Below are 60,948 nucleotides of genomic sequence, written 5' to 3' on the forward strand. Positions count from 1 at the left end.
GTGAGATTATTAATTGATGAGGGCAGTTCTTTAATTTTTGACCCAGATAATTCAAGATCCTTTAATTCCTCCATTTCTGAAATCTCTGGAAACATCTCAAGATTCCAGCAACCATAAAGTTTAAGGGTTTTGAGAGATTTCATACGAATGCTGCTTGGAAAACGCTTAAGTTCCTTGCAATTTGATAGGTTCAAATGAACCAACCCCGTGAGATTATTAATTGATGGGGGCAGTTCTTTAATTCTTGACCCGGATAAATGAAGCTCTTCTAACCCCTCAATACCTTCTGAAATCGATGGAAACATCTCAAGACTGGAGCAACCATAAAGATTAAAGGTTTTCAGACATTTCATATGAATGCAGCTTGGAAGACTCTCAAGTTCCTTGCAATCTTTTAGGTTGAAATGACTCAACCCCGTGAGATTATTAATTGACATAGGCAGTTCTTTAATTTTTGAACAGGATAAATCAAGCTCTTCTAACCCCTCCATACCTTCTGAAATCTCTGGAAACATCTCAAGACTGGCGCAGCCAGAAAGATCAAAGGTTTTGAGAGATCTCATACGAATTTTGCTGGGTAGACTCTTAAGTTCTTTGCAATCTTTTAGGTTGAAATGACTTAACCCTGTGAGATTATTAATTGACATAGGCAGTTCTTTAATTCTTGACCCAGATAAATCAAGCTCTTCTAACCCCTCCATACCTTCTGAAATCTCTGGAAACATCTCAAGGCTCCAGCAGCCAAAAAGATTAAAGGTTTTGAGAGATTTCATACGAATGTTGCTGGGTAGAATCTTAAGTTCATGGCACGAATTCAGATTCAATAAAACAAGGTTTGTCAGAGTCGAAATAGACGGGTGAACCTCAACTAAGCTTGTACAATATTGAAGAATTAGCCTCTCAAGATTTGGCACATTTGTGAAGTCAGGGGTTTCCTTAAGGTATACACAAGAACTTAAATTGATGAATTTCAACGTTTTCAGCGTCTGTTAAAACATTCAAGAAAACCTGCATTAGTTAATAAGACATCTCACTCAAAACCCAAACATTTAAAAGAAATAAATACATGTAATGATTGTACGTACCTGGGTTCCTTCCCAAAGTCGGTCAATGAGACTAAATTGCATGTCAAGTTCAACAAGATTTTTGAATTGAAAGTTGGATGGCAAAGACTTGAGAGGGAAACCAAACCAGGAGAGATACCTCAAGTTAAGTAACTTAAGGGTCCCAATCAGGTGATGATTGCAGTAAGCACGTGTAAAAGTGTAGTCACGGATCTCGCGTAGTCCTAGTTGAGACATACTTAAAGGTGTAGTCCTTATGACTGATCTTAAGAAATCATGAGACATACTTAAAGGTGTAGTCCTTATGACTGATCCTAAGAAATCATACTTAAAGGTGTAGTCCTTATGATTGACCTTGAGTAGTCTTAGTTGAGTCATACTAACAAAAGCTTCAGCATTTATGCAATTCCAGTCTGAGCGTGAGAAATCCACAATTATGCTTTCAACTGCTTTTGTAGCCTGTGCAAATCAAAGTCAAGGAAAATACAGAGAACCTCAGTTTAGATTATGAAATTAATGCTTGTTTCTTAAGGAGCAGTTTGATAATCATTTCGTTTAAACTCTCATTTCCTTTTTAGTTTAATTGTTTTCAATTTTCAATTATTAAAACAATAAAAACTAAAAATTAAAAATTGAAAACAAAAAGGGGCATCAATCAGGCTTGAGAAATTGATTTTAGTCAAAAGTTGAAGCTTTCTACTAACAATTGCATAAGAAAAAGATTTCCCACCGTATTTTGAGATAGCACGTGATGAACATCTTCATAACTCCACAACCTACTTCGTCTCCCAGGCTCTTTGATAGATTCTTGACGGACGATTTCCCGACCCATTTCCTCTAAGGAATCATGCATCTCCAGTTCCTCCTTCCATGAGATAGTAATGAGAGCTCGATCAATTAGAACTCTTATTCCTGTATGAGGATGGAAACCACAGCCGTCCAGAATTTCAATTGCTTGGTCTTTATTCATCCCTTTAAGGAAACATGCAATATCTAGAAAGATGTCCTTCTCTGTGTCATCTAGTCCATCGAAGCTTGTTTTAAGCACATCATGAATTCCCCTTTGCGGGATTTTCCTTATTTTTTCTAACTCATCTTCCCACACGCGTATAGTTTTTTTACGAAGAAAAGCCCCCAAAACTTTGAGTGCTAAAGGCAGACCTTGAGCATATTTTACGACACGATTGGAGAGATCATCATAATCTCTGGTGGGTTGGTTTTTTCCGAAGGCGTGCTGCCTAAAGAGTTTTAGAGCTCCAGAATCACTCAGAATCTTGGGATTATATATCACATCAGCTATGCTTAGTAATTGTGAATCTCTAGTTGTTATAATAATTCTGCTTCCACCACCAAAGGAATGTGGCTCTTCAAGTAAAGCTTCAATTTGTTCTAATTTATCCACATCATCAACAACAATAAGAACTTTTCTCTGACCAAGGCTTTTTAACATCACCTGAAAACCTTTACTCGATATGTGAGAACTCCCCACCTTGTTGTCTGAGATACTCAATAGAAGTTGTGCCTGCATATGTAGTTTGCCATGCTTCATGAAACCTTCCTTGAAATTTTCAAGAAAGCAAGAAGCTTCAAATCGACCAGCGATTTTATTATAAACAGCTCTAACGATGGTTGTTTTGCCTAAACCACCCATACCCCATATTCCAACAACTCGAACATTATTCGTTTCACCTCCGGGAGGATATAATAATGAAAGCATTTCATGCATGTGAGAATCCATGTCAACCAAGCCATTATCTTCGCTTGATGTTGATGAGATGTCGATCAATTTCCTATAAACATCTTCTACAATTTCCTCAATAAGCACCACATCATTCCTGTCAAATTAAAAAAAACAATATAATAACACCACCAAATAATAATTAATGGGTCTTTTCATCTGACAGTTTTCAAAAAAATAGAAATTAAAACTAAAAACTAAATATTTATCAAATTACCACTAAACGTTACAAAAATCCCAAAAATTAATAGGAAACTAAAACAAAGTAGAATTTACTCATATTTTCGCGAATCCCAGCCGGATAAACTGGTGGCAGTTGTAAGAGCGGATCTCCAGCCCTGAACCTCTTCCATTTCAGCGTTAGAATCACGATCGTGCTGAGCAAAAGCTTCCTCGAATTTTCTCTTGAGTTTACGAACGTCAGACGGATCAACTTCATAGAAAATGGGGAGTACAATCTGGTTATTGGTATCCTTGCATTCCAAGATTTGCACGAGTTCTTTCAAGCACCAAGTGGAAGAGGCATAGTCTTGAGAGAAAACTACAATCGAAAGCCTTGACTCTCGAATCGCTGTCAGGAGCTCGGAAAGGTCGTCGCCTTTTCTGAGCTTTTCGGCATCCATGAAGGCGTTGATTGGTTTCTTAACCAGAGCGTTGTAGAGATGGCTGACGAAGCCCTTGCGAGTGTCTTCCCCTCTGAAATTGATGAACACTTCGTATTTCCAACCAAGGCCAGACGAAGAAGAAGCAGCAGCCATTAATCGATCGCACCTGGTCAGCGATGATCGAGCAGCTAAGACTAAGAGAATTGTAAGTACAGAGATACTCAAATAGATCTACAAATTGGATCACCGGAAATTGGTTTGATCGATACCAAGTCAATGAGTCAATGCAAAAGGACTAAAGGGAAAAGGGAAATTATGCTTTATATGTGTTTTCACATCTCCTTCGGGGAAATTTCGGTGTAAAAAGGAATCTCGTGCTTTTGATTTTTTAATCCAAGAAAATGCGAATAAAGGGGTTAAAGTAGTAAATTGAATCTACACACTACACTTGCCTACCCAACAACCTCTTAATTTAAGATATGTAATTGAGAAAAATAGTTTAGAGGAAGGATGGTATCTCCATTTATTCTCTCTCAATCTTCCAGCATGCGATTTAATCATGATTAAAGCTTAAACTTAATCTTAGGTCGTATTATTTAGGTCTAATCGGATTATAAGTTCTCGTTGTGATATTGTAATTGGAAGATTAAAAAAAATTATAATTTAAGCGTCTGTGGTGAAGTCTGTTAGAATTAAACCTAAAATTAAAAATTTCGTTAACTTCATTAATTGTTAGCACATGAGGCTCACAAATGAAACTAAAAATATAAAGTTAGCCTCACATGTAATCTCTACGTGCTAACAATTACTTGGGAGTTTCATTTTAGCCTAATATGTGTGGCTCACGTGCTAATAATTAACAGAGTGTTGAAGAAATTTTCAATTTTGAGCATAAATCCTAATAGATTTCACTACATAAACTTAAATTTTAATTTAACTATCTTCTAATTATCTTATTACGACATGAATTATTAATCAAATTAAACTTATTATTTATTTACAAATACGTAACTAAATCACACAGTGTTGAATGGAAGGCAGCACTCTAAATGATGAAAAGCGGGAGCATCGAAAGTCAGAGGAGGATTCTCTATCCTCCTAATCTCTTTACCATTTCATGGTCTTCTATTTGAAGAGTCACAGTTAAATCATATCTACATCTTGGGATTATATATCACATCAGCTATGTTTAGTAATTGTGAATCTCTAGTTGTTATAATAATTCTGCTTCCACCACCAAAGGAATGTGGCTCTTCAAGTAAAGCTTCAATTTGTTCTAATTTATCCACATCATCAACAACAATAAGAACTTTTCTCTGACCAAGGCTTTTTAACATCACCTGAAAACCTTTACTCGATATGTGAGAACTCCCCACCTTGTTGTCTGAGATACTCAATAGAAGTTGTTCCTGCATATGTAGTTTGCCATGCTTCATGAAACCTTCCTTGACATTTTCAAGAAAGCAACAAGCTTCAAATCGACTAGCGATTTTATTATAAACAGCTCTAACGATGGTTGTTTTGCCTAAACCACCCATACCCCATATTCCAACAACTCGAACATTATTCGTTTCACCTCCGGGAGGATACAATAATGAAAGCATTTCATGCATGTGAGAATCCATGTCAACCAAGCCATTATCTTCGCTTGATTTTGATGAGATGTCGATCAATTTCCTATAAACATCTTCTACAATTTCCTCAATAAGCACCACATCATTCCTGTCAAATTTAAAAAAAAAAACAATATAATAACACCACCAAATAATAATTAATGGGTCTTTTTCATCTGTTAGTTTTCAAAATATAGAAAATAGAAAATAAAAATTAAATATTTATCAAATTACCCCTAAACGTTACAAAAATCCCAAAAATTAATAGGAAACTAAAAAAAATTAGAATTTACTCATATTTTCGCGAAACCCAGCCGGATAAACTGGTGGCAGTTGTAAGAGCGGATCTCCAGCTACGAACCCCTTCCATTTCGGCGTTAGAATCACGATCGTGCTCAGCAAAAGCTTCTGCGAAACGTTGACGAACATCAGACGGTTCAACGTCATGGAAAATGGGGAGTACAATCTGGTTATTGGTATCCTTGCATTCCAGGATTTGCACGAGTTCTTTCAAGCACCAAGTGGAAGAAGCATAGTCTTGAGAGAAAACTACAATCGAAAGCCTTGACTCTCGAATCGCTGTCAGGAGCTCAGAAAGGTGGTCGCCTTTTCTGAGCTTCTCGGCATCAATGAAAGCGTTGATTGGTTTCTTAACCAGAGCGTTGTAGAGATGGCTGACGAAGCCCCTGCGAGTGTCTTCCCCTTTGAAATTGATGAACACATCGTATTTCCAACTAAGGCAAGAAGAAGAAGAAGAAGCCATTAATCGATCGCACCTGGTCAGCGATGATCGAGCAGCTAAGACTAAGAGAATTGCAAGTACAAAAATACTCAATAGATCTATAAATTGGATCACCGGAAATTAGTCAATGAGTCAATGCAAAAGCGCAAAAGGGAAAGGACAAAGGGAATTATGCTTTATGTGTTTTCACATCTTCTTTAGAAAATTTCGGTGTGAGAGCATCCCCAGCGTGGGGTTTTGCTCGGCGGTCGGGCTCCAAAACAATGGCCCGAGGGCCGGTGGAGATGCTCCAGCATGCGGGAGGCCGAAGGCAGGGGGAGGCCCGAGGGCCAAGCCCGTGAGGGATTGCCAGGCCTTGAGCCCGAGGTGGGGCTGACGCAATGCTGACGCCAGGGTGGCGTCAGCGCATTATTTTATTTTTTTTGTGTCAGGCGCGTGCACCCCACCCGCGCGTGGGGGCGCGTCGCCGACACAAAAAAAATTTAAAAAATCAATTGTCAGTTACCGTTGGATCCTAATGGTCACTTAATGTGGACCGTTAGATCCTAACGGTCACTTAATGTGGACCGTTAGATCTCAACGGTAAAAAAAAAGAAGTCAGATTTAATATCCACCGTTTGATCTGAGATCAACAGTGGATATTAAAATGCTTTATAAATTAAAAAATAAATGAAAAAATAGTTTTAAAATTTTGAAAAGTTACCGTTGTGACACGTGGCACAATCTGGAGCGTTGGAATTCAAATTTTTTTATATCTAACGGCAGAGATTAATTAATTGAATAAAAATTTAAAAAAAATTGTAAAAAATTCAAAAAAATTCAAAAAAATCTGAAAAAAATTGTAAAAAAAAGTGTTTTTACTTTTCTATAAATACCTTCTCATTATCATCTACCTTACACAACAATTTCATATTTTCTCAACTACTTTCAATCACATTCCTTTCTTTGTCTCAAACTTTGAATCCATTTTTTTTTAACAAAATGACCACTGGTGCAGGTACGAATTGGTCGCTTATTGAAGATGTTGCGTTGTGTACTAGCTGGGTTGAAGTTACTCATAGTTCGCTTACGGGTAATGAGATGCAGTTGCGAGAAATGTGGAGTCTTATTCATACCAATTTTCTTGAGAAAATTGGTGGGAAAAGAACCAAAGAATCGATGTCCAGTCGTTGGAAATTACTTAGCCAATCGTTTAGGACGTGGAGAGACGCTTTGGCACAAGCTAGTAGTAATATTCGAAGTGGGGAAAATTACTCGGATCAGGTAACAATATATTATTTATTTGATACCCAAATTTACATTATAATTATTTGTTTGAATTATTTATTTGTTACATACTTACATTATAATTATTTGTTTGTATTATTTATTTGTTACGTACAAAATTTATTATTTATTGTTACTTATTTGTTACATTATAATTATGTTGTTTGTATTATTTATTTATTTGTTTGTTTGTATTATTTATTTACTAAACTTGGAACTCTAGCCCCATGTTATGATTAACATGACATATATATATATATATATATATATATTTGCTAGTTATATTTGTTACTTATATATATATATGTATATATTTGCTAGTTACTTATTTTCATTATAATTATTTATTTGTTACTTATTTTCATTATTTACTAAACTTGAAGCCTTCTTATTCTCATTTGTCATTTCTCATTTGACGCTCCTCATCCTCTTCCCTCTCATTTTTTACCCTCTGGTGATTGAAGATTGCTTCAGATTCGTTAAACAATTTTTCCTCTTCCTGATTGTATTCCCACATCATCCTTGAGGAAGAAGAAGACGACATTGAAAGAAAGAAACAGAAACTATGAATAATGATACAAATTTTTGTGAATAAGGAAGCAGAAACTATGAATAATGATAGAGATCTTGAGAATTTTGGTGTGAGATTTGTGAGGATGGATGGTGGATTATATAGAGGATTCAGAAAGGATTAGGTTCTGCATAATGCCACGTGGCATGCCGTCATTCGTTACAAATCTGATGGAAATCTATCCTCAAAGATTGTGAACAGATTATGACACGTGGCATGCCGTCATTTGTTAAAAATCTTATGGAAATCTATACTCAAAGATTGTGAACCGATTATGACATGTGGCGCGATGTGATTGGTTAATAATCTTATCAGAAATTCATCACCAATAATTGTATTATTTTGTATTATTTAATAATACTTTGGATAATGACACGTGGCGCAACGAGAACGATTACAAATCTTATCCGATATTACAATTAAAATTATTTTGTATTATTTTATAAAAAAAAAAATACTAATATTTTATTGCCTATTGCCAGGGCTATTGAAGTGTAACGGTGGAGATGCAAATTCTATTGCCAGGGCTACTTACTGTTCATTAATGGCAGTTACTGTTCATTAGGTGGATTGAATAGTGTATTGCCAGTGGTGAGGGCTCTAACGCTGGAGTTGCTCTGAAAGGAATCGGCATACTTTTGATTTTTTAACCCAAGAAAATGCCAAGAAAGGGGTCAAAGTAGTAAATTTAATCTACAGATGCCTACCCAACAACTTCTTGATTTAATATATTTAATTGAGAAAAGTAGTTAGGATGGTGTCTCCTTTTCTTCTCTCTCCATCAGTCAATCTTCCAGCGTGCAATTTAATCATGATTAAAGCTAAGCTTAATCTTAGGTCGTATTATTTAGGTATAATTGGATTCTTAATTCTTTTGTGATATAGTAATTGGAAGATTAAAAAAAAATTATGATTTAAACATTTGTGGTGAAGTCTGTTACGATTTAAATTTAAAATTGGAAATTTCGTTAACTCCGTTAATTATTAGCACATGAGACTCACAAATGAAACTGAAAAGATAAAGTTAGCTCACATGTAATCTTCAAGTGCTAATATTTAAATGAGAGTTCTGTTTTAGCTTAATATGTGTGGCTCACGTGCTAATAATTAACGGAATATTAACAAATTTTTTAATTTTGTGCATAAATTCTAATAGACTTCACCACATGAGCTTAAATTATAATTTAGATATTTTCTAACCATCTTATCACCACAAAAATTATTAATCAAATTAAACTTATTATTTATTTATCACAAAGTGTTGAATGAAAGGCAGCACTCCAAATGATGAAACGCAGGAGCACCGAAAGCTATATCCGTTTCTTTTGTTGAGTGGAGAGCTGTCTATTTGTCTTCTCTCCTAGTGGCCGGCCTATTTTCCACAGCTGGTTATAGGACACAGTTGCCGTATAAGAAGTGTTTTGTTGTAATTCAATATCGATGGAAATCCAACAGGATCTTTTTCAAATTTTTGTGAGGATTTTGAGATGGTCGTGAATCGTATTTATTCATTATATATTGTGCGATTATTTTTCATCGAATATTGTTTATGTTTAATTTTAAATAAAATAATTTAAAATAATTTTTTATTGCAAAATGTACGATAAACGGATATGATTCACAGATCTTCAAAATCTTCGCAAAAAAAATCCAAAATGGATCCTAATTCAATAGAAATAAGCTAATTTTGAATCAAATAACATTACTTTATTTCGTAAGTAAATTAATTTTGAATTGAACAACATTCATTTATTATGTGAGTAATTCATTTTGTATGTATCATCATATATTAGGCACATTTTATTATAGGTGATTTTATGAAAAATCAATAAAAAGTTACAATATTAACAATAGATCAACAATATTTATGTTAATTATAAATAGATCAATCATGATACTTAAATGCATCTAAACTAAATAAAAATTACAAAACTTGTCAATACAGCTGACATCTATTTCAACTAACATTCACCTCCACATAGTTTTTATATTTGGAATAAATCATACGAATCGGAGACATGATTGTTCCCTGATAACATGAATAAATGAGTAATGTTATTCATATCATATTTTTATACCACCTTAGATGACATCTGATGTGAACAGCCATTTGCAAAACCCAAGGAAGAGAAAGAGAAAGACTCTTCGTATACCATAATCATCATTTAATTAACTAGTTTTTTTTAATTATTAGTTTATTGAATAATGAACTAAATTTAAAAATCTGATTAATTCAAATGATATGACTATCCACATCAAATGACATCTAAAGTGATATGAAAATGTGGTACAAAAACATGGTATATATAACATTACTATGAATAAATTGAGTAGACACCAAAAGTAGCAGCAAGGGAAGGAGATGTGAAGTAGATGAAGAGGTGTACGACATGTGAATGTCCAACAACAAAGACTTCGGGGCTTGTTGTCGAATATCTGCAGCGCATCATTTCTGATAGATCAAATCGAGCCAATTCCCGCAAACTCCAATCCCACCACCACCTTTCCAGCCGGACTCAGCCCTCCGGGCGGCATTTGGCAGGACAGCACTGGATCAAACAAGAATGGGACTGGCAGTGGGAGCAATGAACGACCACACTCAGCAGGGAAGTCCATCATGTGTTCTAACCACACTTTGTTTCTCTACTTTGTGGCTTCCAACACGATTGGATTTTTTGTTTCACTTTACATGATCAATGTCCTCACCAGCAATTTCCCTTTGCAGTTGGAGCTTCAAATTTGTATTGTCGCGATGTGCAGCACGTACAACACTGCAGTTTTCAGCATTGCACCGGAGAACGTGCGGTAATTCGTCCTTCTGTTCTCTGTAGTTTATAATGGTGTTTGCTCTATAAATCGGCATCTTTGCCAACCGCAATCGATACTGTCGTTTGATACTGCAAATGAAAACCTGGTGGGTGCGCAAAATTTCGAGCCAATCCTACAATCTTACAGACTGTAGGAAGAAAGGAACAATGTTGTTGGTAGCACAAAAGTTCATAATCTTATAGTTGGAGTAATCTAATTAAGGCCTTAATATTCATGCAGAAAGGTTTACAAAATGATCGTCTTTCGACATGTATCACAATGGCGATCTTTAATCATAACGACTTGTACTGCTCGATCAAACGAGACGCATGGAGGCGCGACGTAGGAGCCACGGTGCAGCCCAAGCTTTGCAGATAAGAAATCTGGTAATTCACAGCATGACAAACAAATTACTGGGTCTCCTGACCATCCTAGATACCAATGTGTGCACAAGGAAAGGAGTAAGGTAATCAAATGCTTGAGTCTTGTGTACCTGTGTTGGTGTTGGTTCGGATGAACCCATTGAGTTCTCGATCCTTAACTTCTGGAAATGCTCCTGAAAGCATAAATATATGTAATGGATTTAAACCCATGACAAATTGACATAATTTACGGACAACGATTGAAAAAAATACAGATATAAACGCCTCAGTATTCCATCGACGAAAGTTCTAGATTTGATGTATCAAACGTCCCACGTTGAGACTGCGTTAAGGCAAATGGTTCTCGAACACAAAGCAATAGTTTGCTACCGAAAACAACCAAAGTATGACAAGGGGAACCGTCTTAAACCTAACCTGTTTTTCCCTCATCAAATGAGCACGTTGATCTGCAGGTATTTTCTGCCATCTCAAAACCTGTTACAAGGAAATATAACGTTGATGTCGAGCTGGCTAGCATATTATACCAATTATGTGCACAAACCTATTGAAATAAAGTACCTGTAGTTGCATATTACGACAGATGTTAACGGAAACAAAAGAAGGCTCGCCTATTCAAGATCCTAAATCCCATGATTCTTTTGTTTTTAGTTTCAGAAAATTTCAGAGCACAAACTGGAAAGTACCAAGATACTTACATATTGGGCATAATGAAATGCGTCTTCATCCTTCAAGCAAGATTTGAGTGAGCGCAAACCGTCCTGAGAGTTACATAGAGTCAATCAGTGATATAAAAACGTAGATGCATCACACCCAAACACAAGTATTCAAACACCGACAACTTCTTCATGTGGTGAGGCATGTTAAAAAATAGGGGTAGAACAATTATTGAATTGGAAGTTAAAGGACTAAATTTATGACCTTATGTTTGAAGTTCTTGGCTCGTATGCGTTCATCTATTACAAAACCGACCTGTAACAGTACAACAGAAAATATAAGTAGTAGTTAGAACATTAAGCATCGCCATTCACATTGCCTCCAATCCAAAGTAAAAAGTCTAAAGGCAAAATAGTATGATTCTTATCTCTCAAACAAAAACAAAACAATACCCCGGCCTCAGACAGGCATAATCCTAAAGATATTGTTAAGCTTTGATATCTCAAGAGTCGAGACTGCGTCACAACTCACAACTACACGTCATAAATGAAATAAGTTCTACTGCCTTAACTGAGTACTGCTTTGACTATATATAAATCCAATTCACCTTGTCAAGTAATCTCTTAGGATCTTGAAATGCTTGCTTCTTAGCCCAGTCATTAAATAAATGTGAGATAATCGATCTCTCATCCACACTGAATCTATTGCACAGTGACAGAAGAATAAAGTTAGTCATGAATATAACCAACCAAAAATGCTAACTATAATAGTATACCCATCACAATTGGAAGCAAAACCTTTTTAAGAAACCATTTACATGGTTTTCCTCCCCAAATCCATCAATTCTGCAGAGGCATCGTCAAATTTACTATGATGGAGATCATTTTGCACCATAACAACTTCAGAAGGTAGGAGGTTTGGTTTGGGATTGTCTGTCGATGGAGTAGTCTCTTTTGAAGTGTCATGGTGCTTTGATTGCAAGCGTTCTGTACTTACGTCAGCCTACAAAACAAAAATTTCATTCATCCACGCCACACTTAATATGATTCGAAACACTTTAGATTCTTCATTATTTGTAGTTTGACTAAACAGCAGAACAACTGAGGATAATGAACAGTAAAACACACCTGAACATCTCGTAGATGATTTGGAATTTCTTTCAGAAATCGCGAAGGTTGAAGCATCTGAAGGAGTCACCTTCTCAGTCAGAGCAATAATAACAAATAAGGACAGGAATTCAAGCTAAAACGAACCTGCCAACTGGAATCCGTTGTTACATAAAGAATGAAAAGCTTTTTTCGAGCACGAGTCATTGCAACATACAAAAGGCGTCTTTCCTCCTATGATTAGAGTGGGATTATTGAGTTATTGACCAAAAGAAAAAAGAATGGGATTATTGAGTAAAACACTTCAAAGCTCTGCATATAACTGAGAAATGTTGAACAATTTACCACACACCTCAATGAAGGTCCAATTCTCTTTTGCAATGCCATTGAATTCATGCAACAACGGAATCTCAGATTCATTTACCTGTGTTATTGGCATGAGCGTTAAAGCAAGCTAAGATGACTTTGAAGAGGTTAATATCATCATGAATATAGTGGAACAGAATAACAACTAGAAAACTATTACAGCCACTGTTAAGGCAAATACCTTAATTATGAAAACTATATCCCACTCTAAACCTTTTGACTGCAAGAGAGTGAAAAAGAAAGAAAGTAAGAATGTTTTGTAGAACTCTGAAGGAAGACAAATAGGGAAATCATCGCTTTGGTTTGGATAAGCAGAATATCAAAAAGATCTAGAACCTGATGAATGGTAGTCAAAGTGACAGAACTTTGGTTGTCATGTCTTCGGGAGCGAAAAGTTTCACTCTCCCGCTCAGATATGTAGTCGATGAAAGCTTTGAGTAAATTAACACAGCCTTTTTCTTCTGCTATGACTTCTCTCTCCCCTTCTCCCGCAACAAAATGAGTTGATAAGAAATCAGATACGTCGTCCAGTAGGTACTGAAGAACCTGCAATGAGAATAATCACATCGCAACAAGATTTAAGTGACAGCAATTGATTAACTAAATAAAATAGAGCAATTATTCATTTAAAACCTTGTTGACTGAAAAAAGGGTTTTTCAAATAGTGGGTCTTTTAAGCTTATTGTATAAATGACAATCATCATAACTTACAGATCTCATGTCATTGTCTTCATTCAGCAGTTTTCCTCCATCTACATCCACGACCGCACGTTGCCCAAGAAGGTACTTCTAAAAATTGAAAGTCAAACGAGAAATTAAATAAGAAACATTGAATATAAGCATGAAACAAAGAAAATGTTATGGAATGGTGATCCTCATCGACAAATATGATTAAAGGCAATTTGATTAAAAAATGCCATATCAACATTCAACAGTGGAGAAATGGAAGACAAACCTGTGGTACCATATACGCAACTGAGGTTATGACAGCTGAAATCAATTGTTCCTGTGTGCATTGATAAGTGAGACTACCATATAGATTCAAAACTACATAAAGACAGATTCCATGGAACAAACTATATCTCTTTGGAAACAAAGATCTAACAAAGAATATAACATTTTGGATTAACATTGATGAATCAAGAATAATGCATGGGAGCAAAAAATACTCTTCCTTCTAATAACAAGAAGGCATAAAGTATATAACTGTCCAATAAAACTAAAAAAATCACCAAGGAAACAGAATCTCACTTGAAGCTATATCCTTTTTATCTGTTGAGATTCGCAAACTACTACTAGTACATCATGCCAATAAGCAGTAAGAGGTGCTACACTATACCAAATATATTTACCCTGAGAACAAGTTTTGAAAGCATCTCTAATGTTAACAGCACCTTGCGTCCTTGGGTAAGCTGAGTCCTATTATCAAGTAAAGAGACCAATCAATACATATCCAACAGATTTTAAACACTTGTAATACCAAATAAGAATGAAACATGAGTATATTTTGAGTTAACCATGCAAAAATGTATGTTCAAACATCTTTGTTATACAGACCTCTTCAAGGTACCACAAATTTTTGCACTAAAGATGTCACAAGCAGCTGATATGAAGCTGCATTTTCTATGAGTCAAAATTTTGTCGATATAATCGATCACCTGAAGAGAGAGAGAGAGTGTGATTTCCAGAGATGTGAGCCTAAAGGTTGAGTGTGTAAAAAAGAAGATTAGATGGATAGCAAGAACATACAACTGTAATGCTGAAAAGAACATTAAATATGATGCTCATTCATCATTGTCATCGAACGTATACCTTCTTCTTTTCCTCTTTCTCAAAAGGAAATAAAGCCTTCAAGACTTGCCTATATGATCCATCATCACAACCAGGCAAAGTCGTTTTAATCATAGCAATAATGGCTCTAACTACCTGCCATAAGAAAAGTGCTACATCAACAAACATTATCAGAGTGTACTAAAACCATATGTAGCAAAATCTTAGATAGAATAGCTGGCCAAAAGGCAATGAAAAAGCAAGTACAAAAAACAATGAAAAGGACCAGTGATGCCAAAATTCAGGTGGAAAAGGCGAAAAGCTTAAGTCTATTACAGTTCTTGTGTGCATTCTTTCTAACTTGAGTTCTACATAGCAAAAACCACCTTATGCAAAACAATATTAGCAAAATTAGATGGATAAATCTGAGAAGATAGGTTTTCATAATCTGGACAAATGCTAACTACCTTCTTCCTATAAACGGCCACTCCATGAACATTAAATGGTATTTTCCTTTCACGCAAGGCTGTCTGGAACTGGAAGACTTTTCCTGATAGTATAAAATACAAAAGAAAATATGTCAAAAATGTCTTATATGATTCACCTCATTCACATTAGTACTAGGGAAAGTAAGTTTGACCAGCCTCTGGTAAAGGATTGCTATGCTTCCATAGGAGCCCCTGCTTCTGACCGTTTAGATGCAGTCTCCAGGATCTTGTCTACAACAAGGGCGCATTGTGCATCCTCATTGTGACTTTCCTTGATAATTACCTACATTTTGCCAGTAAAACCATTTTGAAGTGTCACTAACTAAAAGGACTGAAAATGACATCAAATGTACTTGTTGGAGCAAGGAAAGATTCAGTACCTTAGACCCAGAAGAATTGTCGGTGTCAACATTCTTTAATTGGCATCACTTCTTATTGTTTTTTATAACAGAAGATGCAGCTTCCACAATATAGCGTGTGGACCGATAGTTTTTATTAAGCCTAATCTGAACCATAAAGTTATGTCAAATCTCACAGACTCCATAAGATAAACTGTAGTTATACAATATATTTGCTCTATATATAATAAAAAAGACACTGTGAATGACATAAGATAACATAGCAGTCAAGTGCGAATCGTACCTCTTTGTAATTTGAAAAATCTTTACGAAAAGACTCAAAACCAGAAATGTCTGCCCCATTGAAACTGAAAATGGACTGCAGCAGGATATACAGTATTTAATGCAGAACAGCTAAGGGCTTGATTAGAATGAGCTGAGAGAGAGAGAGAGAGAGAGCAATAAAATTGAACTTCCATTAATAAATCAACAACATACCTGATCATCATCACCAACAATGGTTATATGGTTATGAGATGAGAGAATCCGCAAAAGACTATATTGCATAGCACTTGTGTCTTGAAACTCATCTATTACAATAGCTTTCCATAACTCCTGGCACTCCTTCAACACTAGTTAACAGACACCATGTATCAACATTTAGCTTTCCTTGTTAAATGAGATGAATCAACTAAATATACTTAGATGATACAGACCTTCAGGAAAATCACTTAGCAGCTTCACAGAGTAGCTAATTAAGTCGTGGTAGTCCAAAGCATTGCACGATTGTATGCCGTTCAAAATCAAGGGAGGTGAATCTATAGCTTACTTCTCAGCATGTGATCGGCAAAGTTGCAACGAAAATGAATGAAATGTGCTGATTGTAAGTAGTTTTGCCGTTGGTTTCCTAGTCACGGCTCCAATTCGATCTCTCATCTCGGAAGCTGCTGCTGTAGTGAAAGTCATTGCTAGAATGTTCGACGCGCTAATGCCCTAAGAACACAAAAGAAAACAAATAAGATTTCGATCATAAACAGGAAATGTAGATAAACAGACATTAAAGAAAAAGTTGGAGGGAAAGTGGCAAGACCTCATTGAGCAGCATTAGAACGCGCCCAACCATCGTTGAAGTCTTTCCACTTCCAGGGCCGGCAAAATTCATCAAAGGTACTGAAATATCGCTGCAAGCTGCCTCGCGCTGCCTTTCATTGAGAGATAGCAAATACTTCGAATACTCATCCGGCATGTTAGGCAATCCATGGTTAACAGAATCTGTTTGGTTTTCACTACTCAAAGGTGGCGCTGATGCGGCACTAACATCACTACCACAACTCCCAATATCATCACGCTGAATGTCCACACTCGGTTTCTGCTCGATTAAAGCGTCAATTTCCTGCAAAATACTCTCATCGAAATCATCATCGCCAAGAATTCCACATGCAGAGAAAGAACTGAATGAAGTCGGAAAATGCGGTTGTCCGATTGGAGTTGTGAAAGAATCCGATTTTGACACGCTTGATTCAATCCGGCTAATGCTTAAGCTCCCGGCACACGAAGCACTGCCATATTCACCACGCGCTGAATTGTACCGGCTTGCGGAAATTGGAGGCGGTGTGTTCATCGGTAGCTCGGCAAGAGGAGTTCTTTGAACTCTATTGAGCTGAGCTGGCGTTTGGCTTCCATTTCCGCCACAAATTCTGGAATTTTAAAAACACAATTGAATTGACTTAAATTGAAGCAAGAAAACAGCCGAGTACCAAAAAAATAATGAGAAGATGAAATCTTTGATTCCTGAACGACTTACTTGGTACGAGGGAGGTGATGATCAGGTGAAACGGCGTCGTTGCGGGGGCGTTTGCGATCAATGAGGGCCTTGACGGCTCTGAAATTCCGAGAGATGCGGTTTCTTTGTTCCGCCGTGAGCACTCCGCCGTACGTCTGAACGTTTTCTTTGGACATTGCTTTGAAGACTCCGACGGAGGATTTGGCCTGACGGCCTGACCAGGCAACCCTAGAAAGAAGAAGGAGCGAAGAAGACCAAATGTGTCCCTTTTTCCTTCGGTTTTTTTCCCTCCTAATCGAGCTGTTCGAAATCCTTGGGCCTGGGCCTAGTGGGCCCAATTGACAGGCCCATTATCTCCTGTCTTCTAGTTCTTCTACTTCTAGTTACCCAAGTTAAACATACTGGTTCGCTAGCGCGAGAGAGAAATGGAGGCCCTGATTGCCTCGTACGGAGACTCGTCGTCGGACTCAGGCTCCGAGTCGCCGGCTCCACCTCCACCACCACCTTCGGAGCTCAAAAACTCTCAAGAACCGACCACTGCGCTGCCTCCACCTCCTCTGTCACTTCTCGACAGCCCCAATTCCTTCGGTAACCTCTGATTCCCATCAATTTTCTATCTTTTAGCCTTCTGTTGTGATGGCTTTTTCCGAGTTGCCCACCAAGTGTTTGGTGTTTTGCCTCTGAAGGATTTCTGGACTTCTCCCCAAGCGCCCAGCCGAGCAGAGTTCGGAACTTTGCTCACGTGGAAGGGAACTACGCAGTACATGTATATATCCCAGGTAATCAAAATTCTCGAATTTTTCAGCTCTATTAGCAAATGCCATCGCTTTGCACTTAGTTTTTGCTTGTTTAATTGTGTGGTTCCAGTTCATATACCACCAGCACCGAGGAAAGAGATGGCCTTGTTTTTGAACAAGCTAGCTTCTCTGGTGCCTGGTCTCCATGCCGTTGACGTTGACGTCCCGCTCGACGTTCTGCGTAAGGACGAGCGTAAGCTTGAACAGGTTGCTTTAGGCAGAGAGTTCCATATAAGTCTCGGAAGAACTGTTCCGATTCGGGTGCAGCAGATTGATTCCTTGGTGACAATGCTGCGGCAGAAGCTTCAGATTCAGAGGCGGTATGGTTACATTTACATTCTCTTGTCTGCATTGCGTGAATTTAGTTCTGTTATTTAACATAATTCTGTAAGCCTGCAAACTTTTCGTCCATTTTCGGTTTAACACATTTTGTTATTGTGAAACAGGTATTGGATTGATTTTAGCAAGTGGGAGGCTTTTGTTAACGATGATCAGACCCGGACCTTTGTGTCGATCGAAGTCATTGCTGCTGGGTTAGCTGAGGTATGATTGCTAGCTTTCTCTCTTGGTGCAATTCTAAATGTTTTCAGTTGTTATATGGGCTTAAGATTTAGTAAGTACTTGCGGAAAGTCATGGGATTTTGAAATATTGATATCTTGCTTGCTTATTAGCTTAGATGTTTGGTCTTTGATGCACTTGTAACATGAAAAACACAAACGAAAACTAATGCATGATATGGTCATGGTTTTAACATGTGTTGTCCTGGCGTAAATCATGTTCCTAATCCTGTCATGTGAGTATAAGCCTATGAAACTTAGGGCACGTTTGGCAGGCCGGACAAGATTGGAATTGGTATTTCATACTAGTTAGGTTAGGATTGAACTGGATAGGTTAGGTTTTTTGTCTAATGATTGGTGTAGACTGTCTCAACTAGACTAGGAACGATGGGATTTAAAACGTGAAACAGATCCGCGACATCCCAACAATGACCCACCCACCCAACAACTCTGCTCGTGACTTGCAACACCACTCGTACCCTCCACGCCCCTTGCGGCCCATCATACCACCCTGACATCCTGGAGGAGTGAAACGTGGTTACTAGAAGCATTCCTGTTTTCGTATTACTGCACGGTTGAATCAGCTTTCATTGTCTACAAGTCTGAAATATTTCAACTTCCATTGATTTCAGATAACAAAGCAGATTCAAGCTGTGAATGAGGTGTATAAGCTTCACAATCTTCCTGAATTTTACAAGGTTAGCTTTTTCGTGCTTTTCAAACTTGAAATTACTTACTGAATATATGACAATATATTGGAGCAAATGATTGTGTCTGAATACTAATCATTGCTCAAAAAACTAAATCACTTAATGGGGTGTTGGTGATCACAGGATCCGCGCCCTCACATATCGGTAGCTTGGGCATTGGGTGACATCAGCAATTCCGTGAAGAAAGTGGTTGAAGAAGAAAGATGAAGGTCTACCATCGGAGGATCGTTACAGAAATGTATTTTTACCAGTAAATTCAATGGTATCGAATGTAGGATTGGTAATAAAACACACAAAATATGTAAATTTTCTGAAGAATAATGTACCCATTTAACTATATTGTGAAATTCCGAGAATACAGCGCTGAGCATTGGATGAGAAGACATTTCTTCGTTGGTGTCGAACTTCATGTCGAAGGTATTGATACCAGTGTAAACGCCATCATCCATGTTGATGGTAATTATTTCCCAGCAACTAAGGGTGTCGGAACAACCTTGCACGCAGCCTCCTGTGCATTACTCAGTATTGTCTCAGTTTCTCCAAACTTGAATGCTCCTGTAAACCCTCTCTTGACCTTTCCATCATCTGCGATTACAGGAAAGCCGGCTTGGATGTTGCCGTTGACCTACCAAACTTAAAATACCGACGAAATGTTGGGAGTACTTCAGTGTACTACTCGTTTTTGTATGCGAGAGCTCCACCTCTATCGTTGTAACAGCATCTGATGCGGACTAGTCCTTCATTCCCGTTACTCTTTGCCATCTCCATTTCGAACTTGGCGTAATGGCTCCCAGCCTTCTCTCCGGTGAAATTGAGAAACCCCGGAGCTGGCGTACCATCAAGATTTCCGTCGTGTGTGGCGAAAGTATTTGCTGTTGTGGTTTGGTTTCACCACCATAAATCTTGGCAGAGTTGGCATGTTCATGTTATGTTTATGTTTATATAAATAAGTGGCAACACACATATATATGTGTGTTACCACTTTTGCCAACGTTTTCTCCAAAATTTTGATTTTGGTGGTGTTCTAACTTTTGTGAATGCTAATAACAATTCCCTCGTTAACTGTTGGGACGAGCAACAAAGCAGTTTTGATTCAAAGGCGATCCCTCGGAAGAAGTCGATTCTTCAATTTTTTAAAACAAATTTGAAGGAAAGGAAATATTTGAATCGCATTCAGATGTCTGGTCAAATTCTTGAACAGTTGATATACACAGAAGTTCCTTGTTCATGTCACGACTTATGAAAGGATGTACGTATTGCATTTGCATCAAGAGAGAGAGAGAGAGAGAGAGAGAGAGAGAGAGAGAGAGAGAGAGAGAGAGGGAAGATTGTAAGTGGTAAGGGAACGACTAACGATGGCGTTGCGCTTCTAATCAAAGGGGTCGATCCGAGGGTCGTGTTCACTTGCCATCGCCATTCCCGTGCAAAGGCATGTCGGGCACATTACCTGCCACATTTGCAGATGCAATGTTAGATATTTACCATTTGGAAGTCACCTCTCAAAAATTTGCTACTAAATTATCTTAAACTCCATTTCCAGTCAATTATTTTTCTTCCGAAATGTCTTTCACGTGCTGGACAAACACAACAGTCACCAAACATGTGAATCAGCTATTCCTCAATGTATATGATGAAACAAGTGCATCTAAGCGGCAGGCAAGAAGAGGAATTTAGTATGCAGTAAACATTCAATTCAACGGCCATAATTATATGTCTAACCTTTCCCGCTCCTGAGCAATTTGAACATCTTTCAGTTTTTGGCAGTGAAAGGGGCTGGTTTCCGCCATCAACTGTTGAAACTGGTTCGGTAAGAACAAGGGTTCCAGTGCTGGAGCAACGAGCACAAGCAAGATATCCTGCATAAGTATCAAATACACTGGGTAGTTGACATACGAAACCAATCCAAACATCTTTCCATCGTATATATTTAAAGCTACAGTACATATGACTAAAAGTGAGAAACATAGGACATTATCACACCAGTTCCAAGACAATATTTGCATCGCTTATGCTCCTGCTGTTTCACATTGTTTATTTCAACTACCATCAATGCTGAGATCACTCCGACTGCTCCTCCAGAGAACGACGCCACTATGGGATCAACTTGACTGCAGTTTGAAAGTATATGAGATCAATAAACCAAACTGGTAACAATATAGTATTAACATTATTTAGCTTCATGTCAAGATAGTGCCATACCTCAACTGCAATGGCAGATGCATATTTACTATAAAATCTTTATACGATGTGCCTCCTATTCCCAACTTCAACTCCAACTGAAGGACCGACCGGCAAAAAAAAATGGAGGGAAGTGGCTGATTCTTCTCTCATTTTTTTTTTCCCTTGTTTTTCAGATTTAAAATTTTATTATAGGAGGATAAACGTCGGAAGCATATGGTTAGGCCATCTCTAATCGAATTAGATCTAAAATATCATGTTTAGCTCTATAATTCTGTAAGAAATTATATTTTAATAAACAATGCAGGACATATTTTATATTATCCCTAACCGAGGGAGCCAAAGAGCCATGGGTCAAAGATAGCCTTTCGACAAAAAACGCATCTCCAACCGAGAGGGCCAAAGGGCCATAGACAAAACATAATCCCCTCAATAATTTATTATTTTAATTGAATTAATATGGTTAATTACATTAAACTACCGTATTAAAATAAGGTTTTTTGACATATTTTGAGTGCCACTTGCTACAATAACGAAAAAAAACGTGGTATTGTTGCACCTACCATAAAGTCAAGCTTGACATTCTGCTGCTGGAGGGCTGACTGGCTGATTGGAAATGGCCAGTCCGTTGGCTTGATTTGGGGGTTTTGGCCAGATGGGGCCACAAGCCCTTTAGCCTAGCTTTCGCTTGAAGACGGTTTTCGTGTCATTCCGAGCTATTTTTAGCCCTATAGCCCTTTGGTTGGGTCGGTTGGAGATGGCCTTAGGTGCGGTGATTGTCTTTGAGATATCAAGGTTTTGTGTGATCGAATACTTTGTCCTCCTCCAGAGCCGCCATTGTTGAGAGGGTTACTTGCCTCATGCAAACATTATGAATTGCAAGTGATGAATTGTTCTGATGATGAGGTTTATTTTTTAACTCATTATGTTTCGAGTTTGAACATTTTTCCCTCTCTTTAATGTATATATTAGTGTAAAATATTGTTCATAATAAAAAAAATATATAAAAATGATACATTCTCATTCATATATAAGATGATCAAGTGTGGAATTAATACTTTTAATGAGTGACTCAGTTAACCATTTTCATTTCTTACACGTTCAAAATTAGACAAATTCTTTGCACGCCCACACACACACACATACTAAGGAGACTTTGAAACTACATACATACATACATACATACTAAGGAGACTTTGAAACTACTACATTACAAGAGGGGGAATTTCGAACTCGGAACACATGAATAGAACCCAAACGCTTCTCCACTAGGATATTAGACTAGTGCCGGTCCTGAATTTTTTGGTGCCTGGAGCGAATAATGTGCCCTTTTCCAATACATACATACATATATATTAAGGAGACTTTGAAACTACTACATCACAAGAGGGGGAATTTCGAACTCGGAACGCATGAATAGAACTCAAACGCTTCTCCACTAGGATATTAGACTAGTGCCGGTCCTGAATTTTTCGGTGCTTGGAGCGAATAATGTGCCCTTTTCCAGTACAACAACATAAATTAAAAAGAAATATTTAAAGAGGGCTGGAACCCAGTCGAAGCTGGGGGGCTAGGCCCTCACGCCCATATTATATTACTCTGAAAACAAAAAAAACATACAACAGGAGAACATAGTACCGAAACCTCGACAATCAAAAGCAAAATCAAATACAACCACTCCAAGCAGTCAACATAGCCATCACATATTGAATCCAAAAGGGTGACAACCCATTCGCTGCATATAATGTACAGAAGATAAATTCTGAAGTGATATGCTTCCAAGTATGATATTAGGCAGAAAAGAGCGGCGGCTTCAACCACTTCTTCAGCTATATCCGGCTGGGTGAGAGCAGCTAAAGACATGATTGTTCCCTAATAACATGAATACATGGAGTAAACACCAAAGGTAGCAGCAAGGGAAGGAGATTTGAAGTAGATGAAGAGGTGTAAAGAGTCTAAAGACCTGCGAATGTCCAACAACAAAGACTTCGCAGCTGCTTGTCGAATATATGCAGCGTATCATTTCTGACATCAAATCTAGCCAATTCCTGCCAACTCCAATCCCAAAAATCCTACAGTAAAGCATAAATCTTATTCTTTTCTGACAAAAGATGTGACCGACTCCAATGTGTTTGACACACATTTCCTACCCATACATCGAAACCTTCATCTGCAAAGACGAATTCCAGCGATTCTTCTGGAGAATTTAAGAACCATGGATCACCTGGTTAAGATCAAGAAAAGCCAGTAACCAAGTTCAATTGAGTTTGAAGCACATTAGAGCCTAATTTAAAATGTATCCGATGGATGTTCATCAATTTACACAATAGTTAGTTTCAAGAAAGGAAATTTCAACAGAACCTGAAAACTTCAGATCAGGGGGCACCAAATAGTGAGCTATACATTCAAAATTTGAAATAATCAACTTAGTGGGACCAATATATTGAAAAAATTGGAAGGAGCTATGAAAGTAAGACTTTTCACTAATCAGGCGTCCAGTATTTTACTCACGAATCAGTTACGGGGAACACTCCCCATCAGAGCAATCTCATTAGTCCTTCACATCTCAAACCGTACAGAAATTGCACTAACAAACACGACTCCTATTAGTCCTTCACATCTCAAATCCAGGAAGTACCCATCTTTCGTCTGAATCTGGAAAATAAGCAGCACTCAATTTCTCCAGACGATCCAATCTCATACTTCTTCCCTGCAAAAGCATGTGTGCCAGACTTCAAGATCAAATTTTTCCAACAAAAGAAACTTAAAGATCAAACTCGTTAGCGGAATAAATGGTGCACAAAGGGAGTTAAAATCTTGACATATGTATATTTTTGGCAGATTTTATGTGGGCATGCAACTAAAACTGGCATCACCATCAATGGTGCACAAAGATTGGTGGAAAACTTTAACAGTTTGAGTTGTAACTTCTCCATTGTACTTGTTAAGGCAAGACGGATATCACCTATGCAATTTTCTGTAGAACTTAAAAGGTTGCATAGCAGCTCTTGTTCGTTGTATTGAATTGATAAGTTTGATTGTCCTTTTCGTTGTAGGACTCTATCACTTAGGATTGTTTTGTTTTTCAATAAGTTCCTATTATGTAGGAAGACTAGTTCTACGTAGACTATTTCCTCGTGCACGTTACCACTTTCCGTTAGTGTGGATAGTGGGCTGTTTTTTAGGGTTTCGTTAACTATGTAAGGCTATATAATAGCCAACGTTTCTATTCAATAATTAAGTTATTCTCCCAGTTTGCTTGAGTCAGTTGCAGTATTGCTCTTGGTATTTTTGTTCTGGTTCCCAACAAACTGGTATCAGAGCCCCTCACTGGGGCCTGAGGACCGGAAAGCTGCAGCTTTTGAGTGACTTCAAACACAAGAGAGAGAGAGGAAAAATGACTTCTGAAGGAAGCTTCGTGCAGCCTTCCATTCCACGTTTTGATGGTCATTATGACCATTGGAGCATGCTCATGGAAAATTTCCTTTGCAGCAAGGAGTATTGGAGTTTGATTGAAACTGGTTATGAAGAACCAGCAAAGGGGGCGCAACCTATATCAGAAGCACGACAGAAAGAGCTTGATGCAGTGAAACTCAAGGATCTCAAAGCCAAAAACTATCTTTTCCAGGCAATTGATAGGAGCATCCTAGAGACGATGTTGGAAAAGGACACCTCCAAAAAGATCTGGGATTCCATGAAGACGAAATATGAAGGGAATGCACGAGTGAAGCGCTCAACTCTTCAAGCCCTACGGAGAGACTTTGAGACACTTGAGATGAAGGTTAGTGAAACGATCACTAACTATTTTGCTAGAGTGATGACAGTTGCAAACAAGATGAGAGTGTATGGGGAGCCTATGACTGACGTCACGATCTGTGAAAAAATCATGCGGTCTCTCACGGACATTTAATTATATAGTTTGTTCGATTGAGGAATCTAGGGACTTGGATGCAATTACCATTGATGAGCTTCAAAGCTCGCTCACTGTACATGAGCAAAAGTTTCACAGAAGTAGCAGTGTGGAGCAAGCTCTGAAGGCAACAACTGATGCCAAAACTGAGGGAGGTTTCAACAATCATAGAGGACAAGGGCGTGGAAGAAGTAACTATAGAGGACGAGGACGTGGAAGAGGAGGCCAAGAGGCGTTCAACAAGGATACGGTGGAATGCTACAAGTGTCATAATCTTGGGCACTTCCAGTATGAATGTCCTAAATGGGATAAGGAAGCTAATTATGCAGAAGTGAATGAAGAAGATATGCTGTTGATGTCATATGTTAAGGTACATGAACGGACTGATGCTTGGTTTCTTGACTCCGGATGTTCCAACCATATGTGTGGCGATCGGGATATCTTCACAAACCTAGATGAAAGCTTTGTTCATTCAGTTAAATTGGGGAACAACAGTAGGATGAATGTGGTTGGCAAGGGAAGTGTCTCGCTGTTTTTAAATGGAATCAATCATGTTGTCAATGAGGTGTACTATGTTCCAAAACTCAAAAACAATCTCTTGAGCATAGGACAACTTCAAGAAAGGGGCTTGGCTATATTAATTAAAGAAGGAGCCTGCAAAATATATCATCCGACTAAGGGTCTGATTATTCAGACTAAGATGAGTAAGAACAGGATGTTTATACTGCTAGCTCAGACTCCAGTCTCTACAAGTGCCCCACCAGAAAGGTGTCTTCACACAAGCTCGCAAGATCCCGTTTATCTTTGGCATCGAAGATATGGTCACCTAAGCTACAAGGGATTGAGAACGTTGCAACAGAAGAGGATGGTTTGTGGACTTCCTCAGCTTCAAACCTCAAATATCACATGCACAGACTGCATTCAAGGTAAACAGCATCGTAATGACATGCCAACAAGAAGTACGTGGAGAGCAAGTCAGCCTTTGGAGCTCATTCATGCAGACATCTGTGGGCCCATCTCTCCCATATCAAATAGTGGAAGGAGGTATATTTTATGTTTTATTGATGATTTTAGTCGTAAAACATGGGTGTACTTGTTGACAGCAAAGAGTGAGGCACTGCATTGCTTCCAGTTTTTCAAAAGAATGGTGGAAAAGGGAGAAAGGGCTAAGTGTCAAGTGTCTACGGACAGATAGAGGGGGTGAATTCACCTCAACTGAATTCACTAATTTTTGCAAAGAAAATGGAATCAAGAGGTAGTTAACCACTGCCTACACGCTGCAACAAAACGGAGTGGCTAAAAGGAAAAATCGAACTGTCATGAATATGGTTCGTTCTATGTTGTCTGATAAGAAGCTCCCAAAAACGTTCTGGCCAGAGGCGGTGAACTGGACTATCTATGTTCTGAATAGATGTCCCACATTATCAATGAAGGATATCACTCCACAAGAGGCTTGGAGTGGAGTAAAACCCTCAGTCGAGCATTTCCATGTCTTTGGAAGCTTAGCACATGTTCACGTTCCAGATGTCAAGCGAGGTAAATTAGATGATAAAAGTTTTCCTTGTGTTTTATTGGGAGTTAGTGAGGAGTCCAAGGGATATAGATTGTTTGATCCTATAGCCAAGAAAATTGTTGTGAGCAGGGATGTTTTTTTTAAGGAAGAAAAACAGTGGGATTGGGATGTGAGTTATGAGGGACATATCATGTTAGATTTAGAATGGGGAGAAAATGAAGAAAACAGTGAGGGAGAAGAAAGGGTGAGTGAAAATAAAGATGAAAATGGCAGTGGGGCTAGAGAAGAAAGAAATGTGGGTGAGAGCAGTGAAGACACACAGGGTTAGGAGGAGATGTGGAGGATATGAAGAGCACCAGTGGTTATGTGTTCTTGCTAAGTTCGGGTGCTGTGACATGGAGTTCAAAGAAGCAGCCTATTGTTACACTGTCTACTACAGAAGCAGAATTTGTAGCAGCTGCAGTGTGTGCATGTCAAGCAATATGGATGAAGAGGGTGCTGAAGGAGCTTGAGTACAACAATGAGGCGTGTACTCTAATTAGATGTGATAACAGTTCAACCATTAAGCTGTCAAAGAATCCGGTGATGCATGGTCGCAGTAAACATATTGACGTGAGATATCACTTTTTGAGGAATCTCACAAAGGAGGGTTCGATTGCTTTGATTCACTGTGGGAGCGAGGATCAGGTGGCAGACATAATGACCAAGCCGTTAAAGGTTGATGCTTTCCAAAAACTTCGAAATATGCTGGGGGTTTGTGAGATTGTTAGTATAAACTAACTATTTGATGACAGTAAGTTTAAGGGAGGGATTGATAAGTTTGATTGTCCTTTTCGTTGTAGGACTCTATCACTTAGGATTGTTTTGTTTTTCAATAAGTTCCTATTATGTAGGAAGACTTGTTCTACGTAGACTATTTCCTCGTGCATGTTACCACTTTCCGTTAGTGTGGATAGTGGGCTGTTTTTTAGGGTTTCGTTAACTATGTAAGGCTATATAATAGCCAACGTTTCTATTCAATAATTAAGTTATTCTCCCAGTTTGCTTGAGTCAATTGCAGTATTGCATTTTTGTTCTGGTTCCCAACATGAATACCATGGTTTTACTGATGAATGCAGATTTTGCTGAATGATTCATACCAAAAAAATAGTCATTTAAACAAATTCAGAGCGTTCACCCACTGTAATTTGCAGATATACAAACGTTAAGATAAAAGGAAATGCAAAGTACCCTTCACCCAAATTGGAGGAGCACCGGTGGCATTCGCAAGTTAGCAACGGGAATTGACATACGAATATCTTCACAGTTTCTGCACAAGCACAAATCAGAAGAATCCGGCGGTGGAGTTATGCACCTCTCCTTGGAAAATGCCACCTCTTGGGATTTCAAAATATGCGGCCGTGGCTAGCCGTCTGACCACGCCAATTCCACCAAAGCTGCCGCAACGCGGCGTAGTGTCCGATTGATTGCTTCAAACAGAGTACCCAAAACCCCTGAAAAGTATTTCTTTATTCAGATAATAAAATTTCCCAAATTTCGAATTTTAATTCCGAATCAAAAATAGGGTTTGAATTTTGATTACCTAGAAATTGGGGGTTGGGGTGGAGAGGGACAAGGGCCAAGACAGAGCTATGTACATATGATAAGGTGTGCCAAATTACAGCGTGTGTCGGGAAGATGTACAATGCTTTTGCAGTTTCTCAGACTTAAATACCGAAGCCCCATAAGCCGTTCAATCCAGGGGGAAAGCTCTTTAATAAATGTTCCATCCAAGAAAAGACTTCTTAATCCTTCCATATTTTCTTCAATGCTTGGAAACAACTCAAATTTTGTACAACCGGAAAGAAAGAGAGAGGCAAGGGACTTGAGCTGACAAATGCTGCTTGGAAGACTCTTAAGTTCCTTACAATTTTCTAGATTCAAATGAATCAATCCCGTGAGATTATTAATTGACGAGGGCAGTTCCTTAATTTTTGACCCGGATAAATGAAGAATTTGTAACCCCTCAATCACTTCTGAAATCTCTGGAAAGAACTCAAGACTCCAGCAACCACAAAGATTAAGGGTTTTGAGAGATTTCATACGAATGCTGCTTGGAAGACTCTTAAGTTCCTTGCAATCTTGTAGATTCAAATGACTCAACCTCGTAAGATTATTAATTGACGGGGACAGTTCTTTAATTTTTGAGTGTGGTAAATCAAGCCTTTCTAACCCCTCAATCCCTTCTGAAATCGATGGAAACATCTCAAGACTCCAGCAACCATTAAGATCAAAGGTTTTCAGACATTTCATATGAATGCAGCTTGGAAGACTCTTAAGTTCCTTGCAATCATCTAGGCTGAAATGACTCAACCCCGTGAGATTATTAATTGACAGGGGCAGTTCTTTAATTTTTGAACAGGATAAATTAAGGATTTCTAACTCATCCATACCTTCTGAAATCTCTGGAAACATCTCAAGACTGAAGCAGCCAGAAATACTAAAGGTTTTGAGAGATCTCATACGAATTTTGCTGGGTAGAATCTTAAGTTCATGGCATCCATTCAAATTCAATAAAACAAGCTTTGTAAGAGTCGAAATAGACGGGTGAACCTCAACTAAACTTACACAACTTTGAAGAATTAGCCTCTCAAGATTTGGCACATTTGTGAAGTCAGGGGTTTCCTTAAGGTATCGACAACAACTTAAATTGATGAATTTCAACTTTTCTTGCTTCTGTTAAAACATTCAGGAAAACATGCATTACTTAATAAGACATCTCACTCAAAGCCCAAACATTTAAAAGAAACAAATACATGTAAATTATTGTACATACCTGGGTTCCTTCCCAAAGTCGGTCAATGAGACTATTTCGCATGTCAAGTTCAACAAGATTTTCGAATTGAAAGTTGGATGGCAAAGACTTGAGAGGGAAACCAAGCCAGGAGAGATACCTCAGGTTGAGCAACTTTAAGGACCCAAACAGGTGTTGTTTGAAGTACTCATCTTTAAAAACGAAGCCTGGACTGATCTTGAGAAGTCTTAGTTGAGTCATTCTAACAAAAGCTTCAGCATTTAAGCATGGCCAGTCTGAGTACGAGAAATCCACAATTATGCTTTCAATTGTTTTTGTAGCCTGTGCAAATCAAAGTAAAGGAAAATATAGAGAACCTTAGTTTTGATTATGAAATTAATGCTTGTTTCTTAAGAAGCCGTCTGATAATCATTTCATTTTCTGTTTAATTGTTTTCAATTTTCATTATTAAAACAATGATAACTAAAAATTGAAAACAAAAATGGTTATCAAACGAGCCTAAGAAATTGATTTTGATCAATAGTTGAACCTTTCTACTAACAATTGCATAAGAATAAGATTTCTCACCGTATTTTCAGTTAGCACCTGACGAACATCTTCATAACTCCACAACCTACTTCGTCTCCCAGGATCTTTGAAAGATTCTTGGCGGACAATTTCCCGACCCATTTCCTCTAATGAATCATGCATCTCCAGTTCCTCCTTCCATGAGATAGTAATGAGAGCTCGATCAATTAGAACTCTTATTCCTGTATGAGGATGGAAACCACAGCCGTCCAGAATTTCAATTGCTTGGTCTTTATTCATCCCTTTAAGGAAACATGCAATATCTAGAAAGATGTCCTTCTCTGTGTCATCTAGTCCATCGAAGCTTGTTTTAAGCACATCATGAATTCCCCTTTGCGGGATTTTCCTTATTTTTTCTAACTCATCTTCCCACACGCGTATAGTTTTTTTACGAAGAAAAGCCCCCAAAACTTTGAGTGCTAAAGGCAGACCTTGAGCATATTTTACGACACGATTGGAGAGATCATCATAATCTCTGGTGGGTTGGTTTTTTCCGAAGGCGTGCTGCCTAAAGAGTTTTAGAGCTCCAGAATCACTCAGAATCTTGGGATTATATATCACATCAGCTATGCTTAGTAATTGTGAATCTCTAGTTGTTATAATAATTCTGCTTCCACCACCAAAGGAATGTGGCTCTTCAAGTAAAGCTTCAATTTGTTCTAATTTATCCACATCATCAACAACAATAAGAACTTTTCTCTGACCAAGGCTTTTTAACATCACCTGAAAACCTTTACTCGATATGTGAGAACTCCCCACCTTGTTGTCTGAGATACTCAATAGAAGTTGTGCCTGCATATGTAGTTTGCCATGCTTCATGAAACCTTCCTTGAAATTTTCAAGAAAGCAAGAAGCTTCAAATCGACCAGCGATTTTATTATAAACAGCTCTAACGATGGTTGTTTTGCCTAAACCACCCATACCCCATATTCCAACAACTCGAACATTATTCGTTTCACCTCCGGGAGGATATAATAATGAAAGCATTTCATGCATGTGAGAATCCATGTCAACCAAGCCATTATCTTCGCTTGATGTTGATGAGATGTCGATCAATTTCCTATAAACATCTTCTACAATTTCCTCAATAAGCACCACATCATTCCTGTCAAATTAAAAAAAACAATATAATAACACCACCAAATAATAATTAATGGGTCTTTTTCATCTGACAGTTTTCAAAAAAATAGAAATTAAAACTAAAAACTAAATATTTATCAAATTACCATTAAACGTTACAAAAAATCCCAAAAATTAATAGGAAACTAAAACAAATTAGAATTTACTCATATTTTCGCGAATCCCAGCCGGATAAACTGGTGGCAGTTGTAAGAGCGGATCTCCAGCCCTGAACCTCTTCCATTTCAGCGTTAGAATCACGATCGTGCTGAGCAAAAGCTTCCTCGAATTTTCTCTTGAGTTTACGAACGTCAGACGGATCAACTTCATAGAAAATGGGGAGTACAATCTGGTTATTGGTATCCTTGCATTCCAAGATTTGCACGAGTTCTTTCAAGCACCAAGTGGAAGAGGCATAGTCTTGAGAGAAAACTACAATCGAAAGCCTTGACTCTCGAATCGCTGTCAGGAGCTCGGAAAGGTCGTCGCCTTTTCTGAGCTTTTCGGCATCCATGAAGGCGTTGATTGGTTTCTTAACCAGAGCGTTGTAGAGATGGCTGACGAAGCCCTTGCGAGTGTCATCCCCTCTGAAATTGATGAACACTTCGTATTTCCAACCAAGGCCAGACGAAGAAGCAGCAGCCATTAATCGATCGCACCTGGTCAGCGATGATCGAGCAGCTAAGACTAAGAGAATTGTAAGTACAGAGATACTCAAGTAGATCTACAAATTGGTTTGATCGATACCAAGTCAATGAGTCAATGCAAAAGGACAAAAGGGAAAAGGGAAATTATGCTTTATGTGTTTTCACATCTCCTTCGGGGAAATTTCGGTGTGAAAGGAATCTCGTGCTTTTGATTTTTTAATCCAAGAAAATGCGAATAAAGGGGTTAAAGTAGTAATTGAGAAACATAGTTTAGAGGAAGGATGGTATCTCCATTTATTCTCTCTCAATCTTCCAGCATGCGATTTAATCATTAAAGCTTAAACTTAATCTTAGGTCGTATTATTTAGGTCTAATCGGATTATAAGTTCTCGTTGTGATATTGTAATTGGAAGATTAAAAAAAATTATAATTTAAGCATCTGTGGTGAAATCTGTTAGGAATTAAACCTAAAATTAAAAATTTCGTTAACTTCATTAATTGTTAGCACATGAGGCTCACAAATGAAACTAAAAATATAAAGTTAGCCTCACATGTAATCTCTACGTGCTAACAATTACTTGGGAGTTTCATTTTAACCTAATATGTGTGGCTCACGTGCTAATAATTAACGGAGTGTTGAAGAAATTTTCAATTTTGAGCATAAATCCTAATAGATTTCACTACATAAACTTAAATCTTAATTTAACTATCTTCTAATTATCTTATTACGACATGAATTATTAATCAAATTAAACTTATTATTTATTTACAAATACGTAACTAAATCACACAGTGTTGAATGGAAGGCAGCACTCTAAATGATGAAAAGCGGGAGCATCGAAAGTCAGAGGAGGATTCTTTATCCTCCTAATCTCTTTACCATTTCATGGTCTCTTATTTGAACGATCACAGTTAAGTCATATCAACATCTTATGTTATTTTTTTTATAAAGATAATAAAACAAAAAATAATATGTGAGAAGGGGATGGGAATAAGAGGTAGAGAATCCTCGTTCCCGAAAGCTATCTCCGTTTCTTTGTTGAGTGGACAGCTGTCTCTTTGTCTTCTTTTGGTAGATAGCTCCTACTGGCCGGCCTATTTTCCACAGCTGGTTATAGGACTCAATTGCCATATAAGAAGTGTTACGTTGTAATTGAATATCGATGGAAATCCAACACGGATCTTTTTCGAACTTTTGTGATGATTTTAGGTATTCGTACATCGTATATTATGTGATCAGTTTTTATTAAATATTATTTATGTTCAATTTTAAATTAAAAAATATAAAATAATTTTTTACCGCACAATATACGATGAACGGATATAATTCACAGATCTCCAAAATCCTTACAAAGAGGATCCATAAAGGATCTGGATTCAATGGAAATAGGGAACTTGAACGAAAAACTACCGGTACTGTTCACTTAAAAAAAAAACCATATTTTTACACTAAAAAGTTAATCATGGTATTATTCACTTTACCCTTTATTTTGTCCTTTATCGTTAAAACTTAAATTTTTCAAATCATTTTCATTAGTTTTCCTATGAAAATAAGCTAATTTTGAATCAAATAACATTACTTTATTTTGTGAGTAAATGAACTTTAAATCAAACAACATTCATTTATTATGTAACTAATTAATTTTGTATGTATCATCCTATATATTAGGCACATTTTATTACACATGATTTTGTAAAAAATCTAAAAAGTTACAATATTAACAATATATCAACATTATTTATGTTAATTATAAATAGGTCAACTATATATTGTGATACTTAAATTCATTTAAAATCAACAAAAATTATAAAATTTGCCACTAAAGCTGGCACCCTCTTCAACTAACACACTCTTTCTCATAAATTTTATATTTGGAATAAGTCATACGAATCAAATATTGCAATGTAATGTCTATTTCCTTATTCTATTTTTTACATTTAGATTCAGACACTGCATTGTAGTGTCCATTTACTGGTTTCGTTTTTTCCATCACTCACATGCCTCCCGTATGTTCCTTTGTACATTTGGACTGAGACACTGCAATGCAGTGTCTGTTTCCTGGTTCTAGTTTTTCCTTTTGGATTTAGACACTACATTGCAGTGTATTCCTAATTCTATTTTTTTCATCACCCACATGTCTCCTACACTTCACACTTCATGCGACTCCTGATTTTTACATTTAAATTCAGACACTGTAATGCAATGTCCATTTCCTAGCTTTGATTTTTACATTTAAATCTATATTAGGTTATTTTCTATGCCTTGAAGACAAGAACTTTATATTTTTCTTGCATTGAATGCCAAAACAATGATCACAAACTAATCAGAAACGATCCAAGCAAGTTTGCAACCTTTGTTATTAAAAATAAAAAAAAATAAAAAAAAAGTAAAAACAGAAAGTAAAGAGCTAGAAATAATAGTAAAAGTTGAAAGGTAAACTGCTATACTCGTAAAGTGTTAACCAAAATGACAATAATTGCAAAAAAAGGTAATAACTTGAAAGTAATTGATAAATACAAGCAATCAAGCATAGTTTCAACCTATTCAGGCAAGTTTGGATGCCAGGCGAGCAAAGTTTTGCATGTACAAGACATGTTTTGAGAAGTAAACTTTAATGCAGGAAATCAATACTACAAAGAAAGTAGCTGAGCCATAAATACAGAGGAATGTTTGAACTACAAGGGGAGTATGTGAAGAGTAGGTTGCAAAGCTTTTTAAAAGTCTTTGTATGTTGAGTTGAGTGTCCTTTTTTCAACCTTTTTGTTGCCTTTTATAGAACTGCCCTTTTCTTCTAGAGTAAGCCTTTCCTCCTCAGTTCATTCTCTCTGGTGCAAGTAGCTGATATGACCAGTAAGTTATCTGCAATCTCATAAATTTCACAGTGCAAAGTAACAATCCAAAGCTTGGAACTTTATATTTCCATTTTATGTTAATTTCCTAGAGAGAGAAGGGGAAGGGGGAGGGGGGGAGTACCCGGCGGGGTTTGTATCGGCGGCGGGATTGGGATCAGAATCGACAGACGGAGCGAAAGAGGAGGAGTCGGGCTCCGAAGCCATGGCCAGGGATCGCCATCTGGAGCTGCTTGTTGATATGGGGCTTCTTGGGTAGCTGAATTTGGAGCAGCCGGAGCTCTGCAGTTTGTACGGACATCACCGATTTACGGGGAAAGAAACGGCGAAAAGTCTGCCGGAGCAGAGCATCTCTCTCTCTCAAACCAGAAGGCAGAGCTTTCTGTTTCTCTTCAGGTTTCTTTCACTGGTAAATTCCAGAGAAGCAGAGAAGGCGGCTCTCAGAGAAATGGCGATGGTGCAAGTGGAGACAAAACAAATGTAAATCTTGAAGCTCCGAACATGTGCAACCGAACTCTAGGATTAGGAGAGAGAGAGAGAGTGACCGGCAAAAAAAAAAAAAGGAGGGAAGTGGCTGATTCTTCTCTTATTTTATTTTATTGTATTTTATTTTATACTTGTTTTTCAGGAAAAAAAAAAAAAGAAGAAGAAGATTTTTAGTGGACCTGGTGTCGTTAGGTTCGAGTAGTTGTTCCGTAAGTCACATTTAAAATTTTATTATAGGATGATAAACGTCGAAACCATAAGATTAGGCCTATCTCCGATTGAATGAGGGTCAAAAGATCATGTTTAGTTATATAGTCATGTAAAAAATTATATTTTAATAAACAATGTTATGTCATATTTTATACCATCTCTAACCGAGTAGACCAAAAGACCATAAGCCAAACATAGGCCAAATATAAACCCCTCAATAATTTAGTATTTTATATGAATTAATATCATTAATTAAATTAAACGACTATATTAAAATAAAGTTTCTGACATCTTTGGAGTGTCATTTGCCATAATAACGAAGAAAGCATGATATTGTTACACCTACCACAAAGTCAAACTTGACATTCTGCCACTGAAGGGCTAGCTGGTTGGAAATGGCTTGCCCCGCTGGCCAAATTTGGGGGTTTTGGCCATGTGGGACCCACAAGCCCTTTGCCCTAGCCTTCGGTTGGAGACAGTTTTCATGTAATTTTGAGTTATTTATAGCCTTATGGCCCTTTGGCCGAGTTGGTAGGTGATGGCCATAGGTGTGGTGATCGTCTTTGAGATATCGGAGGTTCCGTGTGATCGAATACTTCGCCCTCCTCCAGAGCCGCCACTGTTGAGAGGGTTACTTGCCTCATGCAAACATTGTGAACTGCAAGTGATGAATTGTTCTAATGATGAGGTTTATTTTTTAACTCATTATGTTTCGAATTTAAACACATTCCCCTCTCTTTGATTTATATATTAGTATAAAATATTGTTCGTAATAAAAAAATAAAATTGATACACTCTCATTCATATATAAGATGATCAAGTGTGAGATTAGTACTTCTAATGAGCAACTCAATTTCATTTCTTACGCGTTCAAAATTAGACAAATTCTGTTCACCCAAAAAATAAAAAAGACATTCTTTGCATGCATTTTTTTAAAAAAAGATATTAAGGAGAGAGTTTGAAACTATTACATTACGAGAAGATAAGCTTCAAACTCGGGACGCATGAGTAAAACCCTGACGCCTCTCCACTAGGATATTAGACTAGTGCCGGTCTTGAATTTTTTGATGCCCGGAGCGAATACTCAAAATGTGCCCTTTTCCAGTACAACATAAATTAAAAAGAAATATTTAAAAAGTGTTGGAACCCAGTCGAAGCTGGGGGGTTAAGCCCTCACGCCCATATTATATTACGTGAAGAAAAAAAAACATACATGGGGATAAAGTACCGAAACCCCAACAATCAAAAGCAAAATCATATACAACTACTATAAGCAGTCAACATAGCCAGCACATAATGAATCCAAAAGGTTGACCCCATTCGCTACATATATTGTACAGAAGATAACAAATTTTTAAGTGATATGCTCCAAGTATGATATTGGGAAGAAAAGAGCAGCGGCTTCAACCACTTCTTCAGCTATATCCGGCTGGGTGAGAGTCGCTAAAGACATGATTGTTCCCTAATAACATGAATAAATTGAGTAAACACCAAAAGTAGCAGCAAGGGAAGGAGATTTGAAGTAGATGAAGAGGTGTATGACCTGTGAATGTATCCGATGGATGTTCATTGTGTATCTCTTACTCACTTTAATCACAACTTTAACAATTAAACATATAAATGGGCATTTTTTAGTGAAATATTAGTATAGTACTCACTGTGTGCTCGGAGCAAGAGTACCCAGAAAGCTCAATGAGCTGCGCACAGAGGACTGCAGCGGTGAACGACAGCGACCGATTCTGTAAAATTCAGTTGAGTTTTGGGCAATTTCTGCAGGGATTTCGGAGATCAAGGGGCTGATAAGGAAAGCTGCGACCGAAGGGCACTGGTCTGGAAGAAAGGCTCTGGTCACCGCTGTCACGATTCGCAAAGGAAGAAGTGCCCCAAAACAATTTCAGCCCTGGACAGGTGCACTGTTTGCACTGGGCCAGGGCCGGCCCTGCGATAACGTCCTTCTCCAAACAGTATATATACAGATGCTAGAAATATCTATCAGAACCATTCAATTCTAGCGTCTACAGCTTTAGCATCAGTTGGTAGTACAAGGGACATTCTTCCATAGAGGGAGATGAAATCGTTGAGGCTCTTATTTATTCCTCCTCTTGATGTGCCCTTTTAGACTGCTAATTCCAGACGATACAATCTCATGCATCTTCCCTGAAAAAGTGCGTGCCACACATCAAGACCAAATTTTTCCAACAAAAGTAACTTAAAAATCAAACTCGTTAGCGGAATAAATGGTGCACAAAGGGAATTAAAATCTTGACATATGTGTATTTTTGGCAGATTTTATGTGAGCATGTGACTAAAACTGGCATCACTATAAATGGTGCGCAAAGATTGGCGGAAAAAAGCAATCACAACGCAAAATGTACGAAGTAATCTGTCCACATATTGGGAAAACTTTTAACAGTTTGAGCTGCAACTTCTCCATTGTATTAGTTAAGGCAAGACGGTGTCAAATATGCAATTTGCTGATGATTTTACCGATGAATGCAGAGTTTGCTGATGATTCATACGACAAGCAATTGAAAATCCCATCATTATACCCTACATACACCAAGAAAGCAAGTCATTTACACAAATGCAGAAGGTTCATCCACTGTAATTTGCAGATATAGAAATGTTAACATAAAAGGAAATACAAAGTACCTTTCACCCAAATTGGAGGAGCACCGGTGGCATTAGCAAGTTAGCAACGCGAATTGACATACCAATATCTTCACAGTTTCTGCACAAGCACAAATCAAAAGAATCGGGCGGTGGAGCTATGTACCTCTCCTTGGAAAATGCCACCTCTTGGCATTTCAAAATATGCGGCCGTGGCTAGCCGTCTGACCACGCCAATTCCACCAAAGCTGCCGCAACGCGGCGTAGTGTCCGATTGATTGCTTCAAACAGAGTACCCAAAACCCCTGAAAATTATTTCTTTATTCAGATGATAAAATTTCCCAAATTTCGAATTTTAATTCCGAATCAAAAATAGGGTTTGAATTTTGATTACCTAGAAATTGGGGGTTGGGGTGGTGAGGGACAAAGGCCAAGACAGAGCTATGTGTATATAATAAGGTGTGCCAAATTACAGCTTGTGTCGGGAAGATGTACAATGCTTTTGCAGTTTCTCAGACTTAAATACCGAAGCCCTATAAGCCGTTTAATCCAGGGGGAAAGCTCTTTAATAAATGTTCCATCCAAGAAAAGACTTCTTAATCCTTCCATATTTTCTTCAATGCTTGGAAACAACTCAAATTTTGTACAACCGGAAAGAAAGAGAGAGGCAAGGGACTTGAGCTGACAAATGCTGCTTGGAAGACTCTTAAGTTCCTTACAATTTTCTAGATTCAAATGAATCAATCCCGTGAGATTATTAATTGACGAGGGTAGTTCTTTAATTTTTGACCCGGATAAATCAAGAAGTTGTAACCCCTCTATCACTTCTGGAATCTCTGGAAACATCTCTAGACTTGAGCAGCTAGAAAGAATAAGGGTTTTGAGAGATTTCATACAAATGCTGCTTGGAAGACTCTTAATTTCCTCGCAATTTGATAGGTTTAAATGACTCAACCCCGTGAGATTATTAATTGACGGAGACAGTTCTTTAATTTTTGAGTTGGATAAATCAAGCCTTTTTAACCCCTCAATACCTTCTGAAATCGATGGAAACATCTCAAGACTCCAGCGACCATAAAGATCAAAGGTTTTCAAACATTTCATATGAATGCAGCTTGGAAGACTCTCAAGTCCCTTGCAATCATTTAGTTTCAAATGACTCAACCCCGTGAGATTATTAATTGACGGGGGCAGTTCTTTAATTCTTGCCCTGGATAAATAAAGGCTTTCTAACTCATCCATACCTTCTGAAATCTTTGGAAACATCTCAAGACTGGAGCAGCCAGAAATATTAAAGGTTTTGAGAGATCTCATACGAATTTTGCTACGTAGAATCTTAAGTTCCTTGCAATTTGATAGGTTCAAATGACTCAACCCTGTGAGATTGTTAATTGACCGGGGCAGTTCTTTAATTCCTGACCCGGATAAATCAAGCTCTTCTAACCCCTCATTCACTTCTGAAATCTCTGGAAACATCTCAAGGCTCGAGTAGCCAAAAAGACTAAAGGTTTTGAGAGATTTCATACGAATGTTGCGGGGTAGAATCTTAAGTTCATGGCACCCATTCAAATTCAATAAAACAAGCTTTGTAAGAGTCGAAATAGACGGGTGAACCTCAACTAAACTTACACAACTTTGAAGAATTAGCCACTCAAGATTTGGCACATTTGTGAAGTCAGGGGTTTCCTTAAGGTATAGACAACAACTTAAATTGATGAATTTCAACTTTTCGTGCTTCTGTTAAAACATTCAGGAAAACATGCATTACTTAATAAGACATCTCACTCAAAGCCCAAACATTTAAAAGAAACTAATACATGTAAATTATTGTGCATACCTGGGTTCCTTCCCAAAGTCGGTCAATGAGACTATTTCGCAGGTCAAGTTCAACAAGATTTTCGAATTGAAAGTTGGATGGCAAAGACTTGAGAGGGAAACCAAGCCAGGAGAGATACCTCAGGTTAAGCAACTTTAAGGACCCCAACAGGTGTTGTTTGAAGTACTCATCTTTAAAAACGAAGCCTTGACTGATCTTGAGAAGTCTTAGTTGAGTCATTCTAACAAAAGATTCAGCATTTAAGCATCGCCAGTCTGAGTACGAGAAATCCACAATTATGCTTTCAATTGTTTTTGTAGCCTGTGCAAATCAAAGTAAAGGAAAATATAGAGAACCTTAGTTTTGATTATGAAATTAATGCTTGTTTCTTAAGAAGCCGTCTGATAATCATTTCATTTTCTGTTTAATTGTTTTCAATTTTCATTATTAAAACAATGAAAACTAAAAATTGAAAACAAAAGTGGTTATCAAACGAGCCTAAGAAATTGATTTTGATCAAAAGTTGAACCTTTCTACTAACAATTGCATAAGAAAAAGATTTCTCACCGTATTTTCAGTTAGCACCTGACGAACATCTTCATAACTTCACAACCTACTTCGTCTCCCAGGATCTTTGAAAGATTCTAGGTGTCTCCCAAGATCTTTGAAAGATTCTTGGCGGACAATTTCCCAACCCATTTCCTGTAATGAATCATGCATCTCCAGTTCCTCCTTCCATGAGATAGTAATGAGAGCTCGATCAATTAGAACTCTTATTCCTGTATGAGGATGGAAACCACAGCGGTCCAGAATTTCAATTGCTCGGTCTTTCTTCATCCCTTTATGGAAACATGCAATATCTAGAAAGATGTCCTTCTCTGTGTCATCTAGTCCATCGAAGCTTGTTTTAAGCACATCATGAATTCCCATTTGCGGGATTTTCCTTATTTTTTCTAACTCATCTTCCCACACGCGTATAGTTTTTTTACGAAGAAAAGCTCCCAAAACTTTGAGTGCTAAAGGCAGACCTTGAGCATATTTTACGACACCATTAGAGAGATCATCATAATCTCTGGTGGGTTGGTTTTTTCCGAAGGCGTGCTGCCTAAAGAGTTTTAGAGCTCCAGAATCATTCAGACTCTTGGGATTATATATCACATCAGCTATGCTTAGTAATTGTGAATCTCTAGTTGTTATAATAATTCTGCTTCCACCACCGAAGGAATGTGGCTCTTCAATTAAAGCTTCAATTTGTTCTAATTTATCCACATCATCAACAACAATAAGAACTTTTCTCCGACCAAGGCTTTTTAACCATAGAAGTTGTTTGCCATGCTTCATGAAATCTTCCTTGAATTTTTCAAGAAAGCAACAAGCTTCAAATTGACCAGCGATTTTATTATAAACAGCTCTAACGATGGTTGTTTTGCCTAAACCACCCATACCCCATATTCCAACAACTCGAACATTATTCGTTTCACCTCTGGGAGGATATAATAATGAAAGCATTTCACGCATGTGAGAATCCATGTCAACCAAGCCATTATCTTTGCTTGATGTTGATGAGATGTCGATCAATTTCCAATAAACATCTTCTACAATTTCCTCAATAAGGACCACATCATTCCTGTCAAATTAAAAAAAAAACAATATAATAACACCACCAAGTAATAATTAATGGGTCTTTTTCATCTGTTAGTTTTCAAAAAAATAGAAATTAAAACTAAAAACTAAATATTTATCAAATTACCCCTAAACGTTACAAAAATCCCAAAAATTAATAGGAAACTAAAACAAATTAGAATTTACTCATATTTTCGCGAATCCCAGCCGGATAAACTGGTGGCAGTTTTAAGAGCGGATCTCCAGCCCTGAACCTCTTCCATTTCAGCGTAAGAATCACGATCGTGCTGAGCAAAAGCTTCCTCGAATTTTCTCTTGAGTCTACGAACGTCAGACGGATCAACTTCATAGAAAATGGGGAGTACAATCTGGTTATTGGTATCCTTGCATTCCAAGATTTGCACGAGTTCTTTCAAGCACCAAGTGGAAGAAGCATAGTCTTGAGAGAAAACTACAATCGAAATCCTTGACTCTCGAATCGCTGTCAGGAGCTCGGAAAGGTCGTCGCCTTTTCTGAGCTTTTCGGCATCCATGAAGGCGTTGATTGGTTTCTTAACCAGAGCGTTGTAGAGATGGCTGACGAAGCCCCTGCGAGTGTCATCCCCTCTGAAATTGATGAACATTTCGTATTTCCAACCAAGGCCAGACGAAGAAGAAGCAGCAGCCATTAATCGATCGCACCTGGTCAGCGATGATCGAGCAGCTATGACTAAGAGAATTGTAAGTACAGAGATACTCAAATAGATCTACAAATTGGATCACCGGAAATTGGTCTGATCGATACCAAGTCAATGAGTCAATGCAAAAGGGCAAAAGGGAAAAGGGCAATTATGCTTTATGTGTTTTCACATCTCCTTCGGGGAAATTTCGGTGTGAAAGGAATCTCGTGCTTTTGATTTTTTAATCCAAGAAAATGCGAATAAAGGGGTTAAAGTAGTAAATTGAATCTACACACTACACTTGCCTACCCAACAACCTCTTAATTTAAGATATGTAATTGAGAAAAATAGTTTAGAGGAAGGATGGTATCTCCATTTATTCTCTCTCAATCTTCCGGCATGCGATTTAATCATGATTAAAGCTTAAACTTAATCTTAGGTCGTATTATTTAGGTCTAATCGGATTATAAGTTCTCGTTGTGATATTGTAATTGGAAGATTAAAAAAAATTATAATTTAAGCGTCTGTGGTGAAGTCTGTTAGGAATTAAACCTAAAATTAAAAAATTTCGTTAACTTCATTAATTGTTAGCACATGAGGCTCACAAATGAAACTAAAAATATAAAGTTAGTCTCACATGTAATCTCTACGTGCTAACAATTACTTGAGAGTTTCATTTTAGCGTAATATGTGTGGCTCACGTGCTAATATTTAACAGAGTGTTGATGAAATTTTCAATTTTGAGCATAAATCCTAATAGACTTCACTACATAAACTTAAATCTTAATTTAACTATCTTCTAATTATCTTATTCCGACATGAATTATTAATCAAATTAAACTTATTATTTATTTTACAAATACGTAAATAAATCACACAGTGTTGAATGGAAGGCAGCACCCCAAATGATGAAAAGCGGGAGCACCGAAAACCAGAGGAGGATTCTTTACCCTCCTAATCTCTCTACCCTTCCATAGCTTTCTATTTGAACGGTCACAGTTAAATCACGTTAGCATCTTATATTGATTTTTTTTATAGAGATAATAAAACAAAAAACAATATGTGAAAGAATGGAATGGAAATAAAAGGTAGAGAATCCACTTTCCCGAAAGCTATCTCCGTTTCTTTGTTGAGTGGACAGCTGTCTCGTTGTCTTCTTTTGGCAGATAGCTCCTACTGGCCGGCCTATTTTCCACAGCTGGTTATAGGACTCAATTGCCATATAAGAAGTGTTATGTTGTAATTCAATATCGATGGAAATCCAACAGGATCTTTTTCGAACTTTTGTGATGATTTTAGGTATTCGTTTATCGTATATTATGTGATCAGTTTTTATTAAATATTATTTATGTTTAATTTTAAATTAAAAAATGTAAAATAATTTTTTACCGCATAATATACGATGAATGGATACAATTCACAGATCTCCGAAATCCTCACAAAGAGGATCCATAAAGGATATGGATTCAATGGAAATAGGAAACTTGAACGAAAAACTCCCGGTACTGTTCACTTTAACAAAAAAACCATATTTTTATACTAAAAAGTCAATTATGATATTATTTATTTTATCTTTTATTTTATCTTTATCGTTAAAATTTAAAATTTTCAAGTCATTTTTATTAGTTTTCCTATGGAAATAAGCTAATTTTGAATCAAATAACATTACTTTATTTTGTGAGTAAATGAATTTAAATCAAACAACATTCATTTATTATGTAACTAATTAATTTTGTATGTATTATCATATATATTAGGCACATTTTATTACACGTGATTTTGTAAAAAAATTTAAAAAGTTACAATATTAACAATATATCAACACTATTTATGTTAATTATAAATAGGTCAACCATATATTGTGATACTTAAATTCATTTAAAATCAACAAAAATTACAAAATTTGCCACTACAGCTAGCACCCTCGTCAACTAACACACTCTTTCTCATAAATTTTATAATTGGAATAAGTCATACGAATCAAATATTGCAATGTAGTGTCTATTTTCTTATTCTGTTTTTTACATTTGGATTCAGACACTGCATTGTAGTGTCCATTTACTGGTTTCGTTTTTTCCATCACTCACATGCCTCCCGCATGTTCCTTTGTACATTTGGACTCAGACACTGCAATGCAGTGTCTGTTTCTTGGTTCTAGTTTTTCCTTTTGGATTTAGACACTGCATTGCAGTGTATGTTTCCTAGTTCTATTTTTTTCATCACCCACATGTCTTCTACACTTCACACTTCATGCAACTCTTGATTTTTACATTTAAATTCAGACACTGTAATGCAGTGTCCATTTCCTATCTCTGATTTTTACATTTAAATCTATATTAGGTTCTTTTCTATGCCTTGAAGACAAGAACTTTATATTTTTCTTGCATTGAATGCCAAAACAATGATCACAAACTGATCAGAAACGATCCAAGCCAGTTTGCAATCTTTGTTATTAAAAATAAAAATAAAAAAGTAAAAACAGAAAGTAAAGAGCTAGAAATAATAGTAAAAACTGAAGGTAAACTGCTTGTAAATATTCGTAAAGTGTTAACCAAAATGACAATAAATTGCAAGAAAAGGTAATAACTTGAAAGTAATTGATAAATACAAGCAATCATGCATAGTTTCAACCTATTCGGGCAAGTTTGGATGCCAGGCGAGCAAAGTTTTGCAAGTACAAGACGTGTTTTGAGAAGTAAACTTTAATGCAGGAAATCAATAATACAAAGAAAGTAGCTGAGCCATAAATACAGAGGAATGTTTGAACTACAAAGGGAGTATGTGAAGAGTAGGTTCCAAAGCTTTTTAGAAGTCTTTTTTGTATGTTGAGTTGGGTGTCCTTTTTTCAACCTTTTTGCTGCTTTTTATAGAACCGCCATTTTCTTCTAGAGTAAGCCTTTCCTCCTCAGTTCATTCTCTATGGTGCAAGTAGCTGATATGATCTGTTGTCAAAGAATGAGTTCCTACTTGAATACTTGAGCTTTGGATACCCTTCAAACGTATCATCGTTGGCGCATTCATCATAGAAACTCCAGCTTCGTACTATCATAAACACCATACATTTGCTATGTATTACGAAATTTTCCTTTCATCTTTTGCTTTTTCTCATCAAAAAATTAAGGTTGAACTCAGCAGGCTTTGTGGTTCGAAAATCTAATGGAATCTTTGAGAGAAGGGTGAGATTGTTAACTTTGGGTTAACGGAGAGTTGACAAAAATGTTAATTTTGAGCTTGAATCCTAACGAACTTCATCACAAGGGTTTAAATCCAATTTTTTTTTCTGCACAGGGGTAATCTTCTGTTTATCCTATCATCACGGGAACCATTAATCCAATTTAGCCACTAAATTATATTGCATCAAATGAACGAATATATTTTTTTGTATTGACAATGATAGATATAACCGTTAACAGATGGAGAATCCGTTATCCGGTGGGTATGGTTATGGATAATTACGATGATTAATTTACGGTTATGGATATAATTAAGTTTTATGATAATTGGGATGGATATAACATTTTTGTTCCAAAACCGAATCGTTGCCATCCCTATCACTACCACATGTTTGTTTGATACTTTTTCAAAATGAGACTCTCCATAAACACTCTCTGCTATCTCATGTTTTTTGTACAATACTTTATAATGTTTGCACGAAAATTATGCTAAAAACATTTGATTGGCAACAGCCATTAACTTTAATTGATTATATCATTGCACTTCTCTTTGGGCTTTTGCCCTTTTTATTTATTATTTACTTCAAATAAATAAATAAATAAAGTTAACCTCGTATACTATGTTTATTTTATTACACAAATCGAAAGAAATTCAAAAGAAGAAGCAACCCGCTGGCAAGGAAAAGGTGGTGTGAACATCAGAGCCAAAGTCAATGATGGATGAAGCCGATCCGAATTGAGGGACTTGGAGGGAAACAGGGGTAAAGGTGGAAGAAAATAGGGGGAAAAGATGGAAAAGGTAGAAGATGGAAGGAAAGACGGGGAAAAAGTGGAAAGTAGGTGGAAGGAAGGAGGAATCGGAGAAAGAGGAAAAAACCAAAACTCCACCTCTGTATACTATGTATATGTCTATTCTATTACATAAATGAATTCAAGGGAAATCAATTCTTACAAGAAGCTTAACATAATCTGCCAGGATGGATTCGAGACTGTCTGAGGCTTCTAAAACAGGAGATATCCAGCTCTTGCACCAGTTGATGGCAGAGAATCCACTTTTGCTCCATAACCTTGCCCTAACTTCCATCGAGAACCTGCTACATGTTAAACACGTAGAAATATAGTTAAAGTATAAATGTGATTGTAATCCTAATTATATTGTATTCCTAACTTGTAGGGATAATATCTTGCTGTGCAAGGAATGTAATTGTATATATTCTTATTCACGTATCAATGAAATATACTTTTTAGCCCATATATCTTCTTCTACATGGTATACAGAGCAGGTTTCAAAACCCTAGCTTTTCTTTAAATTTTTTTTTCGGCAACCTTCTTTTTGCAAACAATTCTCCCAAAGCAACGCCCCCCCCCCCTCTTCCAACTCAACCATGAACTCGCCACCATCTCCCAAGGTACTTCCTCCGTCTCCGCCTATTTCATTCGCCTCAAAGGCCTTTGGGTCGAACTTGCCTCGTACAATGAGCATTGCACCTGTTCTTGTGGCACAAAGCATAACCGGCAACAACTTATGCAATTCCTCATGGGGCCTAACGAGTCTTTTGCTACTGTTCGGGATCAAATCCTTTTGATGAACCCTCTTGCCACTGTTCGCCAAGCTTGTTCCTCTGTTTCTCATGCTAAAAAATAGTGCTTGTTGGGCTCCTTCTGTTCTGCAGACCAACCTACAGCCATGGCGGTTCGTGGATCTTCCCGTGCTTCCTCCAACCGTCCTCATTTCCACTGCATCTATTACAACTATGACTTTCACAACCTCGAAAATTGCCATAAACTTCACGGTTATCTTGTTGGTCATCATCTCCATGGACAATCGTGAAGGCCACCCCGTCGCTCCTCCACGTCCACTGCATCTGCTGGTTCTTCACACAGCAATGGCGCTGCCAATCCTGCTCGTAATACTAACAATGCTAGTCCTCAGCCCAACAACAGCCCTCAGGCCTGTAATTCTACAATACTTCCTTCAGCTCATCACGTGCAAGGCCAGCCCACTTTGCATGATGTGCAGGTTGCGATGCCACACCTCTCAGCTGAACAACATTTTTGTGCCCTTGCTAGCCTAAGAGACACCGCAGACTCTTCTTCGTCTCTTCAGGCCCATGCCGTTTTCAGTGATGACTTCCAAAGGTTTGTTACCCGTAGTTTCTCGTCATGGTCAATTGATCCTTGACAGCTGAGCTACAGATCATATTACTTATTCCGCTTCATGTTTGGTTAATACTTCTGCTTTGCATTTGCCACCTGTTTCTTCGCCTAGTGGTGCTACTGCTCCAATTACTTTAACTGGCACTCTTCGTTTAAATTCCTCGGTTAAATTGAAAGATGTTTTATGTGTCCCTAATTTTAAAGTGGACATTTTATCAGTTGGTAAGCTTACAGATGGATTATCGTGTTCCGTAACATTCCTTCATTCTTGGTGTGTTTTGTAGGACTTGGTTTCAAAGGCGATGATTGATGTGGGTAAGCGACGTGGCAATCTATATTACCTCGTGGCCCTTGCCTCCTCTATCCCCACCCCTCAACCTCTATGCAACATCATCACCATCTCGTCCTCCTTATGGCATAGGCGCCTTGGTCACCCTTCCTCTACTCGTTTGCAAGCTTTAGCTTCTAGTTTTCTTAATTGTTCTTTTGATTCTAGCCATGTTTGTGATTATTGTCCTTTGGTGAAACAAACTCGTCAACCTTTTGGTTTAAGTTCAATTGCAACGACTTTTCCTTTTGCTTTGATTCATTGTGATATTTGGGGCCCGAGTCGTCAATTTTCCCTTTCTGAAGCTCATTATTTTTTAACCATTGTGGATGATTTTTCTTGCTTTACGTGGGTCTTTCTCATGAAACATAAATCAGATACTCAACAATTAATCAAAGATTTTTTTGCTTATGTTAATACCCAATTCCATACTAAAATCCAATGCATCGTACTGATAATGGAGGAGAATTTTTTTTTCTCTTCATAATTTTTTCTCAGACAATAGGGTCCTTTTTCAAACATCTTGTGTTTATACCCCTCAACAAAATTGTGCTGTTGAACGAAAACATAGGCACCTCTTTCAAACTGCTCGCACCCTTCGATTCCAATCTCATCTTCCTCTAAAATTTTGAGGTGAATGTGTTCTTACAGCTGCGTATCTAATAAATCGTCTCCCTACCTGTCTTCTCCATAATAAATCTCCTTTTGAGGTGCTTCATAACAAAACCCCAACCTATGATCACTTCCGCGTCTTTAGTTGTCTAGCCTACGCCACCACTGTCATTCCCACCACTAAATTTTCCCCTCGGGCACATCGTTGCATCTTCCTTGGTTACCCTCATGAACAGAAAGCATACAAATTATACGACCTGGACACTTATCGCACTCTGACCAGTAGGGATGTAATCTTCCATGAAGATTCCTTCCCTTTTGCCATTAAACACACCTCTACCCCATCCCCCATGCCTACACTGCATCTTCCCTCTCCTCTGGACATGCGAAACCAAGCCCTAAACTAACTGTAATATCATTTAACAGGAATTATGAAATTACCTTTTTGTCCCCTATCCACTACCTAATCCGGTTCCCTTTTTCGATTTCTTCCAAATTCTTCCTCTCCCTTTGCTCACCACGTGGCAGCTCCCTCCACCTCCACCATTCTTTTCTTCTTTTTCTTCTTCTTCTCTCTTCTCCCCCGAGCACTCTTTGTCAACTCTCACTCTTTGATCTCTCTCATTATCCCCGAGCTACACACATGTGTTGTCAAACGAAAACTAATGCATGATATGGTCATGGTTTTAACATGTGTTGTCCTGGCGTAAATCATGTTCCTAATCCTGTCATGTGAGTATAAGCCTATGAAACTCAGGGCACGTTTAGCAGGCCGGACAAGATTGGAATTGGTATTTCATACTAGTTAGGTTAGGATTGAACTGGATAGGTTAGGTTTTTTGTCTAATGATTGGTGTAGACTGTCTCAACTAGACTAGGAACGATGGGATTTAAAACGTGAAACAGATCCGCGACATCCCAACGATGACCCACCCACCCAACAAGTCTGCTCGTGACTTGCAACACCACTCGTACCCTCCACGCCCCTTGCGGCCCATCATACCACCCTGATATCCTGGAGGAGTGAAACGTGGTTACTAGAAGCATTCCTGTTTTCGTATTAATGCACGGTTGAATCAGCTTTCATTGTCTACAAGTCTGAAATATTTCAACTTCCATTGATTTCAGATAGCAAAGCAGATTCAAGCTGTGAATGAGGTGTATAAGCTTCACAATCTTCCTGAATTTTACAAGGTTAGCTTTTTCGTGCTTTTCGAACTTGAAATTACTTACTGAATATAAGACAATATATTGGAGCAAATGATTGTGTCTGAATACTAATCATTGCTCAAAAAACTAAATCACTTAATGGGGTGTTGGTGATTGGGTGACATCAGCAATTCCGCGCCCTCACATATCGGTAGCTTGGGCATTGGGTGACATCAGCAATTCCGTGAAGAAAGTGCTTGAAGAAGAAAGACGAAGGTCTACCATCGGAGGATCGTTACAGAAATGTATTTTTACCAATAAATTCAATGGTATCGAATGTAGGATTGGTAATAAAACACACAATATGTAAATTTTCTGAAGAATAATGTACCCATTTAACTATATTGTGAAATTCCGAGAATATAGTGCTGAGCATTGGATGAGAAGACATTTCTTCGTTGGTGTCGAACTTCATGTCGAAGGTATTGATACCAGTGTAAACGCCATCATCCATGTTGATGGTAATTATTTCCCAGCAACTAAGGGTGTCGGAACAACCTTGCACGCAGCCTCCTGTGCATTACTCAGTATTGTCTCAGTTTCTCCAAACTTGAATGCTCCTGTAAACCCTCTCTTGACCTTTCCATCATCTGCGATTACAGGAAAGCCGGCTTGGATGTTGCCGTTGACCTACCAAACTTAAAATACCGACGAAATGTTGGGAGTACTTCAGTGTACTACTCGTTTTTGTATGCGAGAGCTCCACCTCTATCGTTGTAACAGCATCTGATGCGGACTAGTCCTTCATTCCCGTTACTCTTTGCCATCTCCACTTCGAACTTGGCGTAATGGCTCCCAGCCTTCTCTCCGGTGAAATTAAGAAACCCCGGAGCTGGCGTACCATCAAGATTTCCGTCGCGTGTGGCGAAAGTATTTGCTGTTGTGGTTTGGTTTCACCACTATAAATCTTGGCAGAGTTGGCATTTTCATTCTATTGTCTGTATATATCTTGATATTACAAGTATTTGTGTGTGCAATATGCATGCTATGTTCATGTTATGTTTATGTTTATATATATAAGTGGCAACACACATATATGTGTGTTACCACTTTTGCCAACGTTTTCTCCAAAATTTTGATTTTGGTGGTGTTGTAACTTTTGTGAATGCTAATAACAATTCCCTCGTTAACTGTTGGGACGAGCAACAAAGCAGTTTTGATTCAAAGGCGATCCCTCGGAAGAAGTCGATTCTTCAATTTTTTTAAACAAATTTGAAGGAAAGGAAATATTTGAATCGCATTCAGATGTCTGGTCAAATTCTTGAACAGTTGATATGCACAGAAGTTCCTTGTTCATGTCACGACTTATGAGAGGATGTACGTATTGCAATTGCATCAAGAGAGAGAGAGAGAGAGAGGATTGTAAGTGGTAAGGGAAAGACTAACGATGGCGTTGCGCTTCTAATCAAAGGGGTCGATCCGAGGGTCGTGTTCACTTGCCATCGCCATTCCCGTGCAAAGGCATGTCGGGCACATTACCTGCCACATTTGCAGATGCAATGTTAGATATTTGCCATTTGGAAGTCACCTCTCAAAAATTTGCTACTAAATTATCTTAAACTCCATTTCCAGTCAATTATTTTTCTTCCGAAATGTCTTTCACGTGCTCGACAAACACAACAGTCACCAAACATGTGAATCAGGTATTCCTCAATGTATATGATGAAACAAGTGCATCTAAGCGGCAGGCAAGAAGAGGAATTTAGTATGCAGTAAACATTCAATTCAACGGCCATAATTATATGTCTAACCTTTCCCGCTCCTGAGCAATTTGAACATCTTTCAGTTTTTGGCAGTGAAAGGGGCTGGTTTCCGCCATCAACTGTTGAAACTGGTTCGGTAAGAACAAGGGTTCCAGTGCTGGAGCAACGAGCACAAGCAAGATATCCTGCATAAGTATCAAATACACTGGGTAGTTGACATACGAAACCAATCCAAACATCTTTCCATCGTATATATTTAAAGCTACAGTACATATGACTAAAAGTGAGAAACATAGGACATTATCACACCAGTTCCAAGACAATATTTGCATCGCTTATGCTCCTGCTGTTTCACATTGTTTATTTCAACTACCATCAATGCTGAGATCACTCCGACTGCTCCTCCAGAGAACGACGCCACTATGGGATCAACTTGACTGCAGTTTGAAAGTATATGAGATCAATAAACCAAACTGGTAACAATATAGTATTAACATTATTTAGCTTCATGTCAAGATAGTGCCATACCTCAACTGCAATGGCAGATGCATATTTACTATAAAATCTTTATACGATGTGCCTCCTATTCCCAACTTCAACTCCAACTGAAGATGTAAGGGTAATTGTAGGAAAGAGTTACAAACCGAATCCATGTTTTATAAGCAACAACTACACGTATTCGATATGTTTCCTCATTTTTCACTTGCAAATTCAGAACTGTATTGTCAGACCGGTAAATGAAAATAATGTTTGTGAATAACTGTTATAACTAATCACAACAAGTTAATGCATAAAGAACTTACGGAGGGAGCTATGAGGCCACCAAAAAGGATAAACCCCGCAATAATTGAATAACAAAAAGCATAATACAGCTTAAGGTTGTCTGAACTCTGCAAGCAATGCATTCACCCTGTGATTAATACTTTGCACAAACTCTACTTTTCACAGATTTTTTATGAATCAACAAAAGGCTACAACAAAATACGGGTAAAAACATCGGGGGTATGAAACGGCCAAGTTTACTGAAACATTTATTAACCATGGAAATACATTTCTTCACCGGGGCGGGGGCAGCAGCTTACCAGGGGAGGCAAAAAGGGAATGAATGATGGAAAACTAGGAAGTTCGTTTTCTTGATCTTCATTTACCGCTCCAAGCTCTGCGCGTTTAATCCGCTGTCGTATCCTCAGCCTGCAAACCTACGCATATCGAAGCTCATTCCTAAAGAACACATTTCTAATGGCAATTGGAGAGTAATTTAAAACATGGTAAACTGAGAAAGTGGCAGCAACTAGCAATTGCTCTCACCTCCTCCATATGCAAGAAAATTTTGTAGCGCCGACTCCGAATATTATCTTGAATTTCCTGCAGCTCCATTGTGGCAAAGTCCTGCACTGTTTCAGGCCCCTCTATGATACAAAATCTACACAATTAAGCATGTAGAAACTAAAAATTACAGGCTAAAAAGCAATTTCCGTATCATTGTTGGGTTAATTAACATCCACAGCAGATAAATCGCATGGGTTTTTCACATGAAGTTACAAACTTTCAAAGACCAGTAAGCTCTCTGCAATCTCATAATTTCACAGTGCAAAGTAACAATCCAAAGCTTGGAACTTTAAATTTCCATTTTCTGTTAATTTCCTAGAGAAAGAGGAGGAAGTACCCGGCGGGGTTTGTATCGGCGGCGGGATTGGGATCAGAATCGACAGACGGAGCGAAAGAGGAGGAGTCGGGCTCCGAAGCCATGGCCAGGGATCGCCATCTGGAGCTGCTTGTTGATATGGGGCTTCTTGGGTAGCTGAATTTGGAGCAGCCGGCGCTATGCAGTTCGTACGGACTGCACCGATTTACGGGGAAAGAAATGGCCAAGAGTCTGCTGGAGCAGAGCATCTCTCTCTCTCTCAAACCAGAAGGCAGAGCTTTCTGTTTCTCTTTAGGTTTCTTTCGCTGGTAAATTCCATAGAAGCAGAGAAGAAGGCTCTCTGAGAAATGGAGATGGTGCAGGTTGAGATAAAACAAACGAACATGTGCAGAACACGAGTCAACTACCGAACTCTAGGATTTTATTTTTTTGGTCAACTACCGAACTCTAGGATTAGGAGAGAAAAAAAAAAATGGAGGGAAGTGGCTGATTCTTCTCTCATTTTTTTTCCCTTGGTTTTCAGGTTTAAAATTTTATTATAGGAGGATAAACGTCGGAAGCATAAGGTTAGGTCATCTCCAAGTCTAAAATATCATGTTTAGTCCTATAATTCTGTAAGAAATTATATTTCAACAAACAATGCAGATCATATTTTATACTATCTCCAAACGGGGAGCCAAAGAACTATGGGTCAAAGATAGCCCTTTGACAAAAAATGCATCTCCAACCAAGAGGGGGCCAAAGGGCCATAGACAAAACATAATCCCCTCAATAATTTATTATTTTAATTGAATTAATATGGTTAATTACATTAAACTACCGTATTAAAATAAGATTTTTTGACATATTTTGAGTGCCACTTGCCACAATAACGAAGAAAGCGTGGTATTGTTGCATTTGCCATAAAGTCAAGCTTGACATTCTGCCGCTGGAAGGCTGGCTGGCTGATTGGAAATGGCCAGCCCGTTGGCTTGATTTGGGGGTTTTGGCCAGATGGGGCCACAAGCCCTTTGGCCTAGCCTTCGCTTGAAGACGGTTTTTGTGTCATTTCGAGCTATTTTTAGCCCTATGACCCTTTGGCTGGGTCGGTTGGAGATGGCTTTAGGTGCGGTGATTGTCTTTGAGATATCAAGGTTCTTTGTGATCGAATCCTTCGTCCTCCTTCAAAGCCGCCATTGTTCAGAGTGTTACTTGCCTCATGCAAACAATATGAATTGCAAGTGATGAATTGTTCTGATGATGAGGTTTATATTTTAACTCATTATGTTTCGAGTTTAAACATTTTTCCCTCTCTTTAATGTATATATTAGTGTAAAATATTGTTCGTAATAAAAAAAATATAAAAATGATACATTCTCATTCATATATAAGATGATCAAGTGTGGAATTAATACTTTTAATGAGTGATTCAGTTAACCATTTTCATTTCTTACACGTTCAAAATTAGACATTCTTTGCATGCATGCATTACAGTAGGGGAAATTTCGAACTCATAACGCATGAATAGAACCCAAACGCTTCTCCACACATACATACATACATACATACATACATACATATATTAAGGAGACTTTGAAACTACTACATTACAGGAGGGGAAATTTCGAACTCAGAACGCATGAATAAAACCCAAACGCTTCTCCACTAGGATATTAGACTAGTGCCGGTCCTGAATTTTTTGGTGCCTGGAGCGAATAATGTGCCCTTTTCCAGTACAACAACATAAATTAAAAAGAAATATTTAAAGAGGGCTGGAACCCAGTCGAAGCTGGGGGACTAAGCCCTCACGCCCATATTATATTACTTTGAAAACAAAAAAACATACAACAGGAGAACATAGTACCGAAACCTCGACAATCAAAAGCAAAATCAAATACAACCACTCCAAGCAGTCAACATAGCCATCACATATTGAATCCAAAAGGGTGACAACCCATTCGCTGCATATAATGTACAGAAGATAACAAATTCTGAAGTGACATGCTTCCAAGTATGATATTAGGCAGAAAAGAGCGGCGGCTTCAACCACTTCTTCAGCTATATCCGGCTGGGTGAGAGCAGCTAAAGACATGATTGTTCCCTAATAACATGAATACATGGAGTAAACACCAAAGGTAGCAGCAAGGGAAGGAGATTTGAAGTAGATGAAGAGGTATAAAGAGTCTAAAGACCTGTGAATGTCCAACAACAAAGACTTCCGAGCTTGTTGTCGAATATATGCAGCGTATCATTTCTGACATATCAAATCGAGCCAATTCCTGCCAACTCCAATCCCAAAAATCCTACAGTAAAGCATAAATCTTATTCTTTTCTGACAAAAGATGTGACCGACTCCAATGTGTTTGACGCACATTTCCTACCCATACATCGAAACCTTCATCTGCAAAGACGAATTCCAGCGATTCTTCTGGAGAATTTAAGAACCATGCATCACCTGGTTAAGATCAAGAAAAGCCAGTAACCAAGTTCAATTGAGTTTGAAGCACATTAGAGCCTAATTTAAAATGTATCCGATGGATGTTCATCAATTTACACAATAGTTAGTTTCAAGAAAGGAAATTTCAACAGAACCTGAAAACTTCAGATCAGGGGGCACCAAATAGTGAGCTATACATTCAAATTTTGAAATAATCAACTTAGTGGGACCAATATATTGAAAAAATTGGAAGGAGCTATGAAAGTATGGCTTTTCACTAATCAGGCGTCCAGAGAAACAGTATTTTACTCACGTATCAGTTACGGGGAACACTCCCCATCAGAGCAATCTCATTAGTCCTTCACATCTCAAACCGTACAGAAATTGCACTAACAAACACGACTCCTATTAGTCCTTCACATCTCAAATCCAGGAAGTACCCATCTTTCGTCTGAATCTGGAAAATAAGCAGCACTCAATTTCTCCAGACGATCCAATCTCATACATCTTCCCTGCAAAAGCATGTGTGCCAGACTTCAAGATCAAATTTTTCCAACAAAAGAAACTTAAAGATCAAACTCGTTAGCGGAATAAATGGTGCACAAAGGGAGTTAAAATCTTGACATATGTATGTTTTTGGCAGATTTTATGTGAGCGTGCAACTAAAACTGGCATCACCATCAATAGTGCACAAAGATTGGTGGAAAACTTTAACAGTTTGAGTTGTAACTTCTCCATTGTACTTGTTAAGGCAAGACAGATATCACCTATGCAATTTTCTGTAGAACTTAAAAGGCCGCATAGCAGCTCTTGTTCATTGTATTGAATACCATGGTTTTACTGATGAATGCAGAGTTTGCTGAATGATTCATACCAAAGAAAAAGTCATTTAAACAAATTCAGAGCGTTCATCCACTGTAATTTGCAGATATACAAACGTTAAGATAAAAGGAAATGCAAAGTACCTTTCACCCAAATTGGAGGAGCATCGGTGGCATTAGCAAGTTAGCAACGGGAATTGACATACGAATATCTTCACAGTTTCTGCACAAGCACAAATCAAAAGAATCCGGCGGTGGAGTTATGCACCTCTCCTTGGAAAATGCCACCTCTTGGGATTTCAAAATATGCGGCCGTGGCTAGCCGTCTGGCAACGCGGCGTAGTGTCCGATTGATTGCTTCAAACAGAGTACCCAAAACCCCTGAAAATTATTTCTTTATTCAGATAATAAAATTTCCCAAATTTCGAATTTTAATTCCGAATCAAAAATAGGGTTTGAATTTAGATTACCTAGAAATTGGGGGTTTGGGGTGGAGACGGACTCAGACCAGGACGTAGCTATGTGCCTGTGATAAGGCGTGCCAAATTACGTCGGGAAGATGTACAAGGCTTTTGCAGTTTCTCAGACTTAAATACTGAAGCCCCGTAAGCCATTCAATCCAGGGGGAAAGCTCTTTGATAGATGTTCCATCCAAGAAAAGCTCTCTTAATCCTTCCATATCTTCTTTAATGCTTGGAAACACCTCAAATTGTGTACATCTGGAAAGAGAGAGAGAGACAAGGGACTTGAGGTGACAAATGGTACTTGGAAGACTCTTAAGTTTTTGGCAATCTGATAGGTTCAAATGATTCAACCCTGTGAGATTCTTAATTGACGAGGGCAGTTCTTTAATTTTTGACCGAGATAAATCAAGCTCTTCTAACCCCTCAATCACTTTTGAAATCTCTGGAAACATCTCAAGACTCCAACAGCCAGAAAGTTTAAAGGTTTTGAGAGATTTCATACAAATGCTGCTTGGAAGACACTTAAGTTCCTTGCAATAATCTAGGTTCAAATGCCTCAACCCCGTGAGATTATTAATTGACAAGGGCAGTTCTTTAATTTTTGACCTGGATAAATCAAGCTCTTCTAACCCCTCAATCACTTCTGAAATCTTTGGAAACATCTCAAGATTGAAGCAGCCAGAAAGATTAAAGGTTTTGAGAGATTTCATACGAATGCTGCTTGGAAGACACTTAAGTTCCTTGCAATCATCTAGGTTCAAATGACTCAACCCCGTGAGATTATTAATTGACGAGGGCAATTCTTTAATTTTTGACAAGGATAAATTAAGCTCTTCTAACTCCTCCATACTTTCTAAAATCTCTGGAAACATCTCAAGACTGAAGCAGCCAGAAAGATTAAAGGTTTTGAGAGATCTCATACAAATTTTGTTGGGTAGAATCTTAAGTTTCATGCACCAACTTAGATCCAATAAAACAAGCTTTGTAAGAGTCGAAATAGACGGGTGAACCTCAACTAAACTTACACAACTTTGAAGAATTAGCCTCTCAAGATTTGGCACATTTGTGAAGTCAGGGGTTTCCTTAAGGTATCGACAACAACTTAAATTGATGAATTTCAACTTTTCCTGCTTCTGTTAAAACATTCAGGAAAACATGCATTACTTAATAAGACATCCCACTCAAAGCCCAAACATTTAAAAGAAACAAATACATGTAAATTATTGTACATACCTGGGTTCCTTCCCAAAGTCGGTCAATGAGACTATTTCGCATGTCAAGTTCAACAAGATTTTCGAATTGAAAGTTGGATGGCAAAGACTTGAGAGGGAAACCAAGCCAGGAGAGATACCTCAGGTTAAGCAACTTTAAGGACCCAAACAGGTGTTCTTGTTTGCAGTACTCATCTTTAAAAACGAAGCCTTGACTAATGATCTTGAAAAGTCTTAGTTGAGTCATTCTAACAAAAGCTTCAGCATTTAAGCGTCGCCAGTCTGAGGACGAGAAATCCACAATTATGCTTTCAATTGTTTTTGTAGCCTGTGCAAATCAAAGTAAAGGAAAATATAGAGAACCTTAGTTTTGATTATGAAATTAATGCTTGTTTCTTAAGAAGCTGTCTGATAATCATTTCATTTTCTGTTTAATTGTTTTCAATTTTCATTATTAAAACAATGAAAACTAAAAATTGAAAACAAAAATGGTTATCAAACGAGCCTAAGAAATTGATTTTGATCAAAAGTTGAACCTTTCTACTAACAATTGCATAAGAAAAAGATTTCTCACCGTATTTTCAGTTAGCACCTGACGAACATCTTCATAACTCCACAACCTACTTCGTCTCCCAGGATCTTTTAAAGATTGTTGGCGGACAATTTCCCAACCCATTTCCTCTAATGAATCATGCATCTCCAGTTCCCCCTTCCATGAGATAGTTATGAGAGCTCGATCAATTAGAACTCTTATTCCTGTATGAGGATGGAAACCACAGCCGTCCAGAATTTCAATTGCTTGGTCTTTCTTCATCCCTTTAAGGAAACATGCAATATCTAGAAAGATGTCCTTCTCTGTGACATCTAGTCCATCGAAGCTTGTTCTAAGCACATCATGAATTCCCCTTCGCGGGGTTTTCCTTATTTTTTCTAACTCATCTTCCCACACGCGTATAGTTTTTTCACAAAGAAAAGCTCCCAAAACTTTGAGTGCTAAAGGCAGACCTTGAGCATATTTTACGACACGATTAGAGAGATCATCATGATCTCTGGTGGGTTGGTTTTTTCCGAAGGCATGCTGCCTAAAGAGTTTCAGAGCTCCAGAATCACTCAAAATCTTGGGATTATATATCACATCAGCTATGCGTAGTAATTCCGAATCTCTAGTTGTTAAAATAATTCTGCTTCCACCACCAAAGGAATGTGGCTCTTCAAGTAAAGCTTCAATTTGTTTTGTGTTATCCACATCATCAACAACAATAAGAACTTTTCTCTGACCAAGGCTTTTTAACATCACCTGAAAACCTTTACTCGATATGTGAGAACTCCCCACCTTGTTGTCTGAGATACTCAATAGAAGTTGTTCCTGCATATGTAGTTTGCCATGCTTCATGAAACCTTCCTTGACATTTTCAAGAAAGCAAGAAGCTTCAAATCGACCAGCGATTTTATTATAAACAGCTCTAACGATGGTTGTTTTGCCTAAACCACCCATACCCCATATTCCAACAACTCGAACATTATTCGTTTCACCTCCGGGAGGATATAATAATGAAAGCATTTCATGCATGTGAGAATCCATGTCAACCAAGCCATTATCTTCGCTTGATGTTGATGAGATGTCGATCAATTTCCTATAAACATCTTCTACAATTTCCTCAATAAGCACCATATCATTCCTGTCAAATTAAAAAAAAAACAATATAATAACACCACCAAATAATAATTAATGGGTCTTTTTCATCTGATAGTTTTCAAAAAAAATAGAAATTAAAACTAAAAACTAAATATTTATCAAATTACCACTAAACGTTACAAAAATCCCAAAAATTAATAGGAAACTAAAACAAATTAGAATTTACTCATATTTTCGCGAATCCCAGCCGGATAAACTGGTGGCAGTTGTAAGAGCGGATCTCCAGCCCTGAACCTCTCCCATTTCAGCGTTAGAATCACGATCGTGCTGAGCAAAAGCTTCCTCGAATTTTCTCTTGAGTTTACGAACGTCAGACGGATCAACTTCATAGAAAATGGGGAGCACAATCTGGTTATTGGTATCCTTGCATTCCAAGATTTGCTCGAGTTCTTTCAAGCACCAAGTGGAAGAAGCATAGTCTTGAGAGAAAACTACAATCGAAATCCTTGACTCTCGAATCGCTGTGAGGAGCTCGGAAAGGTCGTCGCCTTTTCTGAGCTTTTCGGCATCCATGAAGGCGTTGATTGGCTTCTTAACTAGAGCGTTGTAGAGATGGCTGACGAAGCCCTTGCGAGTGTCTTCCCCTCTGAAATTGATGAACACATCGTATTTCCAACCAAGGCCAGACGAAGAAGAAGCAGCAGCCATTAATCGATCGCACCTGGTCAGCGATGATCGAGCAGCTAAGACTAAGAGAATTGTAAGTACAAGGATACTCAAATAGATCTACAAATTGGATCACCGGAAATTGGTCTGATCGATACCAAGTCAATGAGTCAATGCAAAAGGACCAAAGGGATAAGGGAAATTATGCTTTGTGTGTTTTCACATCTTCTTCGGGGAAATTTCGGTGTGAAAGGAATCTCGTGCTTTTGATTTTTTAATCCAAGAAAATGCGAAGAAAGGGGTTAAAGTAGTAAATTGAATCTACACACTACACACTACACACTACACACTACACTTGCCTACCCAACAACCTCTTAATTTAAGATATGTAATTGAGAAAAATAGTTTGGAGGAAGGATGGTATCTCCATTTATTCTCTCTCAATCTTCCAGCATGCGATTTAATCATGATTAAAGCTTAAACTTAATCTTAGGTCGTATTATTTAGGTCTAATCGGATTATAAGTTCTCGTTGTGATATTGTAATTGGAAGATTAAAAAAAATT

General features: G+C 37.9%; 6 protein-coding genes, 1 long non-coding RNA gene and 2 pseudogenes across 18 annotated transcripts in view; 1 reads left to right on the top strand and 8 right to left on the bottom strand.

Moving 5' to 3' along the window:
• LOC137733672 (disease resistance protein RPV1-like) overlaps nucleotides 1–5,816 on the bottom strand; it is an 8,930-nt gene extending 3,114 nt beyond the window's left edge. Inside the window, exons 1-6 of one of the 2 annotated variants that reach the window (XM_068472823.1) lie at nucleotides 5,314–5,816; nucleotides 5,054–5,129; nucleotides 3,079–3,524; nucleotides 1,795–2,899; nucleotides 1,086–1,523; nucleotides 1–986 (exon numbers count right to left, since the gene is read on the bottom strand). The exon at nucleotides 1–986 is cut by the window's left edge and continues 360 nt beyond it. In XM_068472823.1, the coding sequence (XP_068328924.1) occupies nucleotides 1–986; nucleotides 1,086–1,523; nucleotides 1,795–2,899; nucleotides 3,079–3,524; nucleotides 5,054–5,129; nucleotides 5,314–5,783 (3,521 nt within the window). In that variant the 5' untranslated portion in view covers nucleotides 5,784–5,816. Of the gene's footprint in view, nucleotides 987–1,085; nucleotides 1,524–1,794; nucleotides 2,900–3,078; nucleotides 3,697–5,053; nucleotides 5,130–5,313 lie in introns of those variants that run through there. The other variant, XM_068472822.1, reaches the window with a different exon arrangement.
• Nucleotides 5,817–10,514: 4,698 nt separating this feature from the next.
• On the bottom strand, nucleotides 10,515–17,471 carry LOC137734491 (ATP-dependent DNA helicase SRS2-like protein At4g25120; annotated as a pseudogene).
• Nucleotides 17,472–17,714: 243 nt separating this feature from the next.
• Nucleotides 17,715–19,718, top strand: LOC137735678 (uncharacterized). Its single transcript, XM_068475125.1, has 6 exons — nucleotides 17,715–17,883; nucleotides 17,982–18,074; nucleotides 18,163–18,412; nucleotides 18,539–18,635; nucleotides 19,283–19,348; nucleotides 19,484–19,718. The coding sequence occupies exons 1-6, from the start codon at nucleotides 17,721–17,723 to the stop codon at nucleotides 19,565–19,567; spliced, it is 753 nt and encodes a 250-aa protein (XP_068331226.1). The 5' UTR covers nucleotides 17,715–17,720; the 3' UTR covers nucleotides 19,568–19,718.
• A 903-nt stretch (nucleotides 19,719–20,621) lies between these two features.
• LOC137734492 (protein ORANGE, chloroplastic-like) lies at nucleotides 20,622–23,401 on the bottom strand. The gene is made up of 5 exons (XM_068473746.1): nucleotides 23,177–23,401; nucleotides 21,560–21,636; nucleotides 21,341–21,468; nucleotides 21,080–21,216; nucleotides 20,622–20,807 (listed from the first exon to the last, which is right to left on the bottom strand). Exons 1-5 carry the CDS (start codon nucleotides 23,399–23,401, stop codon nucleotides 20,730–20,732), a joined length of 645 nt encoding a protein of 214 aa, XP_068329847.1. The 3' UTR covers nucleotides 20,622–20,729.
• LOC137733677 (disease resistance protein RPV1-like) lies at nucleotides 23,057–32,111 on the bottom strand. Of its 4 annotated transcripts, none has more exons than XR_011068512.1 (8): nucleotides 31,609–32,111; nucleotides 30,323–31,427; nucleotides 29,777–30,076; nucleotides 28,544–29,676; nucleotides 28,192–28,454; nucleotides 24,050–24,248; nucleotides 23,502–23,762; nucleotides 23,057–23,410 (listed from the first exon to the last, which is right to left on the bottom strand). XR_011068512.1 is itself a non-coding variant. In XM_068472836.1 (5 exons), the coding sequence occupies exons 1-4, from the start codon at nucleotides 32,085–32,087 to the stop codon at nucleotides 28,591–28,593; spliced, it is 2,970 nt and encodes a 989-aa protein (XP_068328937.1). In that variant the 5' UTR covers nucleotides 32,088–32,111; the 3' UTR covers nucleotides 28,098–28,454; nucleotides 28,544–28,590. The 4 variants fall into 4 exon arrangements, 1 of the variants encoding a protein (XP_068328937.1); XR_011068511.1 differs by having other exon boundaries at nucleotides 23,502–23,935; XR_011068510.1 differs by having other exon boundaries at nucleotides 23,502–24,248.
• A 4,672-nt stretch (nucleotides 32,112–36,783) lies between these two features.
• LOC137733701 (uncharacterized) lies at nucleotides 36,784–38,556 on the bottom strand. The gene is made up of 4 exons (XR_011068524.1): nucleotides 38,287–38,556; nucleotides 38,122–38,184; nucleotides 37,293–37,791; nucleotides 36,784–37,096 (listed from the first exon to the last, which is right to left on the bottom strand). It is a non-coding gene; the product is annotated as an uncharacterized lncRNA (long non-coding RNA).
• A 129-nt stretch (nucleotides 38,557–38,685) lies between these two features.
• Nucleotides 38,686–42,456, bottom strand: LOC137734493 (disease resistance protein RPV1-like; annotated as a pseudogene).
• An 8,582-nt stretch (nucleotides 42,457–51,038) lies between these two features.
• LOC137733679 (protein ORANGE, chloroplastic-like) lies at nucleotides 51,039–59,767 on the bottom strand. 8 transcript variants are annotated; one of them, XM_068472845.1, is made up of 8 exons: nucleotides 53,191–53,543; nucleotides 52,833–52,947; nucleotides 52,607–52,723; nucleotides 52,328–52,414; nucleotides 52,053–52,129; nucleotides 51,834–51,961; nucleotides 51,573–51,709; nucleotides 51,039–51,300 (listed from the first exon to the last, which is right to left on the bottom strand). In XM_068472845.1, exons 1-8 carry the CDS (start codon nucleotides 53,415–53,417, stop codon nucleotides 51,223–51,225), a joined length of 966 nt encoding a protein of 321 aa, XP_068328946.1. In that variant the 5' UTR covers nucleotides 53,418–53,543; the 3' UTR covers nucleotides 51,039–51,222. The 8 variants fall into 8 exon arrangements, 2 of the variants coding, with proteins under 2 accessions (XP_068328946.1, XP_068328945.1); XR_011068518.1 differs by lacking the exons at nucleotides 51,039–51,300; nucleotides 51,573–51,709; nucleotides 51,834–51,961; ... (3 more) ...; nucleotides 52,833–52,947; nucleotides 53,191–53,543 and adding exons at nucleotides 55,120–55,249; nucleotides 55,341–55,451; nucleotides 55,536–55,603; ... (3 more) ...; nucleotides 58,104–58,409; nucleotides 58,656–59,767; XR_011068514.1 differs by lacking the exons at nucleotides 51,039–51,300; nucleotides 51,573–51,709; nucleotides 51,834–51,961; ... (3 more) ...; nucleotides 52,833–52,947; nucleotides 53,191–53,543 and adding exons at nucleotides 55,120–55,249; nucleotides 55,341–55,603; nucleotides 55,899–56,097; ... (2 more) ...; nucleotides 58,104–58,409; nucleotides 58,656–59,767.
• A 172-nt stretch (nucleotides 59,768–59,939) lies between these two features.
• LOC137733695 (TMV resistance protein N-like) lies at nucleotides 59,940–60,620 on the bottom strand. The gene has a single exon (XM_068472856.1). The coding sequence runs from the start codon at nucleotides 60,423–60,425 to the stop codon at nucleotides 59,940–59,942; it is 486 nt and encodes a 161-aa protein (XP_068328957.1). The 5' UTR covers nucleotides 60,426–60,620.
• Between the last annotated feature and the right edge of the window lie 328 nt (nucleotides 60,621–60,948).

This window comes from Pyrus communis, chromosome 5 (assembly GCF_963583255.1).
Source record: "Pyrus communis chromosome 5, drPyrComm1.1, whole genome shotgun sequence".
NCBI classification, from domain to species: Eukaryota; Viridiplantae; Streptophyta; class Magnoliopsida; order Rosales; family Rosaceae; genus Pyrus; species Pyrus communis.

Bases quoted from the DNA above. Each gene is read 5' to 3' on its own strand.
- LOC137734492 (XM_068473746.1), bottom strand. From the start codon at position 23,401: ATGTCTTTAGCTGCTCTCACCCAGCCGGATATAGCTGAAGAAGTGGTT. The intron at 21,637-23,176 runs GTACTATGTTCT...TCGGTCCTTCAG, and splicing joins TTTTGATTGTCGAGGTTTCG to TTGGAGTTGAAGTTGGGAAT. The intron at 21,217-21,340 runs GTGTGATAATGT...ATACTTATGCAG, and splicing joins CAAATATTGTCTTGGAACTG to GATATCTTGCTTGTGCTCGT.
- LOC137733677 (XM_068472836.1), bottom strand. From the start codon at position 32,087: ATGGCTGCTGCTTCTTCGTCTGGCCTTGGTTGGAAATACGAAGTGTTC. The intron at 30,077-30,322 runs GTGAGAAATCTT...TGATTTGCACAG, and splicing joins AGGTGCTAACTGAAAATACG to GCTACAAAAACAATTGAAAG. The intron at 29,677-29,776 runs GTATGTACAATA...ATGTTTTAACAG, and splicing joins GACTTTGGGAAGGAACCCAG to AAGCAAGAAAAGTTGAAATT.
- LOC137733695 (XM_068472856.1), bottom strand. From the start codon at position 60,425: ATGGCTGCTGCTTCTTCTTCGTCTGGCCTTGGTTGGAAATACGATGTG.
- LOC137735678 (XM_068475125.1), top strand. From the start codon at position 17,721: ATGGAGGCCCTGATTGCCTCGTACGGAGACTCGTCGTCGGACTCAGGC. The intron at 17,884-17,981 runs GTAACCTCTGAT...TTGCCTCTGAAG, and splicing joins CGACAGCCCCAATTCCTTCG to GATTTCTGGACTTCTCCCCA. The intron at 18,413-18,538 runs GTATGGTTACAT...ATTGTGAAACAG, and splicing joins AAGCTTCAGATTCAGAGGCG to GTATTGGATTGATTTTAGCA.
- LOC137733679 (XM_068472844.1), bottom strand. From the start codon at position 59,753: ATGGTGCTTATTGAGGAAATTGTAGAAGATGTTTATAGGAAATTGATC. The intron at 58,410-58,655 runs GTGAGAAATCTT...TGATTTGCACAG, and splicing joins AGGTGCTAACTGAAAATACG to GCTACAAAAACAATTGAAAG.